General features: G+C 33.5%; 3 protein-coding genes across 4 annotated transcripts; 1 reads left to right on the plus strand and 2 right to left on the minus strand.

Moving 5' to 3' along the window:
• Positions 1 to 11,104: 11,104 nt before the first annotated feature.
• Positions 11,105 to 13,155, minus strand: LOC132751820 (putative gamma-glutamylcyclotransferase CG2811). The gene is made up of 2 exons (XM_060742039.1): positions 12,915 to 13,155; positions 11,105 to 12,557 (listed from the first exon to the last, which is right to left on the minus strand). Exons 1-2 carry the CDS (start codon positions 13,095 to 13,097, stop codon positions 12,243 to 12,245), a joined length of 498 nt encoding a protein of 165 aa, XP_060598022.1. The 5' UTR covers positions 13,098 to 13,155; the 3' UTR covers positions 11,105 to 12,242.
• A 24,250-nt stretch (positions 13,156 to 37,405) lies between these two features.
• LOC132751821 (uncharacterized) lies at positions 37,406 to 42,897 on the plus strand. 2 transcript variants are annotated; one of them, XM_060742042.1, is made up of 6 exons: positions 37,406 to 37,563; positions 38,669 to 38,754; positions 39,487 to 39,546; positions 39,843 to 39,970; positions 40,863 to 41,055; positions 41,419 to 41,561. In XM_060742042.1, the coding sequence occupies exons 1-4, from the start codon at positions 37,553 to 37,555 to the stop codon at positions 39,917 to 39,919; spliced, it is 234 nt and encodes a 77-aa protein (XP_060598025.1). In that variant the 5' UTR covers positions 37,406 to 37,552; the 3' UTR covers positions 39,920 to 39,970; positions 40,863 to 41,055; positions 41,419 to 41,561. The 2 variants fall into 2 exon arrangements, with proteins under 2 accessions (XP_060598025.1, XP_060598024.1); XM_060742041.1 differs by lacking the exons at positions 37,406 to 37,563; positions 38,669 to 38,754; positions 39,487 to 39,546; positions 39,843 to 39,970 and adding an exon at positions 42,229 to 42,897 and having other exon boundaries at positions 40,866 to 41,055.
• A 774-nt stretch (positions 42,898 to 43,671) lies between these two features.
• Positions 43,672 to 48,670, minus strand: LOC132751822 (putative nuclease HARBI1). Its single transcript, XM_060742043.1, has 4 exons — positions 48,459 to 48,670; positions 46,719 to 46,849; positions 45,910 to 46,048; positions 43,672 to 45,153 (listed from the first exon to the last, which is right to left on the minus strand). Exons 1-4 carry the CDS (start codon positions 48,574 to 48,576, stop codon positions 44,405 to 44,407), a joined length of 1,137 nt encoding a protein of 378 aa, XP_060598026.1. The 5' UTR covers positions 48,577 to 48,670; the 3' UTR covers positions 43,672 to 44,404.
• Positions 48,671 to 72,089: the final 23,419 nt, after the last annotated feature.

The following is a 72,089-nucleotide window of genomic DNA, read 5'->3' on the forward strand; positions in this document are numbered from 1 at the left end:
TTCTTCATTCTAAATCTGTCAATGCCAGTACAAATATTCATTCTTCATTTTAAATCTGTCAATGCCAGAACAAATATTCATTCTTCATTCTAAATCTGTCAATGCCAGTACAAATATTTATTCTTAATTCGGAATCAGACAATGCCGGTAAAAATATTCATTCTTCATTCTGAATAATACAATTCCAGTACAAATATTCATTCGTCATTCTAAATCAGACAATGGCAGTGCAATTATTCATTCGTCATTTTAAATCTGTCAATGCCAGTACAAATATTCATTCTTCTTTCTAAATCTGTCAATGCCAGAACAAATATTCATTCTTCATTCTAAATATGTCAATGCCAGAACAAACATTCATTCTTCATTCTAAATCTGTCAATGCCAGTACAAATATTTATTCTTCATTCTGAATCAGACAATGCCAGAACAAATATTTATTCTTCATTCTAAATCTGTCAATGCCAGTACAAATATTCATTCTTCATTTTAAATATGTCAATGCCAGAACAAATATTCATTCTTCATTCTAAATCTGTCAATGCCAGAACAAATATTTATTCTTAATTCGGAATCAGACAATGCCGGTAAAAATATTCATTCTTCATTCTGAATAATACAATTCCAGTACAAATATTTATTCTTCATTCTAAATCAGACAATGGCAGTGCAATTATTCATTCTTTTAACATTTATTATGTTTCTACAAATTTTCATCCTTAGTAACGAATGTTTATCGAACTTTTCTTAAGTCTTAAAAACACTTTATGTAAGTATTAAAGTCCCTTGACTCAGTATTGATTTTTTTGTTGTTTGTTTATTAACCTGTAAATGAACGCCGTATTGATCGGTAGTCTACATGTCTTTTGAAAGAAGAAGAATCTAAATGTGCTAATAAATTTTCCCGCTTCTTCAGTTTTATGTGTGTACCTGATATATATTACTTTTCACTACATGAATCATTTTGCCAGCTCAATCCAATCCAGCAAGATGAGCTTTGCAAATTTTTTCAATGGCAAAAGAGGGTCCCGGCAAGGGACGAGGGGCGATGCTCAGTCACCATTGATTGGAAGTGTCGTCGGCGAGGAGAGTTTCACGGGACGTACTAGTACTTCCCGACCCAACAAAGCATCACGATATTTTAGCCAAGACACACAGAATAGCTCTATAAACAGAACATCGTCTACGTCAAGGTCAATGCGCATGTCGGTCACAGATCTTTTGGAGCAAGCGGAGCAACAAACTGAAATGTTTTCTAAGCTTTTTCCTCTTATAGACAAGGAAAAGTATAGAACTCAATCGACAAGTTCGGATTCAGATGCCGAGATGACACCTTCTGATCACCGTCAGAGAAAGGATTCAAAGGGTAAAAATGTCAACAAGAGCCTGAAAAAGGACGGACATTCCAGCAACTCGCTAATACAAGATGCATCCAAGAGCTTCGAAGATGGCGCTACCTGCAGTAGCGTTCAAAAGGGCGACGGTTTAATAGGTGATGAGCCTCCGCTGATAATTACTAATTCCTTACAGCTGCCAAAGACACTGGACCGTTCTAAAAGTCAATTAACTAGACGGGCTTCGTCTGTGCCGATCGGTGTCCACATAGATTACTTGATATGGGAAAACAAGTTGAAAGTGAGTGTCCACCGTGTAGAGGAAAATCCAGGAAGGGACCGGAAAAGAAGACTAGTGAAACTGTGCCTGATGCCTGGAAATGTGCAGTGCCAGAAAGTGAACATGGTCTTGGGTACTGGCACACCTACTTCTCAAAATTGTGCTTACTTTAGTGGTATAGATGGCACTGACCTAGTTAAAATGGAGATCGGAGTTGGAATATACCTCAAACAGGGGTTTCTTAAGAAAGACAAACTAATCATAGAGTGGGCTATACCGCTGAGTAAGTTAGATTTGATGGAATCTCAAACAGCCTGGTTTTTATGTTAAAAGAGAATATACATCAAACAGCTATGAAGATATATTTGTTAAATAGTTTTGAAGAAGATATGATGACATGTTGTCAAAACAATAAAAATAGGAATCTGCAGTAACAGTTATTCTGTTTTCACAGTCAGAAAGGTTAAATGAACTTTAAGTTCTCGGAAATTGTGTCGATAATTCCTCGTGATAAAAGGATAATTCACATTTCAATTCGATTTGTATTTATTATGTTTATGTTTATGAAAAGTTCCGTGCAATAAATTATCGTAGTCATCCAATTCTTTTCATTGTATAATTATCATTATGAAATACGTGACTTTAAATGTTGAATTCTGCTAAAGCCGGTGCTGTGGGGGGGGGGGGGGCGTAATCGGTAACTTGAACTTTCCAGTACCATCCATGCACAGGCACAATTAAACTGAGCCTGCAACATTTTGAAATATGGGCGGTATTTAGGGATTAAGTTTATTATTTTGTCACACGAACAAATATGAAATAGGATATTTTTTTTACTTCCTGGAATACTGGGCAGTTTCTTCTTGTAAGAATTGTTATATTGAAATCCCGTACATTAATATCAAACGGAAAGTTCTAAATTATAACCAGCATTCCTTCATGTTCATGCTTTTTTCATGATTTATTTTAAATGTATCGAAAAGTAAAATTTTGTCAAGTGAACAAAGAAAAGAAAATTACACATTTACGGCATATAAAATCTACAAAAATGCTAAACATAGATCAAAATGTTAATGCGTTAGTAACGCAGTAGAAATAGGATGATAAGTACTGCAAAATCATATATTCATTGAATTGTGAATATCTTTACTTCTCATCTTTACATTTTACATATTCTTTGATGTTTGAAAATTGTTTTATTTGCATAATTATATACATATATAATTTTTTGCAAGTGTGGTATACACACAGTAACAATATCAATCACAAAACATACAGACTCTTTAACTGAAAGATGGTGTGTTTTTGTTAACAATATGTAACTTTCGGTAATAATTAAAGATCAAAGATGTACACAAATTCTGCATTCTTTTTTGAAAGATGGTGATGATTAATTATTTTGATATTAAAAAAAATGGATGACGTCATCTGTTGCAAAAGCGACGATGATCATTATTATCATCAACTGCATATTACAAGTATTCATGAGCAGTTGTTATTAGACCGTTTCACTAGCGACCCATGCTATGTAATAGTTATAAACATGAAACGAGTTAGTTACGAGGATATAACACTGGCTGGGGCGACATCAAGGGATGTTTCTGCTAAAAAATGGCGAGGCCGTTAGGCCGAGACAATTTTTTGCAGAAACATCCCGAGATGTCGCTCAGCCAGTGTTATATCCTCGTAACTAACGAGTTTCATATACTTTAACTGTTTCATCGCAATGGCATAATGTTTTCTTTTTTGTAACAGAAATAAATAAATAAATAAATAAGGGCTAATTATGATCATTTGTAATATTCAGATTAAATTTTGCGATCAGAAAACATTTTTTTCTGAAGGTTTACATATTTGTTGATGCATGTGGAAATAATTGATTAAGATATATCAACCTGTCTTACATAAAACTCAACGATAAAATCAAAGGATTCCAAATATTTGAAACTACTTACTTATTTTTGACTGTGCCAGTTGGTAGGACTCTGGATCGAGTATCAAATCAGTAAGGCGTGACCAATAAAGTCCCTAGGATGATCCATAACAAAATTCGGACCATAAATATTTTGACAACTAACAAAAGTGACGTAATCTGAGACTGATGTAATGTTATAACTCTCTGGTGATTTATGATATCACAGCCAAGTGCCGCTTGTATACCCTGTTAATAAATATTTTACGGTCCACTTGCGCTTATATATACACATCTATTTATCTATGAAATAAGTTACTGGGAAAAGGACTTTATTTTTATAACCATAAGAATAGATTTTTAATATCAAAATTATCTTATTATCGTCTGTTGCGAATCTAAAATTACATAAGTCAATGCAACATGGTTTTCGTTCTATCCGGAATATTTATAAAACTATATCCTTCACTGGTTCTTTGAAATATTTTATATGAAAAAGAATCAGTAAGTATTGACAGAATGCATTCTGTTATTGTTCTATTAAAGCTTGAAAAACAATCATTTAAAAGACATTGGCAATCTTATTTTCATGTTTGTTACAAATACGCCGGAATTTTCTAAATGACAGGAAATAACACAGAAAACTAGAAAATGGCCATTTAAATTTATAAAAGACAATTTCAGTGTGTATGGGTGTTTATAAAATTTAAAAATTTGATTTATTTACTAGCTTTTTATCCTGGCATTAGAGAATATCTAGATCTAATAAATATACCTGTACTGTATTCACTTTGAAATTTCGCTGTTTCACGTAGCGAGAATTATTCTCAATCTTTGTTTTTGTATTTTTTTCTATTGTCTTGATATTGACTTTATGTATGCATGCGTTAATTTTTACATGTTATAATCATAATTGAACGATCAATATTTACGCATTTAACTTTTCAACAAGCTAACATTCTATGCGGCCTGAATAGTTTTAGCCCCCCATTTACGTCACATATTCGGAAGGGAAGTAACTCTTCCCTGACTGCTATCGCTTAAAATGAAAGGGTCTTTATGTTTCTTAATTACCTCCCTTTACATTACTTCAAAACATAAAAGACTATATTTTAATAAATTTTCGCCAAGCTTTTACATTAAATTAAATATATTCAATTATAATTTTATAAAATAATGCAGATCAAATACTGTTTTATTCATATTATTAATTCATACAAAATGATTTATTTTAATATCAAAGTAGTTTATATACATTTGTGTACTCGTAAACGGTCGGAGAATCCCCTTTGATACTAATATATATGATTCGCTTACCAGAAACATATATCGAAATTTTATAGTCCACTAAAGGGTGGATAAAAAATATTCAAACACAAGAAAGCAATTCGTGTCCATATTAAGGTATGATCCACCCTAATGCATTACCTCCACTTTGAAGAGTATTCAAATAGGCTAAAACTACTGTCAACTGCATTGTAACTGAGGGGCGCGGGTTCAAGCCCCAGAAGAGGCAACATTTTTTTCTTTCTTTTTTTTCTTTGAACATTATTTGTGTCTCTCAGATCACTCTTTTGAAGAAAAAAGTGTTTCATTTTAATTATGAAATTTTTATTGGTATTTATTGGCAAAATTGTGCCAAATTTATTATCAAATACATGTTGTATAGTACCTGATATTTTCAAAATATAATAAAATAAAAACAAGACAGTCAAAGTAGTTTATATTTGACAAGCGCAACCAATATACTTTTTATAAAATTTATGCAAACTTTGAAAACAGCCCCTGATTTGAGTAAATTTTAGGGATATTTTGAATAAGGCCCTCCAAGTTGAAAAATGATCAAACAACTACTTAAAATGGGTGGGGTAGGGTAACATTTATATACATATTTCAAACATTTTGAGTAGAAACAATAATTTTGCTGGGTCATTTGCTAGCTGAATGCTATTATTTGTTTCTTAAAAATGTTTTATAGGAAAACATTTTTCATAATGATTATAAAATAGAATATTTGAAGTTTCTCATTTCTGAAAAAGAGCCCTTCTAATAGCCAATTTTTACTAAAGAAAAATCTCCATAACACGTAAACCATACGGTAAACTTTGTTTAAATTTTGCATTCTTGTGTCTTTTAAGGTATATAACTGACCTATGTTGTCAATTTTCTAGTTCCTTATAGTGCCCATTAGGGGGCTCATACTTTAATATACTGAAGGGATAAAGAGTCGCACGACTTTATGAAAGTACAAAATAATGTACACACGCAGCCAAACACCAAGAATGTACGTGTATTATTGTCGACTATTAAATATAACCGTAAAAATTATGACACTAGATTATATGATTTGTGCACTTATTCTATGACGTTCAATTTTGTAAAATTATTTGTGTAAATGTGTAAGTAAAGTCACAATATGTAGTTTATTAATATGCCGTTAGTCACAGGAGTTCGTTTACCGATATATAGTACACTACATAAAATACTTCATTTTGAAGAACTTCGTAAAAAGCGGAGGTCAGATAACAGGTTTATAAACAGTATCTAAACTTTCTGGCTCAGTTTTTAATATGCACTGGTCAAGATTGTTCAAAAGTGGCAAATCTACCCCTAAATTAGAACAATGTAATGCACATGCAATCGCAACTACTCGGCCCTTTCCGTCAGTCTTCGGATAAGGACCTCGAACACAATAGTATGAATACACAGAACGGATGCGGTATTCCGGTCTAACCTACGCTAAGAAACTAAACATGTAAACAAATAGTAATTTAATGCTGGGAGTTGTCGACAAGTTTATTTCCAATATATGTTGTAAAAGTCAACATAAAATAAGTGAATTCATAGGTACAAAAGCAAACAATACATTATTTATATATTTACTATTATGGCTGTAGAAACCGAAAGTACAAAAAACCAACCTGTTGACATTTGGTCGGATTTGTTTAAAATTGAACATCAGTGGGCATATTTGAATTACAAATTGTTGTCAGACATATTTTCAAGCATTAGAGTACCGGAACAGACATCAGATGTCAAATATATACATTCGTTTTACATTATCTCTGTTTCTGTTTACATCTGTAAACCACGTGGAGGAACTACTTTCAATCCGTATTGTTTCCGAGGTTAATATTATAGATAATAGCCGAGGCAGTTCCGAATGGGAGGAACTACTTTCAATCCGTATTGTTTCCGAGGTTAATATTATAGATAATAGCCGAGGCAGTTCCGAATGATGCACATGCTTGTGGTGGGCATGCACGTTGTTTGATGACATCGTCATTTTGTAACATTGTGTTCGCAGGAGTGTTCAATTTGTGTCTGTTATGAGATCAAATAAATGCAATATCATATCATACTCTGTCAACAAGTGACATTATGCTCGATTTTTCATAGTCAAGTAGAGCTGAATTAACTTTATTTTTCAAAAGATTGACTGTTATAATGATCATTGACCAATAGTTTGTTAATGTATAACGTTTAGGTTAAGATATAAATCTAATAAAAACCGCTCTTTTTTACAGTTAAATTCCATACATTTCATTGCGACATGCGAGTTATTTATAATTCATACGAAGAAAGTTGTAAAATTGAAAGGAATTATAGTAAAATATAGTAAACTTATTTTGACTTTAACCTGTTCATTGAATGAACAAAATGTCAGTCTTATTACCTCCCTTTACATTACTTCTAAAACACAAATGCATAGATTTTAATACATTTCTGCCTATCCTTTAATTTTCTTTAAATAGTTAGGGACAAAACATAATGTATTTATTTTATTCAATAAATAATATTGAAATTTTTCGTTCGTACAAACCAAGTTTACTTTAATCTTAGATAGGTTTATTTACACACAAGAGTCCACCTCTTTTCGCATGCTCGCCCATATGGTTTTTAACCGGTGGCGAGGGTAAATAAACTCAACACACACCTCTTTTCGCTGCACAACATAAAAACATGTATGTGATGTCGGCCGTGCATGTTCAGTATACCAGCCCCCTTTTAAGCTCATAATTAATTTTTATCCATGATTCATACACTGGTTTCAATGGCGTCCCTTGCATCAAAATAGTATCACAACTAAACAGTCAACTTGCATACGTAATAAGTATCAGTCACTGAATTATTGAATTCAAAATTTATAGGTCACCTACTGATTGATCAACATTTAAGGAAATTATGTCAAAACCAAAAAAGGCAATTTCAAATAATAATATGATTTATTAGAGCTAGCAGACACGTAAACAACGATAAGTCAAATACAAATTACAAATTGAAATAATGTATCAGTGTTATGCAGGACTACACATAAACACTTTACAACATCAATGAAAATAAATGTTATTTAATCAAAGATAGAATGAACTATTCATGAGAAATACAGAATGAATAGGAACAAAACCGCCAACTCCCGGCCAAACATAAAGCAGAACAAAATTATATACAAAAGCATAAATATACAAGTACAAGAAATGTAAGTTAACACAGAGCTACCATCAAGACAATTTCCCAAAAATATCATTACTCTAAGGGATTAAACAGTTTTAAGTAAATATATATAAATAAATAATTCTTAAAGGAAGCTCTGTGCAAAATTACAAGCAAACAAAAATTAAATTAAAAGCAATAGCAAAGCAAAATAACAGCATTCAAAAATGATGAATCAAGATGTCAGAAAAATGGGTACCCAAAGATAAAGATGAAAAAAGAAACAAGGGTAACGTCAAGATACCATTACCACTTATTCCCAAATCCTCAAAGGAGTAACTATACCTCCTTTAAAAGGAAAAAACTCACAGATGATATAAAGATGCTAACATCATATGAGCAACAATAGCTGAGGAAATAAAATACTTCCCTCAAAGCTAAAACAACCCAAGTCTATAATATGATATCCCATTAAACTGACATCAAGAAGAAAATAATAAAATGGATGCTAATATACAAATGTTACAATACAAGCAAATAGAAAATTTATGAACAAAGAAATTTATGTCATGCAAGAAATAAAACGAAAGTTAAAGAGGAGCACAAAAAAATAAAAGCTGTTCCTTTTGTTGTTTGCAATAGAATAACACTTCTGTGCCACAAGTTGGGAAGATCAATTATTTTTTACTATTTTTTTAAAAAAATAAATTACAAAGCAAACTAGCCTTTCAGTAAATGAGCCACTGTACGAATGAAAAAATTACGGAGGAGTCTAACCCCTTCAAAATTTAAGTGCAAACCACCGTCTCTGACTGCGAAAACATCGAGATTTGGTTTGAAAGAAAACAATTAACCGACTGGAAACGTGTCTTGACAAAAACTGTAACTAAAAGGCGCCAAAACCTAACTTAAATACAGTTTGGCGTAATGATACAAAAGTGACCCTTGACCTAACTGGTGAGGTAACCAATCAAAAAGGTTGTTTATTGATATACAACAAATGAAAAGGAGTAATAGTACAAAAATGACCTCTGACCTATATAAAGAACAACCAATGAGAAAGGCTGTTTTATCCATAATTAAAAGATTGTATTGTAAACAAAATGCTTCACATGAATGGTGACGTACTCTCAGGGCTTGAAACAAGTGTTCGATTCCCGGACGGCACAGGTCACTTTTGATGTGATTGATCATGAGGTCTTTTCAACGGCCATTCGCACGCCTTTACTTTCGTGATAAACTGCTTGACAGCCCAGGTACGTATATGTTAATATACGTACCTGGACAGCCTGACCACTAACACTGCCATGATCCGGAGTAAAAACTACCAACATCACCACCAACATTCCTCACTCGAATGGTTATAACGGACAGAACACCTACTTTTACCTTTCATTGTTTTTCGGCACACAAATACAGTACACCCGTACTCCGTAAAGCAGGGACGACAAGGAAGTTTGTTAGAAAATAGTTTTATTCATAAATTTGTACATAGTGAACAGTTTATTTATAGTTGAATCTCCTTCACGAAAACCGGACTGAAATTCTGTTAGAATATTGCTGTTCATATTAAGATAATTATATGCGTGTTTGTATACAGCTGTTTCAAGAATTTACATATAAAACAGTGGTTTTATATTATAAATAATTATGATGCTCAAATTAAGATTTATCAATGTTGTAAGTTCCAAAAAGCATTATTTACCGAATTTTACATTTCAGGTAAATAAAGGGAGTTAATACCAAATATATTTTCTATAAAGTCTAAGTCAAATTTTTCAATAACAAATGAGTGTATATATTTCAATGATTACATATAATATGTACACATATTTTACATATTCTTCGATGTATGAAAATTGTTTTATAAGTCCCATTAGGTCGGATGGTAATACATTTATTTGGGATATATCGGTTGACGCAGAGACCAACTGATCTACATCATGTGATGAATGGATGCACTGCTAGTCAAATTTTGCTAGAGAGTATCTCGGATCATAAAGTCTTTGCGAATGTACAATAATATATGACAGTAGTGTGTCCGACTTTTTGGTTTTATAAATTTAAAAAGAATTAACCAAATGAAATATATGAATACATATCAAATACATCAGCACATATATGTTTAAAGAGATGGACACAATAAAATAGCAAATAATGGTAAATGAAGAAAAACAGCCGATAAGACCTGTCACCCAAGCAATGATCTGGGAAATTGTTAAATATTTATAATTAAACATCGTTATTACGAGTTATAACTTCAAAATTTAAATATCTCTGATTAATTAAATGTTGCTAATGTCAAATGTGACATAATGGACAAAGAAAGAAAGAAAGAAGACAGAAAAAAGAAAGATTTTACTACTTCAATCACACGTCAATTACATTATGCCATTCATCCGCTCATGCACAAAACAATTTATGCAGTACAGTACCATTTCATGTGTGTGTTTTTATCTTAGTCACGTTTCCAATGGGATTTTGACTATTTGTTAGTATATAGGCACTTGGAACTAAGCGTTCCAGAATTCTGAAAGGTATAGTCTATGTTTTGATTTTCGTAAAAATCATGATAATAAAATAATAATACGATACCCTGTGACATTTAATACAGCAATTTTTATCTTTTACACCGACTCCCTGCCTTCATCAACCATTTTATTTTGCCTTGCTGGATGACTTTCACTCTTTATGTAATGCAGCATCAATATAAATGATAAATCGTATCTCAGTTATAGCCTGGAAAATACTTGGATATACAGTGTATCTGTAAACTGATAGGCGCACTTTAGTTAATGTTAAATTGACGTAGAAAAGTTCGAATTCAATTATATCAATAGCAGCTTAGTTATATTTTAATTATATGAACGTATCATGTGCTAGTTTACTGAATTATCTCTCCGTACACAATGTTCAAACCCATTTCATTTCATTTATTGAGCTATACAAATTATTTACCATCTCTATATTAGCTTGAAGAAATGCCCGTTTATATCAGAGTGCATATCAAACTATTTCTCACTGAAATACATGTCACATTAATCGCCGAGTGGTCATTGTCACTGACTTCAGATCACTTGCTCATCCATGTCCCCGCTGTAGGTTCGAATCATACCAGGGATTCCAGATAATACAATATTAATCTTGCCAAAATACACCATTTATTTAATTTAATGTACAAACTGTCTCACGCTACTGTCTCTTTTATCAATAATTTCAACTAGTTGATGTAAAAAAGTTTAAATACGTGAAATAGAATGTGAATTAACGTATAAATCCATAAATGTATGTATATATAAAGTAAGGTGGCTGATTTTGAACGCTTTTGTGCGTCATGTTGTTGTTAGCGACAGCACGACAAAACGCCAAACGGCGCGTTGACGGATTTTTGTCTTGGCGTCCTGTCGCTGACGGTGCACACCAAATGGTGCGTTGTCGTGCGGCATGTTGTCCCGATGTCACATTTTCGAGCGGCTCAAATCGAATAATTGGCTTATAACCCTGGTAACAGGGCGACATTGCGCCGCATGACAAGGCGCCGTTTTGCGTGCTTCGCTAGAGACAGGTCGACGAGACGACAGAGCGACAACGCGCCGTTTGGCGCGTTTCGCTAGTGTCATGACGACAAGACGAAAAGGCGATAATGATATAGGTTGTGTTGTCGCTATCGACAACGCAACACTCAAAGTGTACCAAATCAGCCACCTTTTTGAAGTGCATATGGAATGTTTTACATACATGTACAACACTAGATATCTTACCTAGTTACCACCTGGCAAACTAAATATTTGTTTGGTTATTACCTGGAGATCAACTAAAGGTGTATGAAATAATTCAAGTTATTATTTACAAGTATATACAGTACACATTCTTATTGGTGCGTTTTGTCTTTCGAAGTATTTGGGTATGATTATCTCATATCACTGTACAGAGATCAAAAGAAAACGTTGAACAAGAGTTTTAAAATTTCATTAATTCAATAGTTATTTATACAACTTCTTATTTCAATGACTCACATATTATGCTGTAGACATATATATGATCATTATGTATATTATGTACATATTTATAGCAAAATAATAAACTTTTAGTTTATTAAAATGTGTATAGTCATGCAGACATTGAGAACATGTAATTAGTATTTCTAAACATAACAACATGCTTCTTGAAATAATTTACATGTTAACGAGGCAAAAACAAACCCCATAAACATACAGAATATATTCAAATTTGAACTTTTGAAACAGAAGTTCTGATAACGTAAAGTGAATTAGATATAGATCTATATGTCTTTTTCGTAGTCTGTGTGTACTTCGTAGTAGAAATGAGGGGCATGTACATCTCTAGAGCTATGTTTAACATATACTTTCCCGTCAATCATGTCTTTATAACTGTCCAGCATTGGTAAATCTATTAAATTAGGTCTATAATTAACTAAAAAGTAAGCTTGTGCATGGAAATCTTCCTCCGAATTTGCATCGTCATTTTGCTTTGTCAAGATCACATCTTTTCGGACATACAAATTTGGATGATTTTCAAGTTTATCGAGTCGTTTTAACTGAGCATCATCAACTTCATACAGTTCTCCTTGAACATTCTGAAATAAAACACATGACAAAGTTTACATTAGGTGAACATAACATATCTAAATTTCGGACTATATATAGATTTCTAAGAAAGCGGCACACTAATCCAGTTATAAATACCTTAAAGATACGCTCCAGATCTATATGAACGCTTAAACAGGGATTAGATCTACACTGTAAATTAAAATTAAAATCTATAATACAAACATTGACAGCAAACTGTCATCTAGAATCTGCTTACACTATTAATTTATATAGATCTACATGCCATGTATAATGAAAAACTTTAGGTTATCCTTTCCAACAAATATACCCTGATGAATGGTTTTTAAAACAATACAATTTAATATATACATGTGTGTACTTACATGCCCTGTTCCTGGTTTGTACAGTAAAAATGGAACGTTATATCTCGACGCTACAACCAGCGGGTATTTTTCTTTGGTGTAAACGGTACCAAGTCGTCTGCACACACCGGATGTTTCATCTTTCATCAGATTATAGTTTGGTTCACCGGTTTTTAATGTCCCATACACAAATATCAAAAACATGTTGAACTGTTTCACGGGTTAAAGATATACAAATATAAAATCGGTGTACATACATAAATCCCCTCGTTCCGTTTGACTATGTAAACAAACCCAGTCACATGTACCCGGATTTACCCCTGCCGACAAGATAATTTTGCTTTAAACAAATGCACAACATTCTATGATTTCTGAACATAGAACATATCTTATTTAGAGGAAAACTTAGCTGTTTGGAAGTTTTAACTCTTGAAAAAGAAAGATAATAATTTGTGACGATGTACATAATAACCGCAAGGTTTCTTTCCCTTTTATAATAGGCTATACATGTAGATCTAGTTTCAATTTGTGGGCGATGTAATAATGTATTGGTTGCTTTTGTTTATGTTTTCTAAATTTAAACCTTAAAACACTATCCTTAGACTAGTATGAAATATATTCATCATATTTTTATCCTTAATCCATATTTATATACAAATCAACTTTTTTATAATAAGTGAACACAGGCACGAGTATCGGACCTGGGAAGAAAAAATAATAAAACCTGTGTTCATCTTAAAAGTGTCAAAAACCAAAAAAAAAATTTGTAAATTATGACCCCCTTTAAAAATATACTATAATAAAGTTAAGAGAAGGCCGGAAACTCCAGATTCGAGCCTACGAGCAAAGGATTCATTTCCCGGGCCGTTGTGAAAACAATTGGCCAGACAATTCAAAAAAACCTTTATCACTATTTCACGTTTGTATTAAGCTTCAAAATGAGACCAACCCCAAGTCTCTAGCCCTACCAGTTCATGAAATATCTATCAGGAAACGAGCGAATTCGTGCTAAAAATCCTTGGTAGACACAATTGCGGCACAACAATTCGGTACGTAAACAGGTAAACATAGACTCACTAATACATGTTTGTCAGCTGAGTACGGGTCAAAATCACTTGAATTTACTAAATAATATTACTAAATTCATTGAATGAGACCACTCACAACTGTCAGTAGCATCTGATACACACGAGATTCGAGTTTCAAACATTTTCACGGTCTTTCAATCGCTTTCTACGCCATAAGGCACCCTTGTGTGAAACGTTGCGGTTTTCGTTGCTATTGGCCAATCAGAAGACTCGTTACAAAATATCGAACAGCTGATTGACAATGGCGTAGAAAGGAATCTAAAGACCGTGGAAAGGTTTGAAATTCGAATTTTGCGTGTATCAGATGCTACTGACGGTTGTGTGTGGTCCAACTTAATGTATTTAGTAATATTATTTAGTAAATTCAAGTGATTTTGACCCGTACTCAGCTGGCATACATGTATTAGTCTATGTTAACGTACCGAATCGTTGTGCCGCAATTCTGTCTACCAAGGATTTTTAGCACGAATTCGCTCGTTTCCTGAGAGATATTTCATGAACGGGTAGGGCTAGAGACTTGGGGTTGGTCTCATTTTGAAGCTTAATACAAACGTGAAATAGTGATAAAAGTTTTTTTTAATTGTCTGGCCAATTGTTTTCACAACGGCCCGGGAAATGAATCCCTTGCTCGTAGGCTCGAATCTGGAGTTTCCGGCCTTCTCTTAACTTATAGTATATTTTTAAAGGGGGTCATTATTTACATTTTTTTTTTGGTTTTTGACACTTTTAAGATGAACACAGGTTTTATTATCAATCTGGTCATATTTTTTCTTCCCAGGTCCGATACTCGTGCCTGTGTAAGTGAACACAAAGTCAAACATAGATTTTTTGATCATTTTTTAAACAAACACGAACATTCAGTAATTATTTATAGAATACGTTTCGGCTATGCCTTCATCAGTGCAAAACATAATAATTTTTTATTATTATGTTTTTTTGATCATTTTATGAAAGTAAACTTTAACCATACACCTTTTGAGTAAGTTAAGTAAGTATGTTAAAGATATAAAATGTTAAGTTAAATGTTTTGCTGATTAATTGTGCGTGTCAGACATTTATAACAATTTATATTATGTAGAGCTACATTACATCCACTTTCCGATTACAATTTTTCAAATTTGTTATGTGTACATGACTGTAATTTAATGAAAAGAATCATTTTATTTATTACATTCAATATTTAGAAAAATATGCGGTCATTTGTATCCCCTCAAAAAGTCAGTATTTTATATCAGTTTTTCCTTTACCGAACTGAAAGGGTACCTGCTACAAAATGCCTTCCATCAGACACGCATTGTGGGTTGGGTAATCCACCTTTAAACTCAATTAAAGTTCATTTAACACAGACTTGCGGTGTAAATTAAAAGTATATTGTGCTTCTCCTAGTTCCCGGTATGGTATAAATCGCTCTGAAACAAGAAGGAAAACAAACAATGAATTTAGCCTACTGTGGAAAAATGTCATCGGCTGTAACCTTTAGGTATTTTCTGTTGTATGACAAAAGGAAACAACAACCCATTTAATCAAAACCAGATTTAATACATCATAGGTCGACCATGTTGAAATCAGAATGTCATCATTTAAATCGTGATGAATGGTGATACACTTTAGTTGTATCATGTTTCAGTTAACATTACTAAATGTTATAATATTGCTTGTTTTTAAATATCAAATCTATCCTTACTTTGTAACTCAAAATTATTTTTTTTAACAAGCAATAACATTTAGAAAATTTGATGACTGTTTCAGACGTATGCACACATATTAATGGATTATTGTGGCTGTTTGAAGAAATAAGTAAAATACTGGGCTGGTTTATGTAAAAGTCTACAGATTAAAAAAATTTTGCATGAAAAAAATAAATAAGAAAAAATAAAATAAAATAAAATGTTGTCAAGTTGTTTGTATGCCTTATAATATTATGCCAGTTTTTGACTAATTTTAACACTAGTCACATGAAAATATGCCATTACCGTAAATTACCGACGCGAAATTGATGTAGAGTATAAATTATAAAACTAATTTATAATTCTGTGTTGAGACTTCATTTAGTTTGAAACTATTTAAAACAATATATAAACGTATATATAATTATATCTTAAAATAGATATTTTAACATTTTAACAACAGTCACTTAATCAAATGGACAATAAATTGGACTTTTATGTACGGTTTCCTGTTTTATATACTGTAGAGTTTATGGGTTTGGACTCAAATTTACTTATAACTTCAACCCATTACCAGGCCCATATGCTCTAAGTACTTTTATGTTTCATTTTGTTTTTATTTGCTTTTGTTGCAGAAACTATCTACAGTCTAGTACATTCAATAAACTAAAGTAATAAAATGAAGTCCGTACAACACGTTACATGATTAATATCCTTTCAATCCATTTCATTAAGCCTATTTAACTGCCAAAAGTATTAAACTCATTTATAATACAACAGTCTACCTTACGAAAATCAACAACCTCGACCAATTATTTAAAATAAACAGACATTTAGTTCACGAGGTCATTCATAACAAGTGGTCTAATTAGTGGAGTGGTTAATTGAGCTCTGATAAGCAATGCCATACGATATTTGACAATGCAAAGTGACATTGCGATATATCGTGCTTTTACGGGTGACATTGTTAAGTGGATATCGCGACATTGTCGTTTCAGATTGTCGCCGTTGTTTGCGATTGTCGGGTATCAGTTTGTAATGTCGCGTTGTCGTGTGTCGACCACGCAAACCTGATGGTGACATTAGATTTTCAAGATTTTATTTTCAATATATGCAAAAGTCCCACAATAGCGGAAACATAAGCAAATTGTGACATACATAAATGCATACATACATACATACATAGAATCACATAACATAATGTAGTAGAAAACAGCTATTGAGATTTCCAAGAACAGAGCCTAACACATTCATATTTATTTAGGCTATAAAATTGAGCTGGGTATATATAATGTAAGTGAAAAGAATAAATATTACAAAATTCAATCATCAAGGATACACAAAAAGAAAAAAGGTCATTACTTATCTTTTGCATATAGTAATTTAAGACATGATTTAAAATTGTCTAGTTAAACACATCAAGTTCTAATAAAATGTTGCATTATTTTCATACAAAAAATACTAAGATTCTTTAGTTTATTTGTATTTTCCGATGTGACCAGGCTTACAAATTTAAACTTACTTGGCCTATTTATGTAAAAATTATCTATGTATATTTTTCTATCATTTTCAAATTCTGGACATACAAAAAGATAATGGAATTCATCGCCAATATCGTTACATATATTACATTTACGGTCTTGAATAGGTTTATTCTGCCATCGTCCTATTTCAATTGGAAGGCGATGATTTCTTGTCAAAAATAGTAATAATTTCTTAGCTAAATTGCTTGGTAGTTTATCTATGTAACAGCTTCTCGAAAAATCCTTTTTGATATATTTGTAAACGTTTGTATCAGAAGTATTATTTAGTTCAGAACGCCAATTTTGCGAGTAAATATCTTTTAACTTTTGAAATGTTGTTTTTATCAACCACTTACTATTGCTAAAACTTTCTATGTACCAAATCCCAGAAAAACCAGTTTCACATAAATATTGTTTTACATTTTCTATCCACAGAGATTTAACTTTATTATCTATATGTAATTTACGTAAGAAAATATATACCTTTGAAGATAATTTTATTGGTTCATCACTATTGATATTTTCAATAAGTCTTGCCCAAAATGTAATTACTCTGTGTTTGATATGCACACTGAGTGGTAGGACACCTGTTTCACCATATATCATATAAGACGGGGTTGACTTTTTAAATTTAAATATATATTTGAGAAATTTCAGCTGAATTCTCTCTAAAACATTAGCATTTCCATATCCCTAAATTTCGCTTCCGTACAGTAAAATAGGCTTGATAGTTTTTTCAAATAATTCAATTTGCAGGTCAAATGGTAAAGCCAAAGTTTTAATTTTCCTCAGTAATGCAAATATTGCTTTATTAGCTTGTTCAGTTATAAATGACCCAAATAGGATTCCGTATATAGAATGGTATACAATGGTAAACAGTTTTGCTCAAATATTATCCCTTACTGACGTCATTATAAATTGTTTAAGAGAATGTCTTTTAACAAGTATAAATAAATTTAAAACAAAATTCAGGTCTGATTTACCCATACTGGAAATAAAACTTTAAAAAACTTCATTTTTGATACTGGTCTCATAGTTAATTATAGTCTACTAGATAATTATAAATTTTAGATGACGGTGTCGCACTATTTATCTGGCAATTAAGCAAATAGGTACCTTTGTATTTATTGATGGTGAAAATTGAGTTCGGAGATACAGAGTATAATGGAAAGAGTTTATTACGTTGGAGTACAGACCAGAATGATTTAATGTTACAGTAATTATCAAGTTAATAATAATAATACCGTTCACATATACGGATTCCAGATATTTTAATAGGCAAAAACAAGAGACATATCAATGTCGTAGCCAGACCTGCTTTTTAACCGAAGCAAATTAGGGGAGTCAGGGTACATGCTCCCCCGGAATTTCCTTTAACCTAAAACGTATCTGGTGCATTTAGGAGCACTCTAGGACAAGATTTTTGTCATTCTGAATCTAATCATCATAATACCATTTTAGTAAATTTAACATTTATATTTTGGAAACAAGCAAGAAAATGTTATGTTCTTTACGGGATTTGAAATACATTTTGTTTCATTTATCTATTATAGATCAGGTTCACATGTTCGTGAAAAGGCAATTGTTGTGGTTTCAGAAGCAACCCATAACATTAAAATCTCATTATAGGTAAGTGAGATTTGTTTATGAATATGTATCAAAGCTAGACCATTTAATCTAGCATCCTTCATAGATGATCGAGTCCATTCTGCTATAACTATTATTGGAGGCTTTTATTTTTTCTCTTTCTTTTCAAAACCGTTTTTTTCTACCTTATCTAATATATTCATTAACTTCTCAAAATTTAACCGAGGCAACTGGCTGCCTCAGTGTGGCTACGGAGCTGCACGTATACTCATTGTAAATATACTTAACGATTTGATAGTAGTATAATTAGGTACCGGTTGCTATGCAAAACTGCACTATAAGTAAATGGGGAAAAAGAGGTATTACTTTGAGCATTTTGTTTACATTTGTTTACAAGTGAGTTAAGATTGTAGCTAACGAGAAACCATTCATTTATAAAACAGTCTTGAGTGAATATTAAATCTCTGTCCAAGGGAGGGAACTTTAATCATAATAAATGATTATTTTATGTCAGTTACTTCTCTTTGAAAAAAAAAAACGGTTTCTAAATCCGACAAAATGTAATCGTACTGCCTAAACTCAATTTGATTGGATGAAATAAAATTGGAAGTAAAACAATTGATAAAGACAAAGGAAAGAAAAACGAGGTTGATTGTTACAGAAATGGAGATTCTTATACATCTGCTAATTTTTGGAGGCGGGAAAGGATTTTTCATCAACCAACATACCTGTAAAGTTAGTAACGGAGATCAGAAGCTAATTGCAATTATCATGGAACAAATAGTTACGTAATTGACACGATCATAACTATGTAGTTCTCGTTTTTTGAGGCCGGAAGAGTTTCAGAGAGTGTACATAATTCGCACGTGTTGTATGAGACCAAGACAGACCAGAATGTTGAGTTGGTTTACTTAAAATAAATTCAAGACAATATGTGCCGAGAATATACGCATTTAAATTTTGGTACGAATTGCATAATGTTCGAATGATTTTGAGGACAAACTGTTCTGCAGTGATCTCCCCTTACAGGCCGTAGTGTAACCGGTTTGACGGTTGAGTAAGAACCGCCTCTTGACCGCCTCCGTGGTCGAGGGGTTAGAGTCGATGACTTCTAATCCAGTTACCTCTCTGGCGTGGGTTCGATGCCCGGGAGAGGCTTTGGTAGTTTAGCACGGAGGAAGGTAGTCTAGTACTGGTGTAACTCTCCAGGAACGATGGTTAGGAAACTACCCGCCTATATGACTGAAATACTGTTTGGAAAAGGCGTAAAATGACAAACAAACAAAACCAAACATACAAACAAACAAGAACCGCCTCTCTGATAGTGGGCGTGGTTTAGGCATTGTAACTTGTAATTCAATGATTTGACAAGTGATATTGATCAAAGTTGTCCTAGTTCCCTTCTACCCCGTCAACAAAGACTAAATGCTAGCACATCAAATTTAATATGACAATTTAAGGCGGAGCCGAACTTCAACAGAGGCGAAGCAAATGAAGTAAGTGACACTGTCTCTGTTATCACCTCTCTCAACGGTTAAGTTTTAGAACGATCGACTATAGACGGGCTGATTGGCACATTATTTATTATGTAGATAAAATTAGATAATGATAAAAAGAATATGATATTCAAACATGGCACTATCACTTCAGTTAAACGTTTATTCTAATCCCTTTATGCTCTGTGACATGTTGTACATCATAAAAGCTATTTCATTAGAAAATTTAAAAACAGTGTGATTTTGTTAAAACAAAAAAAAACAAAACACAAAATCAAGTCTTTTCATCAGCTTTTCGATATCTCTAACTCCAATATGATATTATATTCTATATCTTTATCTAGTCTCATCTCTGTAAGTTCAATTATATCTGGTCTATAGTTCATTATTATAATTTATAATTCAATTTAAACCAGTTTCAATTAAAAGGAATAGCATAACACCTAGACTTTTTACATGATACTCAATCAATAGGGAAGTTATCAAAATATGTTTCATCAATTATATCTCATTTATCTACAATTCGTTTCTAATATCATATCCTTTTTTATTTCTATCATCAAAATTCAATTCACTAATTCAAATTGTATCTTTGAACGTATATTCAATATACAATACTTTCATTTATCAATGAATGGTTTCTCGTTAGTTACAATCTTAACTCACTTGTAAACAAATGTAAACAAAATGCTCAAAGTTATACCTCTTTTCCCCATTCACTTATAGTACAGTTTTGCATAGCAACCGGTACCTAATTATACTACTGGCGATTTTGTAGTTGCCCTTCAATTTTCAGAAAACTGCAATTTCTTTAGAACCTACATGTGACCGTTTGCCTTAGGTTTAACATGACAGAACCATTAATATCAAAGGAAATTACATATTAAACAAGTTGCTCGAATTATTCTTGCAATATATGTGCAGTCACCAAAATCTAAATAACATTTTGTCCCTTTTTTAAAATTCCTTGATGTTTAGTTTTCTTATTAGGGCACATGCATTCTTTTAACCCGGAACCATTGAATGGCTCGACCGGGTTAGAATGTATGTGGTTCCTATGAACGAATGTGCGGATGTCTCTTAATTCAAATTTCACAATTTCTAATAGTGCAATTTAATGATCTTTCCACGACCGTAAGCACTATTTACGTTCATCGGCGTGACCTCATAAAAAACGGCTTGAATCACATCTTAGAGCTTATTTTCAATTTTCTATGTCACCAGAAGTGCAGTAATTGTCATTTGCTTACCAAAAATTGAAATAATACGGTATTATAATTATGCAAAAGTGTAATAATAAGAGTCGACAAAAAGCCAAATTCACACTCAAAACGGTGTTCAAGCCATCATTTTCACGAATGAAAGTAAGAAATAGTAAGCAATTTCGTGGAAATAATCTTGATGAGGAATATAATGTCTTCGCAGCCATATGCGGTTTTTCTTTTTATGAGTTGGGTTAAATAAAAAATGTATTGGCCAGTTTACTTACCGCTTGGCGCCCGCCATTTATTGCACTATTCTGCATTACGTTTTGCACGAATCGCGCGTTATTTTCACATTCCTGCGTTACTGGATATACACCGTGGAAATATTCTGCTTTTCAAAGTTTACTACTTATTTCGTGCTTTAAAGGCAATTACCTACCGTATTTATTTAGTACAAGCATTTTGAGTGTCTTATTTTGTAAAATTCTCGATTCAGCCTCTTTGTTCACAACCAGGGGAGGAGAGGGTGGGGGGGGGGGGGTGGCATCACCAGAGTGACTATGGAAAGACAGAAAATTTAGTCTTTTTGCAAATTTCGCGTCTTAAATATCTTTTGGTTGAAAAATAAAAAAGGAAACGGTTTTCCTTAGAAGATATTACATGGGATAAATTATGAGTCATAATGGAACAGGCAGACGATTAAAGCATGTAACAAAAAATTATCTAACGAATTAAATCATTAAAACATACGGTGGCACAGAGGTGACAAATGTGTGTTTTATGTATCTCGTGTGCACGAGATACTACATGTACTAAGTCGTGGTCACGAGATAATAAGATACTATGCCGTGGCCGCGAGTTACTATGTCGAGGCCACACGATAATTAAGTGGTGCGCACGAGATACTTTTACTTTAATAATATATTAATGCAACTATTATCGGTATCATTTACATAAATACATGTAAGGTTACATGAATAATACAAAACAAATATTCACAAACAGATATATAGTGCAATGAGTTATAACAACATGTAGATATTTATAAAGGATAGATAAGAAAAACATAAAATTCGTTTATTGTTACAGGCGGAAAGTCTTTTATAAGGATTAATGAGAATAAAAAAAAACCTAAAAGAAAGGAAAGACCGAAAAAAAAACACTCACACAAAAAAAAAAAAAAAAATACACACAAAAACGCCAGTCTAAAAATACTAAGTAACTCGTGGCCACGACAAAGTATCTCGTGCGCACCACTGAATTATCTCGTGGCCACGACTTAGTAACTCGAAGCCAGGACATTGCATCTTGTGCGCACCACACCAATGTCATCTTTGTGTCACCTTAGAAACATGACAGATAAGGTAGAAGTAAGATACCATCGTAATTTCGTAAATGTGCATTGTCAAAAACCATGTGAAGAATATTCTTGATACAATAGGATCATATTTCACAGATCATAACCGTATATTTAAGTTTATTTATTTCGGAACCGTTGTAAATATCTCCGGTACGACTAACAGCGTAAACGCGACTGAGAGTACCAAAGAGGTTGAAGACATTGTCTGAGTTGCTGAATTGAATTGTAACTTATTATACATGTATATGCTTTAGCATTCTTGTAAATAAAATATATAGCAAATTTTATTCAAACAATAAACTGTAAAACTGTAAAACAAGCACCAGCACCACTACACTAATAGGCCAGATGAAATTCTTTCAACAAGCTTTTTCCTGTCACATCTATGTATTTTTAAATTTGAGATTTCCCACCCACGATCATATTTGAATCTTTAGTACATTGTAGTAAACGGGTTTGTGTTTTGATTTCAAAATAAAACACAGCTGTACGTATGTTTATGACTGGTATATATCATCATTTGCTTAAAGGAAAATAACTTCTCAAATAAGTTATTTAATTTTGTTACTGTTAGAATTAGTTGAAATTTTCAGATCATAACAGCCAAACGCCTCGGATAATCTATTTTCTTCGGGATGATTTTTTTACTGTAACCTACAAACCCATACGTTATTTATATACCGTCTGTTGTACTATTGGAATAAAAAGCGTAATGTGGTTCTCCCTTTCATTAAGAAGAAGTGAAATTTAAACATGTAAACAACTGCAGACAAGTTGAGACAAGAGACAACAGTTGTCATTGGCCTAAAATAAATTAATATTTAATTCGAGTTTATGACTTGATACAATAACCAAATGCACGTTTTTCATGCAACATAATTGATCTTTATCTTGGAAATATATATATTATCAAGAGGTCAACTAACGAAGATCGTTATCAAAATAATTATGACATATTTATTACATTATTATATGACATATTACAGAGAATAAACACGATGCCGTGTTCTATGATTTGATTTATTGTTCATAAAAGATATAAAGGAACACTAGCGGATAGCATGACACTGTCGTTTCATACTATTAATTAGGAATAACGTTTTCCAGCAACATCTAAGTTGTGTGGAAATTGTACGATTTTACGGACTTCTGTATCAATACTTTTCTAAAGATACATTTATTCTGTAAAATGAAACACTTCCGGTTGGCATTAAAACAATTACATTTGTGCATATATTTAATGATTCAGAGGCTTAAGGTAAGAATAAAAAAATGATGTATTAATACATTTGTAATCGCTGTAAACCATCAAATTATACAGACGTATTAAGGCCGGTGTATGTATTATATGCTACATTTATTTATCCTTCTCTAACACACACTATACAGCCTGGAAATAACAAGGTGTCCTGCAGCTCCTTATTAGTCGCCGGTAGAAACCGGCGACTATATTTGTAACAGTTTAATATTATACCTATGTTAGGAGAAGGCATTAATTTCTGTAAATAAAAGCATAACAATTACTGAACAATTAAAGACTACAATTCTTTTCAGTAATCTCAAAAATTCAAACATACAATAATGTTGCTCAATGAAATGAAATATTCAAATATTGACATCGTAAAAAGCAACATTACAATTTTTATAAAATGAATAAATGACGTATCCCTATGGACCAGTCATTTAATTTAGGGATGCTTTTACTTTTTTTAAGTGTCAAGCGTTGCTATTTTATGATAAATAAATCATGCATGATATTTGAAATGACACTTTTAAATTATCTGGTTGTTTGTATCTTATGAGACCTATTATATTTTTTTTATCTTATTTATTATAAACAGTTTCTCCCAGAATCACGTGACTACACGTTGTATGTTATTGTTATAAAATCTATTAATAGTAACAGTTTCTCCCAGAATCACGTGACTACACGTTGTATGTTATTGTTATAAAATCTATTAATAGTAACAAATGGCTGATAAGACATCATACAGGTAATTTGTGAATGGTTGGCAGCTGATAAAGTGCAAAGTATGAAAAATCTCGGTATGACAGTAGGGGCCGGAATCGTATTGGATACAAAGAGAAAACTAATAAACCATCTTTGTGTTGATAGTTTATTGCATTGAAAGGCAATTAAACGTTAACTTTATCGTATGTAACGACAGGAATATTGATTTCAGCTAAATAATATATTTTTTCGATAGTGCATAAGAATAATTTTTTATGCAGACACCACTTTTACAGTAGAATTGCATTGTTTTATGCAATAATTAAGCATATATATTTTCATAGTCACTTTGCAAATATTTGATGATCGGTAATAATTTTTCGGTAATTATCGGATGCTGAAGAAAACCATACGTATAACGGTATATGTATAAAGTAGAATTACAAGTAGAATTATAATCATATCACTTGCTGATAACAACACGCCCGTTTAACTCACAACGAGTGAAAAATGTCCATCGGTAAAAATATTGTGAGCAACTTCCGTTCCTCGTTGTGAGCACCCATCTATGACGTGTGACACGATAAACAAGGTAATTTTTTCATAATTTTTGAAGATTACAGACATTTATGTAAAAATATCGGAATGCAGTTAGCTAGCGATGTGTTTTCCGAGTATGCACATGTAAAGATATTGCCTGTTGGTGGACAATTTGATGGAAATACCGTGCGACGCAGTCACTCGGGGTAGCTGGAAAGCTGGAGACAACTTCTCTTTGGACCTAATTTAACATTGAAAACGTCGATTCAGGTGACGTTTTGTGCATTCTAACCTAAAACAGATGCCCACAAGTCTTCAGCGTAAATTATTATCTGAAAGTCTTCATAGAAACGAAGATATACTCTTTTTTGCTTTAATCCTCGTTGTGAGCACCATAACCTCGTTGTGAGCAAGACAAGCGCAGTGCGTGTATGGTTTTAATATGTTATTCAGATGGCAAGAATACAATTTTCAATCTACCAAAAGCAATCAAAACGTTTTTTTATTTATAATTATGTATCAATAGTTAACCTTAATTTAGTTTAGAAGTTTAAATTATCAACTGCATAACACATATTTGATTAGGCAATTTCTTTAATAGTTTTAAATTAATAACGAAGTATGAAAAACATATTTATTAGCCATAATTGTTTCATTGATTGTATAAGTTGATACTTCTAATTGATACATATTATCCATTTTTAAAATTTCTATTGATGAAAGAGTGATAATTTAATCAAACCAAGATCACTGCACAACTTGATTGTTATGAATTAATGCTTTAACAAAGCATATAAAGCTGAAATATTTTCTTTTTATTTATACATTAAGATATTTACCACACAGCATAATGCAGTATGTCGCTCTCATACCCACTTTATAAACCGAAAATTCATCTGAGGGGGATTTTGTCCTAGGTAGCAATTTTATGAAGGGGATTTTGTCCACTTCAAAATTTCACACATGAAGGGGATTATGTCCACCCATGGAGGGGATTATGTCCAGATATACAAAAATACATGAAGGGGATTTTGTCCGAAGGGGATTATGTCCGTACACCGCATTTAACAGGTATTTATGAAGATACATGCACATCTCCGAATTTCAGAACTAACACAACAATCTTTCTAAATCGTGAAAAAAAATAGAAATTATATATTTTTTTCGAGTAATCGAATATCAATTTTGTTAACCGATATTCGGACGTTCGATCGAGTACTCGGTTAACCGGTTACTCGTTGCCATCCCTACTTTTACTACAAGAAAAGAAATACTGAATTATCATTCTTTGAATAAATAAATGAGTGGATAGCGTGGTTACATAATGTAAACTGAAATATGCTGTACATTTTGTAAACATTTGTAACTAGAATTGTATGATGTTATTTTTAACAGCCATAAATGAGCCGCGCCATGACAAAACCAACATAATGGGGTTGCGACCAGCATGGATCCAGATCAGCCTGCGCATTCGCACAGTCTAATCAGGATCCATGTTGTTCGCTTAGAAACCCTATTACAAGTAGAGAAACTGATAGCGAACAGCATGGATCCTGATCAGACTGCGCGGATGCGCAGGCTGGTCTGGATCCATGCTGGTCGCAAACGCATAACGTTGGTTTTGTCATGGCGCGGCTCAAATTATTATTTAAGTGCTATGGAGACAACTTATCCTGTCTGTCAAAACAATAAAGACAGTATGATTCCGTATCTTAATGTTTGTTGTTAAGCTTTTTATGGTATAGATTTATTAGAAGTAAGGGTGTAGCTACTGTGACGACAAATACAAAACATTTCACGCCTTCTTGTGAATACGACACTCCTTCATTCACTGAAAATTCATCCTCGATAACCCAGGCTATTTACCGTATACATGTATCGATAAATATAGTATATACGGAATGTGTACCGTGGGTTCCGACGATGTAAAATGCAAAATATGATAAATATGTTATTTCATTGTGGCCATTGATGCTTATGGTATATCAGTTGGTTGAAACATTTCCCATTTACTGAATAGTATAACGCAAAATAAATATTTATACGAATCGAGAGATGTTCACAGAGAAACATCTGGTCATTTATCGTTATTTTAATCAAAGTATATAAACTAGTCCGCTTCCTGTACTCGTACGAAAGATACAAGTTAAAATATTTAAGCTCCCAATGATACAGTTATTTACTATTTAGATACTGTGCTTATATAAAATACAATTATGCGTAAGTATTTATCCGGATGAGTAAGACTTTATGACCTACTTTCAAAACGAGAGTTGAGCAAAATTCAGTGGTTGTAATGTTGCCCAGAGGCTATTCTGCAATAGGCACAGCTGTTAAATTTTTTGTTAAAATAGAATTCGAAAAGTATAATGTCTAACAGTATTTTATACAGAGGAAAACAAGTCAAGATATGGTTTCTTTATGTTGTATGGTGTTCTTTAAAACTACTCTCCCACACAAAAAGGGTCAATAAACATCAACATAATTGTTTACAGTTATTAGTAAAATTTGCAGTTTTCACTTGATAAATGTGACCTAACGCTAGTTATGTTTCACTTGACATAGATATAAAACAATCACACTCGTGAATATGTTGCGAACAAGACAGTTTCTTGTAGACAGAACGTGCTGTATTCCAGTTTTAAACCGAAGTACTAATATACATATATGTTCTTTATGACATATTGCGCAGCAATCGATTGTATGATAAAATCAATACAAAGAACATAATTGGTCTACCCGTAACCAACAGATCGACTTGCAACCAGTTTAAGGTTGTGTGCATAATTAAGGTCAATATTTACAAAATAAAACGTTGCAACGGTAAAAGTTACAGCATAATAAACATTGCAAAAACTGTACTTATATGTTTTTCCTTCGGACAAGAAAATGTATTAATCATATAGTTACATATAGATGTACGAGCATGCGGTGAAATTTTATCTTTTGTGACATTTTATTTCAAAAACGCCCAAACTACAATGTGTGGAATAGTAGCTTTAATACGAGAACTTGGATAAAAAAGAGAGAGCGAAGTTCATAGTATACAGCACTGGATACAATTCAGCCAAAGACTTTTTAAAATAATCAAATCATGGTGACTTCCGTTTATTGAATGCCAGCCTTTCGTTGTTCATCTTGTTGTTCATATTATACACTACGCGATTTTACCATTTGGAGTACATGTAATTGCAAAGTGACTTCCATTCATTAAATGCCGCCAATAATTGTTGGTTGATCTTGTTTTTCATATTGTACGGTGTGCAATTTTACCATTTAAAGTAATTTTAAAGTGACTTCCGTTCATTGAATACCACCCTTTGTTGATTATCTTGTTTTTCATATTGTACACCACGCGATTTTATAATTTAAAGTTACTGGAACATGACTTCCTTTCATTGAATGCCGCCCTTCCTTGTTGATCTTGTTTTTCATATTGTACGCTATGCGATTTTACCATTTGAAGTAATTGCAAAGTGACTTTCTTTCATTGAATGCCACCCTTCAATGTTGATCTTATTTCTAATATTGTATGCTATGCGAGTTTACCATTGTAAGTATTTGCAAAGTGACTTCCGTTCATTGTATACCGCCCGTCATGGTTCATCCTGTTTTTCATATTGTACGCTATGCGAGTTGTCCGTTTAAAGTACATTCAAAGCGACTACCATTTTAGGTAATTGCACAGTGAATTCCGTTCTTTGAATGTCGCCCTACCCGAAGGATGGGCATATAGTCGCCGCTTTGTCCGTCCATCCGTCCGCTAATCTTGTTCGGAACATAACTTTGAAACAGCAAGAGGTATCAACATGAAAATTTGTAGGTATATAGATGTTATTGGTAGATGTGCAGTGCACAAGAACAAAAACTGTGCCTTGCCTAATTTTAGAGTAATTGCCCTTTGTTCATTTTTACAGTTTGAACTTTGTGAGATATCAACAAAAAACTGTGTTAGCAGATAGATCTTGTTTTTCATAGTGTACGCTTTGCGATTTAACCATTTAAAATAATTGAATTTATTATATACCTGTTAATTTTGAACCAACACAGTTAATGTGATATTGCACCAAAAACACGAAATATGATCTTGCCTTACCTCGGATGTTACAAACCTTAATTCGTTTGTTTGATTTAATTAAACGGCACATTGACACATGACCGAATAAAATGTCATTAAAGCTTCTTTACAGGAATTCATGAACACGATTTTTTTCTTTGACCGAATAAATATGTTACACAGATATTCTTGAACAAGATTTTTATCAAATTTCTTTTGTTCGGTCAACCAAGAAAAAAATGACAGTTTTATATAATATCTCATACCTAACTCTATTCCAAAAAACTTTTTAATTTTTAGTAATTGTCACCCTAGGGGTTCAAAATGTAAGGTTGCTACATAAGTTTTATTCCAATATCTCATTCTTAACTCTAGTTATAGTCCTTAAACCGTTTTTCTATTTTAAGTAACTGGGATATTTACCCTGACCCCAGAGGGTCCAAAGGCTCTTTATTCAAGCTTGTTGTATACAAAGTTTGATAAAAATATCTCATTCCTATCTCTTATTATTGCCTGGAAGCCATATACATATATATTTCTGTCATACAGGCATTTTGAAAGATTTTTTTTCAAACTAAAACAGTATTTTTATATCAATTTATCACTTTATACACTTCAATTAGTTTGATAAAGATCTTTCGCATGCCACACGTATTCATTACCGTTCTTAGACAAATTATACTTATGACATAGTGAAAAATTCATAGAGATTTAATAAAGGTAAATGTCCATAATTATGAATTCAGAATTCCTCTTTCGTATTTTTTAGGAATACTATAACTCCAATATCATAATAACATGATAAGTTTATAACTCTATTGGTACATGTATCATTATTCACCTTAAGTTAGGATTTTACTAATTTTTAAAGACTTAAAATATGGCAAATATATGTATTTTTATTACAAAGAAAGTATTTAAGTCACATATATGAAACTAATGAAATATGGATAGATGACAAACATAGATAATGCATTTTATTTGAAGCTCAACTTTACCGACTATATTTAGAGATGTTTTATATCACCTAACACCAGCGACCGTGACCGAATTTCTGATTACAGTTTTAAAGAAGTATAAAATATGTTTCTGAAACCTTTTTTTCTATTTCATATTTTTCAATTATATGATGGTTCAAAATGTTAGCACCAAAATAACGGAACATATCATCCTTAAAATAATGTTGTTCTTTTTATATTACTTTTTATTTCTAAAGGTGTATTTACTCAATGTAAATTCATGTTTTTGTTATTAAAGACCTTGGAAATATTTTAATACATTTACTTAAAATAGAGAGTTAAAACTTCCAGTACGCATATTCATTGTTTCGGAAAGAAAAGTGGATTTTTTGTTTATCAGAAGTTAATTTGTTACAGCTAAACAAGGAAATAAAAAAAATATTTATGCCTTGCACTAAAGTCCTGTCCCTTCAAGGCCTGGCTGCTGACATACTTCTTGTGGGGGTACTAACCAGTATGAAAGCATTGTCTTTTTGCTTGCAATACTATGAGAGCTGCTTGTTGACATGTTTACTTACATATTATTTGGTGCAAAAATATTGAACATTTAAGTTTCTTGATACAAAGACAAACTACGTCCAATAGTTTATTAGTGAGGCATGCTATTTGACACACAAACATATAATACGAAGACAAATTAAAGTTTCACAGATCCAGAAATATTATTTGACCTTTTGCTGCTTTTTACCATACAATTCACTCTAAATAAATGTACAACTATCTTTCATAAACTGGTATTTTGGTAAAATTAAACCACTACAAGCATCAGATGTATAGCATAATACACTTTAATTAAAGTTTACAGTGAAATATGAAAAGATATGACAGCCAACATTCCAAAGGCTCGGATACTTTGTTATTCTATAAACATTGTCAGCATATATATTTTTAATTCAAATTAATTTTTCATAATACATTAAAACCGATATTTGATAATAGTATCATTTTCTTTGATTCATATGGTTGAATTTTCTTTTATTTTTTACTAACGGAAACAGAACAATTAGTAAGACAATACATGGTAATTGGTAAAGGCTTTTCTAATAATACACCATGTTCTTCTACATTTACAGCTAAGTGAGAATGATCATTAGTATGTGTGACTGCAAGATTGGGCAGGGACACCTGGACCAATGTTTTACCGCCATCCAGCCAAGCCGTACAGTTTGGTACCATTACAGCTATTTCTTGAAGAGGCCTATCGAGTCTGTTGTGAAAACTATGGAGCCATTCCAAGCCTTGGTGCTATAGTATCAATGCTTCACTTTGACGGAATACATAAGGAGATCGGCCATTTCAAAGTAACAGTTATCATGTCTGGAAAGACATTGACAGCATTTTGTGTTGCTTTGATAACGGGAATGTCAAAGAACCAGATAGGTTCAAGGTAAAGAACTCAATAACATGGAATGATTTTAAATTTCAATTAAAAAGATAAATTATGATGACTGCATTGAGTTGAAAAAAACATTGTATGATGGTGTTGAAAGTGAGGAATTTAGTAACACAAAATTAGGTAAAACAGAGGTAAACAAGGCAAGGTTATGTAAGGCACAATGGCAAATAAAGGAGGGGACGGAATGCCAACATGTAAATGTTAATACTAACAAATGTTTAAGACCATTATAGAAAATACAAAACAAAAAAAGGCATAATTCGAAATAAAAGGATCAAAATGAGATGATAGAGAAAGGGGTAGGGTAACGAAAATGGAAAACTCAAGGAATAGGAAGTCATTGAAAACATTACTTTAGATGTATTTAAAAGCAGCTAACACATTTATCAAGGATCATGCACTAGTTTCCTAACTGTAGACAGGTGGTCAATTAACAATTAGGAGCTCGAAAATAAACATGTTTAAAAATTGAAATAGCTTGTCAACTAAAAGGCTTTAAATGAAAATTTCAGCACATAAAAGCATACAAATCAGACAAAATGTATCTTTTATATACATAATCTTTTGATACAAGCCAGATTTGTGACTGAATTCTGTCTTTAAAGTTTGGTTACACATAATTGGTTTTGATAGAAAAATAGATTTCAAGAAAAAATGGTATAATAGGAGTAACACTCAAAACAGTATTTTCAGAAGAATACAGCTTAAACTTTCTGATCAGGTATTTGGTAAAGAGCACTCATACATGCCTTTGTGAAAAAGGTGCTAAAACTTACTTAAACGAAACAATTGGTGTTGGAATAAACCTCAAGGAAATCTTTATGTCCATAGAAACACCCAGGCATTCCTCAGTGACTGTTTTGCCATCTCAACGTTTCCATCTGTTTTAGATGACCCGACAAAAGAACAGGAAGTCACTCAGGTATGCATCGACCTTGGCAATGCAGCATTCCGGGGCAAGGATAAAGATGCAAAGACACCACTTACAGTCTGTCTAGTGACTGCAAACTTCAGCCTCTCGGAAATTGAAAATTAAGCAACTACTCATAAACTTTCATCACTCGCATATTCAGATGAAATCTGAAATCCGACTATCTTTTAAAATAAGGACACTATAGTTATGTGAAGTCATACTATTAATTTCTGCATTATGCATTAGATCATAACAATAATTTTTATAATTAAACTAAAACATATTTTAAGCAAATTTTTGTAGTTCCAATTAGCACCCCATTCACTTTGGAAAAAAACACTATCTGTGGAAATAAAATGGAAACAATATAGTCATTTTATCAAAAATATGATAAACAGGATCAACAAGGAAAGGCGGCGTTCAATGAACGCAACCCCTACATGACCCAGCAACAAGCTCTATAATTACTTTTTTTCAATTAATGATCTTAGATATTCACATAACAACAGCGTTTATATATATATATAGTAAATAGTGACTGGACCAGTTTGTCTCTATACTGATGAATTTAAAATTGCGGTATTTCTATTATCAGCTTGGTTATTGTTCTCACTTATAGGTATTTTTCAAGAGTGTGCTTAAAACTATTTGAAAAATAAACAAGATAACCCATGTTGGTAAGGGTCCAGCCTCGAAGAAGAAGACAACAGCAGCCTCTGCAGCTCTTCAAATACCCCTCAACTTTGCCCATGGAATTAGACGAGAAGATGTCCATGACATTGTGGAATTGCTCAATACAGGCAGAATTTTGGAAGGTCTTTCTGGCAATGAATGTTGGTACAAGAACAAAATGTACAAATAAAAGATATAGCATATATTTTGATGCATTGTATTATCTATAGTTTGCCAAAACCAAGTGAACATGTTTAAGAAGCTTGAAACTATTATGACTGAACCAGGTTGTCTCAAAACTGATAAATTTTAAATTTCAGAATTTCAATTATCAGCTTGGTTATTTTTTTACCTATAGGTATTATTTCAAAGTATGCTTGATACCATTTGAAAAGAAATAAACAAGATAACACATGTTGATGTTGGTGAGGGAGAAGGCGACAGCAGCCTCTACAGCTCTTCTGACACTCCTCAATTTTGCCAATGGAATAAGACAAGAAGATGTCTATGACATTGCTCAACACAGGCAGCATCACAGATCTAAGAATTTTGGAAGGTAAGGGTAACATAGCACCAGCAAATTTTGTCAGGAATTTGGAAACTATAACTTCCTGATAACAAATATATGGCGTTCATTGAACGCCGCCTTCCTTGTTGATCTTGTTTATCATATTTTTTGAAGTAAAAGTACAAGAAAATAAACAATATTTATAAAAATCTCGAAACATAGTGTTCCCTCGGAAGCATTAATCACAACACAATTACATGAAAATTGCAGACTCGGTTTGATTGAGTCTGTACATGAGGGATAATGAATAAGTGCAACATCCATCCCTCACGCCCCTAGCACCGGCTTGAGCGGTACTCAATTTTTAACACATAATAGTGCGGGCATCAATGATCCCGAAGGACCAGAAAAATATAACAACACTTAAAAAATAGATAAATACAGAATCCCTAAAGAAAGCCCAACACGACAAAATTGAAAATGTTGCATGCTCGGTTTGATTGAGCCTGTTCATGGACGGTACTGGAAAGTGCAAGTTACCGTCCACGCCCCCTAGCACTGGCTTAAGCAGAATTCAACATTTAAACATATAATAGTGAAATTTTGAATTTCGAAACATCCGCAGATGTGGTCATACGGCGGTTATCATGGAACCTTCAATGTGACACTTCCGTGCCATTCCATGAAAAGCGGCGTATGGTCCCCAAGCAATAAAAAGCGTGTGCCCTAAACGAGAAAACAATGGGCGGAACTTGTTTGTTTGTTTCATTTTACGCCTTTTTCAACAGTATTTCAGTCATATAGGCGGGTAGTTTCCTAACCATCGTTCCTGGAGAGTTACACCAGTACTAGACTACCTTCCTCCGCGCTAAACTACCAAAGCATCTCCCGGGGATCGAACCCACGCCAGAGAGGTAACTGGATTAGAAGTCATCGACTCTAACCCCTCGACCACGGAGGCGGTATGGGCGGAACTAATTAAAATGGAATTTTGAAAGGGGATCAGAGGTTATGAATCCTGCATATCACAGATAAGACGTCAAAAGACAAATTTAAAAAGCAGGCAACATATCCTAAGGGTGATTCAACATTATTCAAGTAGGAATATTGGAACCACCCAACTAGAAAATGCTGAAAAGTTGAAACTAAAAGTACCACAAGCACAACAATAATGTCGTGCTGAACGATCTTCAAGGATCGAAAATATAACATCATTGATTAAATGTACGGGGAGACTTTTTACAGCCGCCACACGGCACAAATAACACGGATGTGACCATAAAATAGATAAATACAAAATCCCTAAAGAAAGCCCAACACGACACAATTGAAAATGTTGCAGGCTCAAACCTTAATAAATCAAACCTTTTTTTCAAACACAGGGAGAAAGATGTCTATTTCCTTGACATACACTGAACACTGATGAAGGACTTAAGCTATATGAAGATATAACTTAATTTAATATTGCTATAAAGTTCAACTGTCGGTAAGAAACATCGAGTAAATCGGGGTATTAATTATCATTAGTTAAATCATTCTATATAAACTTCTAGATTACATAAGAATAGAATCACAAAGGGGACATGTTGGATTTTTTTTTTACTTTATATTGTCGCCAATAGTTTCGTTAGTTTTAGTTATAGTGTACATGATGTTTTGTTTGTTTAACTTTAGTAATTTTATTATCTTGAGGCAACAAGTTAAAACACCTTAATGTTTGAAGATTCTGCTTATTTTACAGATTTTCAAAGAAAAAATGTTTTAAAAAGTAAAATATTGTCAAACAAACAAAAAAAGTAGAAAACACATTGTAAACGACATTTAAAATCGTCTAAAATTATGAAAATAGGTCTTAATATGAAAGAAAACAACTTATTTCAATTATTTCCTGAATAATGTTTTTCGTAAAATTTATTGATTTGAAATCTTTTGGCTCATCTGCAGAAGTGCAGCTTTGAACAGATTCCTTATTGGCTACAATTTTATTCTTTTATATACTTATTTACTTTAATTCATGTATCTCATGTCAATAGACACTGATCAAAAATATGTTTTATACTACTTTTATTTATCAAATTGCATTTTATAATTTCAATTTGTTCTTCTACATTTTACTACAAATAATATTTGATTTTTAAATGAATTGTGATTCAATAATTGAAATACAATTCACTCTTGGATAGCACTGACAATCAAATGCCACCTGACAATAATTGCAGTTGTCAAACGTAAAGATAGTGGGAGGTCCACCATTTACAGAGTTACCAATGAAGGTAAAAACACAGAGGGATTGGATCTTGTCAAGGATTATGAGGACGGATCATTGAAATTTGTGAAGAATGTGGAAGAAAAGCAATGTCTTTGAAGAGTAAACATAATCACTATTCTTGCAAAATTTTCATTATTTGCTTTACAATTTTAACATCTATGGAACACTGCAAATATAAACAATAAACCTTTTGCCAAATGACGGGATCTTTGTTCCCTATCCGTGCCACCTTAAATGAATCTGCAATATTCATCATAAGAATATTTTGAACTATTGGCTGAAATTACGATCAGTTTTGTTCAGATTGAAAAATTGTTAAGTCCAATTAAGATATGCAGCATGGTTAGAGCATGTGTCAGGATTAGTTATGTGTCGAGTTTAGATCTCCAAAAAGTTTATAATTACATATTATAAATGATGTGAAATGAATAACAGATTATTAAACAAGAGGACCATGATGGCCCTGTTATCACCCACCTGTATATAGGCCTCTGGGCCAAGGCCAATTTTGACCCCATGACGTTAAATATTAAAAAGGTAAATGAAACATCTCTAAAGAATAAGACTTAATGAAATTGGACTTAAGTCGTGAAGACTGTGTCCCAAAGTATATACCGCCTGGTTATGTGGAAACCTGAATTAGAACTTTCAAAAAATTACTAAAATTTACCATTAAATGTTTCAGGCAAATTAAATTCATGGAAGCCGTTCACAAATTATTACGTAAATAAACCAAGAAGAATATATGTGGGAACATCCTACCGAAAGTGTACCTTCGATTTTAGACAATGAAAAAGAAGTGGATATACAAATCTTTTTTAGAGCCAGTATCATCTCCATCTTGTCAGATACACCACAGCCATAACAAATATTGGGTACTAATAAATTACTGATTGGATAATATAGGCTATCACAGAAATGATGAAAGAATTGTGACAGATTGTATAAAAACAATTATCACAAATATATTGGAGAAACAAAAATATATGGGAGAAACAATTATTAATGTCAAGAAACAAAAGACTGATAAAACTGATTATGCTCTTTTTTGATTTTGCTACTATGTACTGTTTAAAAAAATAATTCTTGTTTTGATGTTATGTTTGATGCAAAGAAAATGTGAAATTCATTTCTTCAACTGCTTTGAAAATGAAAAATGTTACAATTTCCAATTACGTCAAGGAGGAAAAAATGTCAAAGTTTCTAATACATAATTATTTCATAATTAACATGCTCGAATGTGTAAGTGGTTGATTTAGTGCAACAACTGCAATGCGTTCAGTTACGATAAACGTTCGCCAACGGTCGGTAACGTTCGGTAACAGTCGTTATTGAACGGTATGTTGGCGGAAAACGTTTTGGACCAATAGCTAACGGTTTCAGAAGGTAGTTAGCGAACGAAACAAAGATGGCGGACGAGTAAGTTGCACGTTAATTTTTTATTGCAAAAAATGTAATCTTGCTTTCCCAAGGCCACTTTTATGAGAAAATTAACTTGTAAAATACGTAATATATTCGCCTTCATACATTGTATGTATACTTTTGGTAAAATACTTAAATACATTGCGTAAAAATTGGCCAAAACTCAAACTTGAGAAAAACAACAACAACTTCGAAAAAAATCAAAAGAAAAATAAAGTTTATGAGACTATTGGGCAAAAAAAATATTGTTGAAGTTGCATTTTCTCATGAAATCGTGCATATTTTAAAGGTAAATGTTGCATAAGATCCATTGATACGTGGAAAAAAAAGAGAATCGCATTGTCTATTCTATAAGGGGAATGGGGGATTCTCTCATATTTTTGAGAATTCCCTCCTATTTTTACAGATGCAGGGGGGAATTTTAGATAGAAACATGAAATGTTATATCTATACCGACAATAAATAACTTTGATTTGAACAGATGTCCTAGATTTGACTGTGCCTTTGATACTCAACACAAAGTGTTTATTGTTTTGTTTCTCTCCTTATAAAATGTATATTTTGATTCATTTATATATAAACTTTTGTTGTCAAAAAGATGTGTTTAAATTGTATATTGAGACAAAGGTAAGATCACAAGCTTTTCTTTAGTGTAATAGTAAAAAGAAGGAAAAAATATCATTTAAAAATTGCAAAAATTCATAGCCAAGATCACAGGCTTTTCGATGGTGAATATTGATGAAAATCAGATGATAAATTGCAATAAACAAGCGCGAAAAATACCTCAGCAAATGTTACTTGTTTCAACAATTGAGAAACAATGACGCAATGTATTGATTTTCTGCGATAATATCATATGGGAAACAACTTGTGTTAATTCATTTGATATACCTTGGTTATTATGCAGTTCATAAAGAAACTTTTATGGGTGGAAGTTCATCCAACTTTAAACTATGCACGATATATACATGCATTTCTTTTGGTATTCCCATGACTATGATTTTACATTTTTATCCCATTATCTATTCTCTCTTACTCTAAAATTTTTTGGACAATTTAAACTGAATTTAAAATGATTATTTATTTTTGCTTATGTTTCCAGAACATTTCTAGTGAAGCTGACGATCGACAATGAAGAAGTTACTGTGAGTGTAACTGCTGACATTGTTGAGGCACTCAATTCTAATGGTGAGTTTTTTTTAGAAAAAGCCATTTGTTTTATAACCTTTATTCAGGAAAAGGTGATTGTGTGATCACTTTTCATTGTATGGAAAAAGTTCTAATTCATTTAACACATTTACAGTAAATTACATTTAAATGTTAGAGTTATAAGTCCATGATATCTTTAGATTCCTGGTTATAGTTCTTCTGTAAAGATTTTAGGGGAATGTTTCTGTCTCTTTAACAAAATATGTGTGAATAAGTATTAAAGTGACAGAGTATGTATAAACAACCAGTTCCAACACATTTGTTACAATAATAGGTATATACATGTTTGACGCTAATGTGACTCACTGTCAAAGTCTGACACACAATAGTCTACTATTGTTTAGGTAATAGTGGTTGTTGAAAAGAAAACCAGTGGTTTTACAAAGCAAGAAATGGCAGAATGGAACATGCCTTAACTTGGCAATTTATCAGTGTGAAGTCTAGAATTTGAAAAACAGGGGGGGGGGGGGGGTTACCAAAATGTGAGAATTTATTACTTTTGTGGATCTTTTTCCTACTTTCTCTATGTAAAATTTTCCCCCTGCCTCTGAAAATATACAGAGTAATTCTCAAAAATAGGAGTGAAATCCCCCCTCCTACAATAGACACTGAATTTATTAATTTTATTGATTCATGTTGTCATAAATTTGTAAATTTTATAAACATTCAAGATTTGTATTATATGACTTTGAAAATTGTTTTGTTTTTTAGATACTATGGTAAGACACCATGCTTATGAGCTTGTTGCAAAGGCTGTTGGGAAGGAAGCAGGTAAGCTTTTAATTGTAACTTAATTATGTGATTTTTTTAACATTGCACCCATACAATAGAAAATTGTCAAGTTAATAACAAACCGCTCAGCCAAAGACGCCCTGCTGGTAAAATCTTACTGATACTGTCTTTGAAGAATGCAAGGAAATCTTCCACAATGCAACTATCAATGTCTTAATCTAGCATATTCATCTGCTGGTAATTCAAAGTAACTTACATTACTTTAAAAACTACTTATTTTATACAAAAAAAACTTTCATCACATTACACTTTTATGTATGTTTTCTGTTATGTAGAAAAAACAAGCAATGAAAGTCACGATGACATGCCACCAACTGAGCTGCTGAATGCTGACACCAGAGACCATAAATGAAGTTGAAGATGATCAGCCATATCAGAATGTCAATCCAGTAGGAAGTAGTCAAGTTTTGATTCAATACTATCATATATGTCTGAATTTTAATATTCAACAATCTATACAATATTGGTGCACAATTTAGTGCATTCATAACACCATGATACAGTTTATGACATATCTAATGGTTTCCTTTGTACAAGCTTTTCAATTCAGTATATCAATATAAAGTACATGTATTGATATTCATATTTCGAGAAAAGTTTAAAGCTGTCATTGAAAGAAATTTTTATATCAATATATTGAAAGATAGATAACAACAATATATATTGATATATCAAACTATGTAGTTAGTACAGTGTAAAACACTTAAATTTGTTTTTAGACTATGTTCATGGTGTTATGTATACTAAAACTATACTAGTTTGAGATGTCACAAATACAGTTAACATAAAGAGAGTCTGTTTTCTGTTATTGTTTTTCTTGCTTACAATGAAAATTGAACTAAGCTAGCCATGAAATATGAAAAGAAGTGACTTCTCGATGTAAACAGAATGGAAAGATAAGTCATAAGACAAGAAGAAATAGATTTTAGAGTGTATTGATATTAATACTGATGATACATTGATATGACAGCACTATGATAAATCTAAACACAATTTCCATCTGTACATGTAAGATTCTAGAAATGTCCACATACTACCAAGATAATGTGTCCTTTCTAATTCCTATCCTCTATGATCTTTATAAAAAAAGTTAAACATTGAATGGTATTGCTATAAGCATGTTCATCATTTAAGTAATTTGCACTTGTTATATGATTACTTTTCTTAAACTTAATTTGATATGTTTAACCTAATTTTTCAAATTATCATAATCACAAAGATCCTGTTGGCATTCCAACTTTATAAAATTCATTAAATAAAAGACTTCATTGGTATAACTCTATTTTTTTGTATATAGGTACTGTTGTGTGGAGTCATGAGGCTGTCCTGCTCCTAATTAGTTTGTATGCTGAGCATAAAAGTATGTTCAGCAATAGTATTTACAAACAAAAGGACGTTTGGGTAAAGATTGCAGCTGGTATGGCCGAAAAAAGGACATCATTTTCAGCCTCACCACTGTGACAGCAAGTGGCGTGCCTTGAAACACAGGTATGTTGTTATTTGTACTATACTTCAGCTGTTCAATAAATTTGTGTTATCGAATTTTCCAGAAATGACAGACTTCTTATCCCTCAGGCTGTCTGGAGATCTCTATTGAAAGAGAGAGAGAGATGGCTACTTAAATCAATGTCTTTGCTTTTTTCCTTGCCCTTGGATTAAATGAACTATTATTAAAAATGAAAATCTGTAAACTTTAAAAAAACTGACTGATTTGTTCTCTGATATTTGGCATATTATTTATGGGAAACTTTGAATGCATTATATGTGCCATACGGAATTGTTATGTACTTTATAAAATTGTTTTCCAAAGTATCTGCAATGAGCATCACTTTTCAATTATCTTTTGTACAGACACAAGGTTATAACTGATGACAACGGGAAAAGTGGGCGTGGACGACGAACTTGGCAATACTTTGATGCCATGAATGAGGTTTTAGCAGGTGACCCTGCAGTGAGGCCTTTAAGAGTGATTGGGTCGGCAGAAAATGTCAGAGGTGAGCTTTCTATAGACCACTTCTATTTACAACTCTTATCTTAGGGTAAATACTCTAGTCTTTGGTCTGCTACCTATGACTTTATAAGTAACAGCAACATTAAGGCACCTAGAGTGGTATGGACATTGGTTAGTCATATTTGCTCTTAGTGGTTCCATTCACACATCTTGCATTTTCCATGATATTGCCAGATTTGTAATATAAATACTTTCTTTGATTTCATAAGGTAAAGTAAATATCAGCAAATGTTTATATGGATTGTCTCTCATCCCCCATTCATTAAAAGAAGATGAATAGATCCCTGAACTGTCTAATAGTAAAAAATGAATACTTATTATCATATTAGTTGATATAATAAGAATTTCACCACAATATATTTGATAACAAAAGAGCACATGTTTGTGGTTAAATTTATTAATATTAAAATAAAAGGCTGGAGTAAGGTTCCATCAATTGAATAACATTTCTTAGGAATTGATTATTTCAAGGAGCAATGGATTTTTGTTATGAATCAGAAAGTAATAAAAAGTGCTGGAAATTGAAAATAAAAGACAGTTTAATAAAAAAAATTGGGATATAATTAATTCATGTAAAGCATTTGTGATACTCATTCATATGTTGAGGTAAAACTGTAATTATTTGACTATATGTATTTATCTTTTAACAGAAACAACAGAGAAAGTTGAAGTTACCAAAAGTAAGCCACCACTGCCACCAAATTCATTGCGGGTAAGAACACCATCACCGTCATTAAGACCAGTATCACCTCCAACCCCAGCAAGGTCACTGACAGCATCACCCTCACCATCAGAGAGTGGAGTGATAAAGACACCGATAAGGAAGAGGAAGAGGAGCGGCGAACCACCAGAGTGGTTTCGTTCATATGCTGAACAGGCAAATCGACGTATGGAGGCTCTAGAGGAGAGCAATCGGCAGATGATTGCTATTGCTCGTGAAAGAAACTCTATCTTAAAAGCACTGGCAGAAAGTCTTTCAAAACAGTGATCAAGATGTTCACCTAGAACTGTAAAAGATAGTTTTTTGTACTAGATGTTCACCTAGAACTGTGAAGGATAGTTTTTTTTGTACAAGACATTCACTTATAACTATAAAGGATAGTTTTTTCGTACAAGATGTTCACTTAGAACTGTAAATTGCATTAGTTATTTTTTATTCGTTGTGTGTGCTTAACAAAGCTGCCCTGTAAGTTTATTGTATAACTTAGACCTCTTTCATCAACATTTTTTTCAGGAAATACCTGTAAATATACATGACTGTTAATTTTTCACTGTTATTATAATGAATAAATTTTAATTCTCAGAGTTACTCTCACTTATGTTTGAAGCACTTCTAAATGGAGACTATCATAGTTATATGGCTAAGTGTAGGCCAATGAACTTCACAAAGTCGACTACCAGATATTAAACAAAAGAAATTACAACCTTTGTAAGCATTTGAGCTGTGTCTCTGTTTATAAAATTGCCTGTCATTCCAAGTGTGTTGCAACAAGTCAATGTTGTTGAGCAGCAATCATTTAGTTTGCTCTGTTATTAAATAATTGATCGAGTAAACGAACAGAAGACAGGCAGTCCAGTTTATATGTACAGTACAATTTAAACAACTTCACCACTTACTATAAGCCTCCATACATTGAGCCCATGAAACCGGTCTTTCAAAACGCCTCCAGATAAGCAGTTAGCACAAATATATTAATGAAAATAGAACTTGACAAAAATGTTCAGAGTATAAGAACAGCAACAATATTTTCAATGGAATACATTATTTGCATTTAATATGTGACTTGTGACCAATTTGGCAATACTTTACAGCATATTTCTACTGTGTGACCAACACAAAAAGGGCTATTTCTATATTTTCTCCTAATTGAAGTTTATTCTGTAAATTCATCATATGTTCTGATAATATTTCAATTATTTATATTTTTTTATCTAAAGGAATGCTGCTTTATGGTAATGAATTTTGATACACTTGCATAAAGTTAATGAAATCCTATATTGCAAACTCATTATACTTTTTTTGTTGGTAACATTAGGCACATGTATATAATAATAGTTATGAATATGGCATGAAAGCTCAGTTGGTTATACCACGGACTTGTCACTCATTAGGTTCCGGGTTTGATTCTGGGTAACACCCTTGTGATTCTTCAGGAACACTTTTAGTGTTTCCCATCTACGTTATCAATTATATAGATAAGAATGTATTGTACTTCACATACGTTAACAAGATATGAATGGGAGAAAATATTTATATGAGTAATGACAAACAACAACATCTTGTGATATGTATAACAATTTAATTAAGTTCAGATTTGAAAAACAATAACAACCTATTTAATCTGCATTCTCACATCAATATTATTTAAATTCTAGACCCAAAATTAATGCCTCATTATCTTTTGTTTACATATAAGGATACATTTGCAAATGCATTCTAGATGATATTCATATTGATATCAAAGAAAAATCAAGGAAGGTTCCAGTCGAGTCAGTCTGCCTTTTAAATTTTGCAACATACTCAGTCTCTGTGTATTAAAAATTTGTTCAAAATTTATAAAGTGAAATTAACCTCACAACTACATATAATTACAGTTCCACTATGGTCTTTCAATTTACAAGATAAAGCACTGTCCTATGGCAGGTAATAATTGACTAGAGTAGACTAATATGCTAAGAAATGACCCGGTTACTAGCATAAGTATTAGCTTTTATAAATTAGTCACAATTATTGCACAATTATTGGATAATTCATACAATAACTTTCATGTAAGTTGATACAGCAAAGCAATTTTCAATTTCAGCAGACACTTTCCAATAATAACATTATAACAGATTTGCTACATGCTGCCTCTTTTGTGCAGCCTGGCCACTAACATTTTCCATATTGTCAGTCTGGTCAATATCCGCGTCCCCACCACTGAAATCATCAACAGACTCCTCAGAGTCATCACAATCATTCTCCAATATGTAGTTGTGGAGAACGCAGCATGAAGTGATAGTAACAGGGATTTCCTCCACCATTAACATATCCAGGTGTTTCAATCTCCTGAATTTACACTTGAGCAGTCCAATTGCTCTTTCAACATCCACCCTAGTGGAGGAGTGTACTTTGTTAAACTTTTTTTCCACTCTGTTTAGATGTCCATTATCTCTAAACGGAACTAACATGTTGACTTTTAATGGGTAGGCTGAATCTCCAAGAAGGTGTTTGTCATGAGGTAGGTTGGATACTGTTTCTGATATGGGGCTGTTTCTGTATACCCTTGCATCATGCACAGATCCAGGCCAGCCAGTGTAGGTATCCAAGAACTTCAGTTGGCTGTCACACACAACTTGTAGTTGCATACTTTGATACCCTTTCCTGTTGATATAGGATGACCTGTGCTCAGACGGCCCTGGTATGGCTATATGTGTACCATCAATGGCACCTACAACTCCTGGCATTCCACACTTTTCCCTAAAGCCTTTCTCTACCCTTTCCATTTCCTGTCTTGTCCTTGGCATTCTTATGTAGGTTTCCCTCATATCCGAAATCACTCTACAAACTTGTTGGACAATGAGGTGTAACGTGCCTGTAAAATATGATAAGTTGTCAATAAGTAAGTCACAAAATCAACACATTTTACATTAAAGTAAAGCACAATATTTTGATAAAATTAGTTTCAAGTTTCATTAAAAATCATTCAACAAATATCATTTACATTGGTAAAACTTAACCATTTTTCTTTTAAAAGTTTTAAAAACATCATTAGCAACTATCTTTAAAAAAATTTTTTTTATAAAAACTTCAAAATTTGAGTAATTTTTAATTTTCAAATGCAAAAAGGACAAAAAATTATAAATTGAAAGAGGAATTTATTAAATACTTTTAATTTTTTTGAAGAGAAAAATAAAAATAATTTTGCGACCCCTGGTCAATATAAAAATTCTATTACACATAAAAAAAAACAACATTTTAAAAGGGAAAAAGGAAAAATTTCATTAATGTCTCTAGCGTAAAAACGCTTTATTAGTATCATATAAATAACGCAAATGAAATAAAATCCCAATGTTATTTCAAATAGGAATTTCGTTTTTTTTTTAATGGGTTTATTACACCCCCCCTGTCATGGGTTTTTTTTGATACAGTTTATGCTTTTCAAACTTATTTTAATTGCTGTAATCTCTCGACATTAAAACAAATGCACTCACTTTGGAATAATTCAACAGTGAAACTACATAGTTGGAAATTTCACGATAAAATTATCAAAATTTAGTTTCAGCTTATCCAGACGACCAGTGTGAAAAGGGCATTAATATATTTATAGATATTTCATGTATAGTATTACCTTTACTCATACCAAATCTGTCTCCCACACTTCTGTAACATTCTTGCGTTCCTAGTAACCACAGGGTGGCTAACATCTTTGTTTCCAGGTTAATTGAACGCTCTCTAGGAAACTCGGGCGCAACTTCAGTGCATAACATCTGAAGAACAAATTTAAATATGTTTAATATGAATGGCTTTTTCACAAAGTTTGTGGTTAAAAGAATGCATATTTTGATTAACAAAACAAAGTTAACAGTAACAGTAACACCAATGTATATCACTTATTAAAAGTGGGGGCGTCCGTGGCCGAGTGGTTAAGGTTGTTGACTTCAAAGCATTTGCCCCTCATCACTGTGGGTTCTAATCCTGACAGGGACTGTGGATTCATGTGAGGAAGCTATCCAGCTAGCTTACAGAACATTGGTGGTTCTTCTCAGGTGCCTGTTCGTGTATGAAAAATGCACGAAAGGGCACCCGAGGTCTTCCTCCATCAGTAAAGCTGGAACGCTGCAGTATGATCTACACTATGTTGGTGCTACATTAAACCCAATCAAACAATCAAGCAAGCAAACTAAGTAAAAGAAAACTTGGTCCCAATATTTTCAACAATGATTCTATCGGTTACAGAGGAAGACAATTTACTTAATGAAATTTTACTTTATTTCGGAAAGTATCAATAGTATTTCGTAGCAAAATACCAAATAATTAACAACCTAACAGTTAGAGGTATTTCAAAAATACTACGACAATTGTCCATTTATTTCTGTTTAATGTAAGTTGCTTGTTTTGTAAATGTCATTGTGTAACAAATTTGCTTTCAGTCGTTACCTCAAATGTTGATCTCTGCATTCTAAAATGGGATTTGAACTCCAAATCAGAGTATATTGAAACAACCTCAGGCACATAACCTTCAACACGTACTGGATCACTTCTGCTGGACAAAACCAATGAAACAGCATCTGCAAGTTATAAAAAATCTAAAATAAGAGACAAAATAATTTCAAGAAAACAGTTTTCTCAATTCTCTGTTATACATAGTATATATGAGCTAAGCGTCACAAACAATGCGTTTGCGACAGCAAGAATCCAGACGCATCCGCGCAGTCATCTGATCAGGACCATGAGAATTGGTCACAAACCATTATGTTTGGTTTTGTCATGACACGGCTCATATATAGTATATACATATGCATTAAGAAAACAAATTAGATGTATACATCAATTGACTGTTTCAAAACTAGCAAACAGGATTTTCAGATTTTTACCAGAATTTTCAACTTTTTATCTCCCTTTCCCCTGTAAAATTTGTTTAAAAGGCGGACATGTGTAATTTAAAAAAAAAAATTTTTAAAACTTTTTTGTGTCTAAAGAGATTTGAATTACATACTGAGCAGTGTTTTTTTTTCACTTTCAGGGGAAGGTGGTCGGTGCTCGTTTGGAGGGGGGAAAAATGCAAAGGAGGGGGAATTTTATTTCTTAACAAATAAGGAGAAACAAAAACAAATCCAATGCATATTTTAATACACCACAAACCCCTGTAAGATTTATTTTTGTTTGACATTGTTTTCTTAGGGGAGCAACTCTTGCAACACAAGTTTAAAATACGTCGCTTTTTTTTTATATACGGATCTAAAATATTGACAGCAAAATTATTTAAAGCATTGCATGTTAAACTTGTTGGGACGCAAGGAGTAGCTTCCCTTACATACCCAGGAACAATTTGTAATGTGTAAACAACTTTGCTTAACAGTAAGTCTAACAGGCTTAAAATAAAATATTTTTCGGCAGTTATATGCAACAAAATGGTATTCATTGCAGGCAAATATTGGCTGCCATATGGAGGGAAATGAATTGGACAATAAATCACAATAAACTTGCGGTTTTAATATGACAAAATTTGCATCTTTTAGCATTACAAATTACGATTTTACTCAAAGATAAGGGAAACAGCTCATGTTTTTACTCTCATTTTACCTTGGCTATCTTAACAGTTTATAAGAAACCATGATTAGGTGAATTGATGTATTGATGTATATTGTACATTGACACCAACATGACTTATAATTTCAAAACATGACCATGATACCATAGAACATTGGCTACAAATTGCCATTGAATTGATTTTATTCATGATTGAAATTTTTGACCACCAAAACAGTCCGCGAAAAATAGGCAAAGCCTGAGCCCCAGTCTAGTAAAATTCTGTTTGAGGTAGCATAAAATGTAGGAGGCATAGTCCGACAGTCTACTTACACTTACAATGTTTTGAGATCCGAAAAAAAACATATGCAATGACTGAGGAATTGTTGACTTTTTTCAAGGCATCAAAATTTTCCGAATTAATTAGAATATAGATAAAAAGATAGTTTATTATCTCAACGCCACAGTTTATTACCCCAACGCCACTATAAACAAATTACATATGTCAATTATCACTAAGGGAAATCTAAAAGTACGACGAGACTTCCCGGACAGTTTAAAATCTTGAACCGGCGTTGTAATTCGGGTGAAAAGATGTGATTTTAACAGCAAATAAACAACAATTACAAGAAATGTGAATATACATACTTAGAGAAACATTCATGACATCCATTGCCAATGTTTGATTAGAATTAAATTGCGTAAATAAGTCATCTTCCGCCAATTCTTCTAACAAAATCGCTGATATTATTCTCCTGTCCGCCATCTTTAAACGTTAGCGCCAAAACGGTTCGTTCGATTAACCGTTTCGTAACAGTAACGGTGATTGGCTAACGTAAAATGGGTACTGAACGCACTGCTGTTCCATTCGTTACCATAAAACATATTTAAAATGCTCCTCGAAATATTTTAAATGTTGGTGAAATAGTCAACTGTGGTTTGTGTTAACATAAAATGTTGCATCTTATTCTTTCATTTACATACAAGTTGGCATTATTGTAATCTATGTGCACATTTACAATCTAATGATCAAGTATTGACAGTGACAACATATACTTGAACTTTTTTAAATCATTTTTTAACAGGACGTTATAACTTGCATAATAAAATTGTATAAAAAATAATAATTTTGTTGTATATATACGGCTTTGTTTTTTTAGATAAGAGTCTAACGACAGTTTTTTGAACATCCATTTTTTCATAAATCGGGTACGCTGAATCCATTGTTAGCTTCACCACGGCTGTTCTCTTCTAAAGGTCAAATCAACATGGCGGCCTCTGGCTTTTTTTACACAATGTGTAGGTAGGTATATTGCCCACTTTTATATGACTTCAAACCTTAACAGGTCATTATTAAAGGACAACTTATCATTATCAGGTATCTGAGACATAAAACCATTAAATGTTTGAGTTTTTAATATGATAAAATAATATGTGTGTAAACCTTTATGGAAAGTAACTCATTTATGATTTGTGGGCCATAAGTTAAGGTCAGTATGCCAGTATATTAAAGAAAGAGTTTATGACTGTTCAAAGTATGGTCAATGAGCTCCCCATTCTTGCTGCAAGTGCCTGAATTTACTTTGAATCACAATTATAGGGTTTGTATGAACACATCTGCGGATGTTTCCAAATTCAAAAGTTTACTATTTCATGTTTAAATGTTGAATTCTGCTTAAGCCGGTGCTAGGGGGCGTGGACGGTAACTTGCACTTTCCAGTACCGTCCATGAACAGGCTCAATCAAACCGAGCCTGCAACATTTTCAATTTTGCCGTGTTGGGCTTTCTTTAGGGATTCTGTATTATCTATTGTATGCCTGACTGTAACTTTCAAACTGTATCTTTCAAGGAAAATTAATTATCAGATGAGCTACACATTTCAACTTCCATACTGATGATTTTTATTTTGTTTGGTTTTCGGTCCACAAACACATTTATGTGATATGGCGACCAAACTGAGAATCAATTCTAAAAAAAGGTTTTGTTTGGTTTTACGTTGCACAAACACAATTCAGGGTTCAAAACAACTTCACCTGCTGGAATTTCAGATACATAGACTAAAGTAATTCAAAAATTTGGAAAAAGTGTGATTTGAGCGATTCTCAATTTTCAACACTGAAAAAGTGTTAAAGAAAAAGAAAAGGACAAGAAAACCAACACTTAGCTTACGATCACGCAGGGAAATTGGCAGCTTCAATTCTAAACATTGTAAAATATCTCCTGTTCCAACACATCATTCCATAAATCTGTGATGTGACCGTTTTACCACGAAATTGAAATCTCATTAAGGAAATTAAGAAAAGGACGCCCTTTATTCCACATCACTTAAATTAGTTTAATTGTAAATTTGCCATCATGACAACTTATTTTGTTTGTTTGTTTACGCCAATCAACCGTCCAGCGAAGATACAATTAACACCAGCATTTACTAATTACTCGACAGGTGATCTAACAACTAATTACACAAAATTGTTTAATCACTGGTAAGAGACAAATGACAATAAGATTATATTCTACAGTTTTATAATGTAATGCCAAATAATGTTCTTGTAATTTTAGTGTACCCAATTACAATATATTTGTGCCTGTTTTCAACAAATGAATGTTATACATCGTCATTTCATGCAAGGGCAAAGTAGAAGTTAATACATTGAAGCCATTTCAGTTATATTTAGGCTGCATCACAACCCGCTAAGCCGCTGTAATAAAAAAAAAAATCGATTAAAAAACAACTAATGTAATTCATATTTAACGTTATTCTTAAAAATGCATAGCTGACGTTTCTTTTTTCTATTATTTTATTGTAGATTTAATATTGAGAAAAGTGATCTATCGGAAGCTTTAAAACAAAGTTACGTGAAAATTGCAGACCCGCTTTAACAGGGCTGGGAATCAAAACTGCGTCGTATCCTAAAAAATGTAAACAAACGCCGCCATCTTGGAACGAAAAACGTATGTTTTTGTTTATAACCTTTTTTGTTGGAAATCACTGAAAACCAGATATATGTATTAACACGCTACACTATTTTCCGCTTCGTTCGGTATATGTTGCTTGCACAACTATTTTGTAAAACAAAAGTTATAGCGAACTTGCAACTCGAAGCGGGGCAGAATTTTTATGAAAATGTGTGGATACGACGCAGTTCATATTGCTTTATCTATCGTTTTTTTCCTTCAAATCAATTATATATTTGTTCCAGAGTTCACCATAAACTTCAGAATATAATTTTGCATCATTTACTAAAATTTCATTAAAAAGAGATGTTTATTTTCTAAGAAAATAATGATTTTTACGAAATGATACGACGCAGTTGGAAATAAAATATGATACGACGCAGTTGTATTTTTGGCAGTCTTTTCAACAGGGATAATTTTGGCAATATATTTCTGTTTTATGGAATAATCACTTATTTTATTGCTAGATAAAATCAAAGCACAGAAGGCGCTGAATTTGTTTGGGTCTCAGAATGTCAGAAAGGTGAAGGTTATGAGATTATAAACCAGTTTGTTTTTGTATAGTGCCATCAATGCTTTCCAGCGTTTTAATTGTAGTAAATTGGCTATAAGACTAATTGCAACATCGATATTCAATCCAATGTTTATTTGACTTAAACAATTTGAAAAAAAAAATGAGTTCCCTTAACTGGGATTTGAACTCCAGACCTCTCGCTTCATAAGCGAGCGCGCGCAAACCCCTCGGCCACGGTGAATTTATATGTTGTAGAAAATCTTATTATTATTCTAAATAAGGGTTTGTAACGACACTAACTGTTGTTTAACTCAGATGTAAACAATCATGGAGCTTACTATCAGCATGTATATCTATTAAAATAAAACAATATTAGAAATCTTCGACCATCCGGGAATTATTTTGCTTGAAAATTAATGCACCTGTCATTTCACCATCTTTACGCAATGATCTCCCCTGAATTTTTCGGCGTAAGTATAAAGGGAAGTTACCGCTTCAAAAAACCGGACTACTTTCGGCATTTGCAATTAACAGCATTAGAGTCTGAAATTTCGCTACCATTATTTGTTTGGTCTGACGACCCAAACAAATAAAAAACCCAGATCATTTTCGGTGTATAGCAATGTTCTGTTGCTTTTGATTATTTAGAATACATTGTGGCATGTCCAATATAACATTTAATTTGAAAGTTTACATTGCGGAAGCTACTTTTCAGTTAAACATGAACATGTTACCTATTTGATCAAAATATCTGAAATATTTTCTTATATTTTCCTGTATGTTCAATATTATCCCTAAGTTTTTTCGCAAAAAAAGAATGTAGAAATCTATTAACTTGAATTCATTTTGGCTAGCTACGCTCTAAGTTCACTGTGGTTCTACATGCTCTGGGTACATGACTGTTTTTTTTCAAACTTTCACTCTACACATTAGCTTTACTAGGGGCGAGGACCTCAGGTGCGCCTTTGTGCATTATTTCAGGTAAAATGCTGCAGCTGCAGAGAACCATCGACATTTGAAACTAGCTTGATAGGTTTTCCACACGAAAGAATAAAAAGTCCCTGGTGGTTTTCGAATTCATAGCAGTTCAGTTAAAGTGGTTTGAATTCAGTAAACATAAACAGCTCGGCCTCAGTCGGACACACCTGTCTGGTTTTTTTTTCAACAAAATTTGTTAACGTCAGCTGTTCAAATAAGCAGATTTTTATTAACTTCTGGCGTGAAGTTTTAAGAGAAATTTTCAATGTAAACAGGGGGTAATCCAAAAAACTTAACATTTTCAAAATCGAGTTACATATGATACAACTACAAATTATTTTGTAAAGAAGGTGTCCGTTTTGCATTTTACTCTGTACACCGATAAATTTGATACAGATATAGGCAGACATGATCTTTCAACAGTTCACAATAGTGAACAGAAAATTTAGGTCAGATTATCGCATCAATTTTCAACAGACTAGAGACATGGTATCTTAACATACCTTCATACTAAAGTGTGTTTTTTATTTGATAATAAATTGCCTGAAAACTTAAACAAAAGTTTTCAGAAAATGACTTCACAGAGGATTACCCCCTGTTTACATTGAAAATTTCTCTGCTAGTCATACCGAAATAAGAAATTTAAATGTTATTCTCTTTATAATTAATTCAAATATTTATAATATAATTCAAAAAAATTAATGTTAACATGGTTAAGTTTCAAATAATAAAGCTCATCTATTCTCACCGATTATTAAAAAAATGAATACAATAAAATCGGCACGTAAAAGACATAAAAGTAATAACGGCATTGACGGAAATTATTGCTAATTACAAGTAACAAAGCTAGGCATGCAATATGCGCATAGCTCTCTTCCGATAGCAAGAGACTTCTTCAAAATTTGTAATTTTTTCTCTTTTTTAAAAAAAAAAAAAGTAATTCCTGACAAATACAGGATATAGGAGAGGTTACACTGGAATATTGAATTTTGTATCAAAAATAGTAATACACTCCCATTTCGAACTCACGGGAACAATTTTAGAAGCATGCTAAGGCAACACTGGAACACGTTGTCATATGGGTGTGCGATCACGTGTTTCAATGTATATTGCATTTGATACATCTTTTCGGAATTTGTAGATGCTTATGATAGGTACTAAAATGCGACCGAAAATGAAGCCTTAATAGAATTGTATTACATTTCCATTTTTATGGAACCAATGAGTGACCTCTGCTTTTGACTTAAGTTGTAAACAAGAAATGTTGTTGGACGTTATAAGCATACCTAACACATAATTTAAATAGTTTAACCAATATGCAGCCTGCAATGAAAAATACAACTGCGTCATATCATATTTTATTTTCAACTGCGTCGTATCATTTCGTAAAAATCAATATTTTCTTGGAAAATAAACATCTCTTTTAAATGAAATTTTAGTAAATGATGCAAAATTATGTTTTGAAGTTTATGGTGAACTCTGAAAACGAGTATATAATTGATTTGAAGGAAAAAAGGTAGATAAAGCAATATTAACTGCGTCGTATCCACACAATTTCATAAAAATTCTGCTCCGCTTCGAGTTGCAAGTTCGCTATAACTTTTGTTTTACAAAATAGTTGTGCAAGCAACATATACCGAACGAAGCGGAAAATAGTGTAGCGTGTTAATACATATATCTGGTTTTCAGTCATTTCCAACAAAAAGAGTTATAAACAAAAACATACGTTTTTCGTTCCAAGATGGCGGCGTTTGTTTACATTTTGTAGGATACGACGCAGTTTTGATTCCCAGCCCTGTTTAACTGAGTCAGTACATGAGTGCAACATCCCTCACTCACGTCCCTAGCTCTGGCTGTTTGGGGTCCTCCTGGGCTTCTTGCCACTGGCTCTTGTTACTGGGTCGGGTGGGGGTTGCGTTCATTGAACGCCGCCTTTCCTTGTTGATCTTGTTTATCATATTTTGAGCGGTACTCAATTCTCAAAAATCTGGAAACAAAGTGATCCCTCGGAAGCATTAATCACAACAAAATTACATAAGAATCGCAGACTCGGTTTGATTGAGTCTGTACATGAGGGATAATGAATAAGTGCAACATCCCTCACGCCCCCTAGCACCGGCTTGAGCGGTACTCAATTCTCAACATTTAATAGTGCTGGCATCAATGATCCCGAAGGACCAGAAAAATATAACAACACTGACGTGTAGTCCGGCGCAACTTTTTACAGCTGCCACACAGCACTTGACACCTGCTGTTGTGAAGTATAAAGTCCACGATATAAAACTGCCTTAACGTGTCGCCATCTCTATCTATTGTAAATCGTCATTTTTAAATGTCGAATAGGACACACTAGGGTTACATATTCTCATCTCTTTAACATGTGATGAAGCTCTTTTTTGTGTAAGTTGTAATAAATATTTCACAATCAAACATTTTCTTCTTGAATGCCATGATATTGTACATATTTGTGATTGATATTACCGAGTAAATTCACTTCAAGAACTATTTACACAGTTCCTTCCAAAACATTTATTGAACACTTTAAAGAAATAAACCTGTTTTCTAAAATTTAATTAACACGCATAATAACCGAATACTAACACATATTTGAGGTTAAATAATCTTTCTTTAACAATAATAGTGCGCGGTATGGCCAGTTATGTGTAAATGTGCCGTTAAGCCCAAACAAACACATTTGAAATTTACAACGCATGGCCGCGGGCTATAACATTACAGTATGCTGTAAAGAAAATAACAATGACTATTCAGTAATGGTCTGTGCGTATTCAATATGTTTAATTACCATTCTTGAGACAGTCTTTTTGTTCAATTTTAGATACCACATTATTTACCTCATATATGGCTTTACGGCGCACGAACACGGTATAGGTCATAATTCCCCCAATCAAACGAGACTTACCTGAAGTTGATGTTTGGTTGGAATTCTATGTAGTCATACAGCTGCTCGAAGGGATCATATGAGATGCGCGCAAACCGTGACCGTGATCGTGATTATTCAGTATTAAAAGCACAAAGATCAAAATTTTGGTCTAAACAACAAACCAATACTTCATGTATAAATTGAATGTATATCGTAAAGCTTACGACATAAATTTAGGGAGGGAAATACATATACCTTAAAGGGAGTGAATCCTTTACCAAAACAAGAGTTAATCCAGGTATGTGGAGATTGTTAAAGCCTCAAACTCAAACGGATGATGCTAAGATGCAGTTAATTCAAAATTGTGTAATTAAAGCCTCCATTAACATTGTCAAATTGTTGCATAAACAGGGTGATACTGATTCTGAAGCATTCGAGTTGGGATCCAATGCCTTGGCGTTGCTGGGCCATTCTAACAAGCTTCTTAACAACAAACGAAAATAATCCCACAAGAATGATTTTGATCCGAAATGCAGATTTCCTGTATGGAAATGAAACTGACATTAACAAGAATGTCAAAGATATATAAAACATGATAAACAAGATCGACAAGGAAAGGCGGCGTTTAATGAACGCAGCCCCCACCCGACCCAGCAACAAGCGCCAGCGGCAAGGAGCCCAGGAGGACCCCAAAGAAAAATAGGACAGGGCATAAGGCAGAACACGGGCAGGCAAACCATTACATAAGAATAATTAATTAGTAACTGATAAGGAACTAAAAGAAAACAAATAAATGATTTAATATTAGGCCAATAAAGTCAAAAGGCACAGGGGAAGGGGACATGAGACACGGGGAAGGGGGGAGGGAATAAATAAAGTAAATAAAAACTAGGAGCAAAGGGGAAGATACTTATGAGTCGACTTGGTAAAGTAGGTCGTGCTCCTCGTGCGTGGAAGAGGGTACAGAAATGTACCATACCGTAGAGGTGGTCGCTCATTACGACGTGGTTACTTATCAATACAAAGTACATGATATTGCCAAATTATATAACTGTGGCATCCATTTACCAAGTTATTTCCCTTTTATCACTTTGAAAATAGGGCCTTTTATGTTAAATCTATTCCGACAAGTTGGATTTATCTTAAATTTCTCCTTATTACTTTATTATACCCCCGCACAACGAAGTTGTAAGGGGGGTATACTGGAATCAGCTTGTCCGTCCGGACGTACCCCGTCCGTCCGTCGGTTTTTCCTTGTCCGCCCAATAACCTGAGATTCCTTTGACCCACAGTCTTCATGTTTAGCATGGAGGTTAGTCATGATTAATAAATGACCCCTATTGATTTTGGGGTCACTGGGTCAAAGGTCAAGGTCACAGGGGCCTTTACTTTAAAAAGCTTGTCCACCCAATAACTTGAGATTCCTTTGGCCAACAGTCTTCATATTTGGCATGAAGGTTAGTCATGAGTACAAAAATGTAGTAAATGACCCCTATTGATTTTGAGGTCACTGGGTCAAAGGTCACAGGGACCTTGACTTAAAAAACTTGTCTGCCCAATAACTTGAGATACCTTTTACCCACAGTCTTCATATTTGGCATGGAGTTTAGTCATGATGAGTAAATGACCCCTATTGATTTTGAGGTCACTGGGTCAAAGGTCAAGGTCACAGGGGACTTGACTTAAAACTTTGATTTTAAAATTTTCACACATTTTTAAGGGAAAGGAAATTCATTTTAGGAATGCAAATGGGTTTGGGAACCCCAGAAAAGCAGGGTGGGGTTTTCCCTTTAGTTTTAAAAGGCCCCTGTTTTTCTGACAAATGGTAAAGCGGGGGTTTAAAAAACCCTACATGGATTCTTTGTTTATTTAAAATTTTCTTTCATATTTTGGGAGGGGGATGCCTTAAATGGTCCCGCGTTTGAAAATGGGGGGCCAGTCCTATCGGAATTGTTGGTTCTCAAAAACTTTAAAGCGCAGCGATTTTCACACGGAAATGCGGCCCCCGTTGGGAAATTTTTTGGAAAATTTTAATGGGGTAAACGGCGATAAACTTGATGTTTATTTCGGCTGTTGCGTTGTTTATATTACCGTTGAAGTTTAAAATATGATAAACAAGATCAACAAGGAAAGGCGCGTTCGACCATCATCGTGAAGAATTATATCTTCTGTGTCGATGGACCAAAAGAGTATGTGAAAATATTGGTAATGGAATAAAATACATGGTGATGTTGACGGTAGGTGTGCGGTTTTTTCCGGCGAACATTTTTATCTTGTGTATTATTATAGACGTTGAAATTTTTTTTAAAACGGCTTATATTAAGTTTTATATATATCAGTAGATCTACATGTGCTGGGATTGACAAATATACATTTTATTTGGATTTTAAAGGCGTTTTAAGCTCCACAGACCAAATGTCTGTGCTTAAAATATGAAAAACAAGATCAACAAGGAAAGGCGGCGTTCAATGAACGCAACCCCCATTGTTGTGATTAATGCTTCCGAGGGATAAGTTGCATTTATTGTAATTTTACTCGATAAATTTTGTCAGGTGTTGTTGTTGTTGTTATGCATTATGGGGTGTACAGCTTCCGTTGTCAATAGCAATTGCTGCTGAAGCTTTGTTTAGTAAACAAACTGATTTCATTTCACTCAATTATTAACATTTTCAATGTTGCCGTGTTGGGCTTTCTTTAGGGATTCTGTATTTATCTATTTTATAATTTTACTCGATAAATTTTGTCAGGTGTTGTTGTTGTTGTTATGCATTATGGGGTGTACAGCTTCCGTTGTCAATAGCAACAGCAGGTGTCAAGTGCTGTGTGGCAGCTGTAAAAAGTTGCGCCGGACTACACGTCAGTGTTGTTATATTTTTCTGGTCCTTCGGGATCATTGATGCCAGCACTATTAAATGTTGAGAATTGAGTACCGCTCAAGCCGGTGCTAGGGGGCGTGAGGGATGTTGCACTTATTCATTATCCCTCATGTACAGACTCAATCAAACCGAGTCTGCGATTCTTATGTAATTTTGTTGTGATTAATGCTTCCGAGGGATAAGTTGCATTTATTGTAATTTTACTCGATAAATTTTGTCAGGTGTTGTTGTTGTTGTTATGCATTATGGGGTGTACAGCTTCCGTTGTCAATAGCAATTGCTGCTGAAGCTTTGTTTAGTAAACAAACTGATTTCATTTCACTCAATTATTAACATTTTCAATGTTGCCGTGTTGGGCTTTCTTTAGGGATTCTGTATTTATCTATTTTATGAATACATCCGTGTTATTTGTGCCGTGTGGCGGCTGTAAAAAGTCTCCCCGTACATTTAATCAATGATGTTATATTTTCGATCCTTGAAGATCGTTCAGCACGACATTATTGTTGTGCTTGTAGTATTTTTAGTTTCAACTTTTCGGCATTTTCTAGTTGGGTGGTTCCAATATTCCTACTTGAATAATGTTGAATCACCCTTAGGATATGTTGCCTGCTTTTTTAAATTTGTCTTTTGACGTCTTATCTGTGATAGGCAGGCTACATAACCTCTGATCCCCTTTCAAAATTCCATTTTATTTAGTTCCGCCCATTGGCACACGCTTTTTATTACTTGAGGACCATACGCCGCTTTTCATTGAAATGGCACGAAAGTGTCACATTGAAGGTTCCATGATAACCGCCGTATGAACACATCTGCGGATGTTTCTAAATTCAAAATTTTACTATTTCATGTTTAAATGTTGAATTCTGCTTAAGGCCGGTGCTAGAGGGCGTGGAACGGTAACTTGCACTTTTCAGTACCGTCCATGAACAGGCTCAATCAAACCGAGCCTGCAACATTTTCAAATTTGCCGTGTTGGCTTTCTTTTAGGGATTCTGAATTTATCTATTTTACCATACGAAAAAAAATACATTAGGATATACTCCGGTTTAAAGCGAATCGAACACGCCCCAAAAAATCAACAGAGCGTAACAAACAAGTCTCTACTTGATAGACGCTCAATAGCTTCAGTTATATTTTCGGCGTCAAGGCGAACGCAGCCATTTTTTTGACTCGTGTGTAGATTTATAGCACACGTGGTTTTACTTTTTTATTATTTTGGATTTTTATTAATTTTTCTTTCGTGATGGAAGGAAATAATTTGGATTTTTAACAATAACAAGGATACACTATTCCGAGTAACTCGCAGTTATTAGTTGCAAGGGAAGGTAAATCCAATCTAAGGCGTTTCTAGTAAGGGAAAGCCTAAGTGGTAAAAAAGAATTCGGACTTTTTCGAGTTAGAAAGTTACAAAATTAATTTCAATTTATTGATTACCTGTCGTTCTGTCTTTGCCCCTTCCCTTTTTGTTTGGGGTCCCCCTGGGTCCCTTGCCATTGTTCTTGTTTGCTGGTCATGTGGGGGTTGGTTCATTGAACGCAGCCTTTCCCTTGTTTATCTTTGGGGTCCGCCTGGCTCTTGCATTGGTTCTTTTTGCTGGGTCATATGGGGGCAACGTTTCATTGAACGCCGCCTTTCTTGTTAATTTTTTTTTCAATATTTTATCAGTTTCTCAGGGATGTTGACTTATTTTTCTTGGGTAAATTCAGTTACCGTCTAACGTTGATACTACGGGACAGAATACAGGACAAGTGTTTTCTTACGTCAAATTCTGCCACCGATGATTCTTAAATGGCTAATCCCTTGACTTTAGGTCAAGGTCCCAGTAACACTCGGGTCACAGACGAGGCCCAAGGGGCTGCTCGCAGACCAATGAGGCATGATGATGTACTTTCTTTGCACCCAGGGGAGTCGGAGCAAAAACTTGTTGAGTATGTTCATATTCCATGATTAGTGATACCACTCCATTACATGTTGAAAATGAAGTGAGAAATAGCGTTTTGCAAATATTTACCTGCAGAAAGTGACCCAACACCTAATTAAAATTTATTGGTCATGTTTGGGGAAGATGCCAAAACTAAAACTGACAAGTCTAAGGTAGGGCTTATTTTAGATGATGTGCAAAAGGACATTATTACTCAATCTTTTCGTTGTGAAAATCCAGGTAAATTAACATCTTACAAGGATAGTTATAGACATGATTTTCCTGTCCATGAATCTTGCGAGAATTGGTTTCAAGTTCCAAAGTTGGATGATACAGTGGAATCTTTACTTATCAAGAAATACGGACATAAAGCTGCCTTTGGGCATACTCCATCTTTATTTAACAAACCTATGAGATCTATTGAAAGGTTAGCCTTGTGCCCTGTCCTGTTTTTCTTTGGAGTCCTCCTGGGCTCCTTGCCGCTGACGCTTGTTGCTGGGTCGGATGGGGGCTGCGTTCATTGAATGCCGCCTTTCCTTGTCGATCTTGTTTATCATATTTTAGCTTTTCAAAGCCAGATGGCATCTAGAATGGGCATGATTCAGTGCTGTTTTGCACAAAAAGTTTTAGGTTCTCTGCTTGATTGTTTGCAGAAGAAAGACTGTAACGTTGATTTGGCTATCCAGATGACACGTGATGCTTTTGCAGTTTCTACTAAATCACTGGATCAGATAGCTCGTGCTGGAGCTTTTAGTCACCTGATACGCAAGAAAGCAGCATTATATGATACCGGACTGGTTGATTTAAAGGATTATGCCAAAATTCTGGAAACAAAGTGATCCCTCGGAAGCATTAATCACAACAAAATAACATAAGAATTGCAGACTCGGTTTGATTGAGTCTGTACATGAGGATAAAGAATAAGTGCAAAAACCCCCCCCCCAGACCGGCTTGAAACGGGGACTTAATTCTCAAAAACTTATAGGCTGGGATCAATGAAACCCCAAAGGGCCAACAAATATTAATTTCCCCCCTCAAAAGCGAAGGAGTTTTTTGGGGGAGGTTTATGAACAAATTAAACTAAAGGAAAAGGGAATAAGCAAAATCTTAAGTTTTTTCCAGATTTGCTTTTTAAGCAAACCCAATCAACTTAGCATTACAATTAAAAGGGGTTTAGCCTACCCGTTTCAAAATTCTTCTTGCCCAACGAACCCAGGGATGAAATAAGTTTCCAAACTTTTACACCCAAACCCCGTGGTAATTCAAAAAAACCCAAAGGGGCTCCCAAACCGGTGACAAAAAAGGGTACGGAAATTCTTTTCTTTCCTTTTTTAAAAAAGAACAAGTTAAAAGATTTCCAAAGCTGATGTTGTTTTAACCTTTACCTGTAGGGGGTCCCTTTATTTTTTTTTCAGAAAAAATTTGGGGAAAAAATAAAAAAACGACAAAAGGTTTTTTTTCTGTAAAAGAATTGGTTTTAAAGGGTAGATTTATAGAAATACCAAAAATTTTTAGGCATAAAGCGAAATTTTGGGACCTCCCAAAATTTAAAAGAAAATTAAAAATTGCAGAAGTCCAAAAATTTTTTACAAAAAGGGGCCCAAAAGAAAAATTTCCCCAAATTTGCCCGGGAAAGGGTTTTTCCAGCAGTTTTTTTCCCTTTTTCCCAAAAAAACTTCCTTTTAGTGTTTTAAAATTTTGGGCCTTTGGATTTATTGATGAACACTTAAAAAAAGTGTTTAGAAAATTGGATACCCCTCAAACCCCGGGAGGGGGGGTAGGGATGTTGCCCCTTATTTTATTAATCCCTTTTTGTAAGACTCCAAACAAACCCAATCTGCAAATTTTTAGTTTTTTTTGTTTAATTTTAAAGTTCCGGGACATTTGTTTCCCGAATTTTGTAATAAAATTTAAAAACCCCTAAAAAAGGGGTTTTTTTGTGAAGCAAACTTCAAAATGGACATTTGGTTTAAAAGGGGTTAAATTTAGTAAAAAAGAAAAAACAAAAGCTGTCCCTTTGACCCGAAAGATTTCTTAACCCGAAAAACCAAAAGCAAAAAAGATTTCAAAAATTTTTCCGTTTTTGATTCAAGGTCAAATGTTACCAATTCAAACCCCAAAGTCCTTCCGGCCCCTCAAGCCAAACCCAAAAGCATTTTTCAAAAGGGCTAAATATAGCCCGCTTTTTTAAGGGAAACAAAATATTGTCTGGCCCCTTATGGAACTGGGTTTTAAATGAATGCATTTAAGGGTTTAATTTCCCCTTTTTTTCCCAGACCACACTTTTGATTCTAATGCAACTAGGTTTCATCATAAATGTAAAGAAATTCATCCCTAATCCCTCTCAAAATTATTGTTTTACCTGGGAAGTTTGTTCAATCTAAACTTGGTTTAGTTTTCCCTACACAAGACCGTATTCAAAAATAGTATAGCAATAATACTCTAATTCACAAGACAAATACAGCTTTTCAGTACCTTCATGGTTAGGTCTAATGGCATCCTGCATAGAACTAATTCCTCTTGCTCGACTACATATGAGACCAATTCATTACATTTGTTGGCTCACTGGAAAGCAGGTTCCAGGGATATGTCTTACCAAATTCCTGTTACACCTCAGCTTGTAAATCACCTACAGTGGTGGTTACACCGTCCAGAAATATGTTGAAGGGCAGGTCTCTTCAACAATTGGTCAACAGATTTAACAAATAACGACGGACGCTTCGAAAAGTAAAGGTTACGGAGGCCCATATGAAACAATCAAATTTTAGGGGAATTTGGTCAAAACAGAGGCTTTAAGGATATTCAACCATATTAAAATGGAAGCGTAAATTCGAACAGTTTGCCATTTTTCCACATTTGAAAACAAAAATGTATAAATAGATCAGAAAAAACCAGTTAAAGTTTTATAAATGCCAGGGCGGAAACAAATCCCCCAAATTTCTGTTAAGCCTAAAGGGATTTATGGATCTGGCCATCTGAACCAACAATTTTCAATCTCAAGGTTTGTTAGGGTTGTAGAACATGTTTAGCAGACCATTTCCGGGTAAAGAATCCGTCCATCAGAATGGACTTAAAACAATCGGTAATAAAAAACGTTCAGCCTTTGGGGAATCCCAAAGGTAGATTGTTTGGATCCAAAGTTTCCAATTTGCTCTGGATCATCATGTAGAAGCTCTACTAGGTGCTTTGACCCAAAATCTTGAACAGAATGCTTAGCATTATGCTTACCCCCAATTTGTTTAATCCCAAACTTAACAACATATACTCGTTTCCTCGGATTGGAATATTTAAAATTGCACTTGGGCCGGAAAGACATTTGGTAACAACAACCAAGATAATATTAAAAGCACCTCCAATTTACAATTCCCAGTCAATGAAGGTTGTTATTAACCCAAAAAATTCAAATATTTATTTCCAATCCTAGGTCTTCAAGCTAACAGGCATGGCTGCTTTCACCAGACAGTTTAAAGCAAAAGGGTTTTTTGACCCCGGTTTAAAAAAAAATTTTTTTTTTTTTTAACCTTCTCCGATCGTGGAGAATCCTTGCACAATGGAAAGAATTAATTTGAAATTTAGGAATACCCAATAGCTGGTGTAGTAAAGGGAAAAAAACCGATTCACTCTCTAATGGTAGATTGTGGCAGAATTTTTACCAATCTTTTCTATGAAATGATAATTTACAAATATTAGAACAATTTGTTATAGGTCAATGCTGTCTGCAGTTAAATTACCTCCTATTGATAATTCCTGTTGGTCAACACCCATATATTATCAGGATTATTACGGGTATATTTTAATCTAAGAGCTCCTGTTAAAAAACTAGCTCGCTGAATGGAACATTTCAAAGGTATTAAAGATTTTACAAAAATAATCCTTTTGAAACCATTACCAAAAACATCACTTAAGGGTTTTCTATCATACAAACTTTTTCTATTGTACAATTACGACTTCCGTAAGGTGTGCAGAAGATACAACGTTAAAAAGGGTGATTTGGAATGTTGCTGGTGACTAAAGATGGCATTTTTATTCCTCAGGCAAAGGATTTGTCTAAGCCAGGACAGACTGGACATTCAGGAAGTAGAATTTGGGTTCCAGCATTTGTTAACAATAAAAAATTAGATCCCAAAAGAGCAAATAGCAATTTATTTGAGAAGAACAGAACAGTTCAGATCAAGAGGTACTAATGATCAGACTAGTTTATTTTTATCTTTCATAGAGCCTCATAACCCAGTATCGAAACAGACTATAGCTAATTGGATTGTGAACACAATTAAGATGGCCTATGAAGAAACATTAAAGTTAATGCTCATTCAACTCGTGCAATTAGTCCATCTTGGGCTTTATTTAAAGCGCATCAATGGCATCAATATTGGAAGCAGCTGACTGGAGCCGTGATTCCACTTTCACTAATTTTTATTTGAGAAACTGTTCGGCAAAGGTAATTGTCGAAGTAATATTTTACGGCGTGTTGCGGATTGTTAGATTTTTGTGTATTTGGTACTTTTGAGAAACAATTACATGTGTACATATTATATACAACCTGTATATAGAGGTTTGTTCAATGGAGATTACCAAATCGTGTAATAATATGGATTGAATGTCAAGAAGATTTATAAGGTTAAACTTTAAAAATGCTTAACTTGGGACTACGACTTAATGTAATATTGTGGTTTGGATACAGATGTATTTTTGGTAGAGGAAAATACTACCACAGCCTTAAGGGTATTGTGAATGGGGGCTTTTTTTGTAAATTATCCTAATTTTTTTTGGTTGTTTTTCGTATGGTAAATTAATAATTGAGTGAAATGAAATTAAAAAAAATTTTATCAAATTATAATTTTTATAAATGAGATTTATTAAACTTTTACCATACCCTTTCATCCGCCCGCCCCTAGTATTTTCTATAAGGTGGTGCTTTGACGCCTATATTAACTGAAGCTATTGAGCGTCTATCAAGTAGAGACTTGTTTATTATTTTTATTTTCTTTAAATTCCTAATCAGTTACAAATTAATTATCATTTAATGATTACCTGTCCGTGCTCTCTTTGCCCTGTCCGTTTTTGATTTGGGGTCCCCCTGGGCATCCTGCCTTGGTCATTTTCGTTTTTTTTTTGCTAGGGTCCATGTGGGGGGGTTGCGTTCAATTGAGGCGCCGGCCTTTTCCCTTGTTATCTTGTTTCATCAATTTTTTTTGTTTTTAGCCGGACGCTCTGCTATTTTTTTGGGCGTTGTTCTATATATTCGCTTTTAACCGAAGTAATCCTAATTGTATTTTTCTATTGGTAGTTAATAATTTTATTCATAAAAATTATAATTGAATTACAAAAATTTTTAAAAATTTTACCATTATGTGTTTAGCAAAAGCAAACAAACTTAATAGCCAAATTTAAGCAATTTCATGGTACTAGTCATTTTTAAATAAATCTGGGAATCAAAAGTGATCCTCACGGAAGCATTAAAATCACAACAAATTAACAATAAGAATTGGCCACTCGGGTTTAATCATTTAAAAATTTATTAAACCTGTCCGTTCTCTGTCTTTGCCCTTGTCCCCTTTTTGTTTGGCTCGCCTGGGTCCCTTGCCATTTTTTGTTTGCAGGTCATATGGGGTTGCGTTCATTGAAAGCCCCCCCTTTCCTTTTTGAATCTTGTTTACATATTGTAAGGGATAAGAATAGGTTGCAAACACCTCACGGCCCCCCAAGCACCCGGCTTGAAGCCGTATTAATTCTCTAAGAGCGGTACTCCTTTCAACACTTTAAGTGCTGGCATCAATGATCCCAAAAGACCAGAAAAATATTGAAAAAAAAAACACTGAAGCGAAAAACGGGGCAACTTTTTACAGCTGCCACACAGCACTTGACACATAAGATGCATTAATTTATCATATTTTTGTGTAAACTTCTGTATTTTTATCTATTTCATATAACTTAAGCTAAGAATTGTCAATATTCGGACGTTTGGTTGGCTGACAGCGTTCTTTCTGTATGGAAATGATCGTTTTCGAACGTCTTATGATCAGTTTTCGAACGTCAAATGATCAGTTTTCAACGTTGAACATTGTTCAACGACCAAAGCGTTCAATTGAACATTTTGTTGTGTTCGTTTTCTGAGATTTGGTATTAATATGCCAGAAAACGATCAAAATCATTCAGAATTCATTTAACTTACGATTAGTTCACTTTATTGACTTTTTTTCTGAACTGCTTAGAAGATTACTGTCACTGATGTGTCCAGTATTATCGAAACGATTCTGATCTCCTAGCTCGTTCACTTGTTGATCTTTTATCAAAATGCTCGTTTATTCGGTATTGTTTATTCATTATTATTTTTGTATCCGAAATTGGAAACGTGTATCCGAATATTGTTGAAATGCCTTCTTTGTGAAGAGAAATATCCGTGATTATCTGCCTTGGATGTGCAAAAAGATGCGCAGAAAAAACTTCCAAAAAATAGATAAATACAGAATCCCTAAAGAAAGCCCAACACGGCAAAATTGAAAATGTTGCAGGCTCGGTTTGATTGAGCCTGTTCATGGACGGTACTGGAAAGTGCAAGTTACCGTCCACGCCCCCTAGCACCGGCTTAAGCAGAATTCAACATTTAAACATGAAATAGTAAAATTTTGAATTTAGAAACATCCGCAGATGTGTTCATAACCCTAACCCTAACGTCTTTAATTTTTTTGTTAAAATCCCAAAAGATTTCTTTTAGTTTTCACTATATACATATTAGAAAAAAATCAATGACCCCCTGGGGCGGGGCTAAAGCTTAGAACTTACGCACGAGAGATCTTCTATTGGACGTCTTCCAAGTTTGTTCAAATAATAGCCATGGGGTCAAAATTGGCCCCGCCCGCGGGTCATTGATTTTCATCATTTGTAAATACATGTAGTGAAAAAAACAACACAAAAACTGCTCCAGCCGATTTCTATCCATCTTTTAATTTTGGCAGCGTTTCTCATAGCGTCTTCGCTTGATGTTTGGTCGGTAACTCTTTCCATATGTGCAACTTCAAGTTTTAACTGTATAACATTTAAGAATTTGTTCCCCCTTTTGTGGTGATTTTTCTTTACGAAGGTGTGTTCTAAATCTGATACGATCACTATGAAATTGTTTGTAGTTTGAAAGACCATTGCCACTCATATGGTTACAGCCTAGCGTAATCTGAAATTAAAACAAGAGGGCCAACAGGGCCCTGGATTGCTCACCTGAGAAAAAGGTTAAACGACAAAGTGGAGCCACTTTTCATCCCAGAAGAAATAACAAAAATTAAAAATCGCAATGAACACAGGATTTACATTACATAAAAGAAAAATCAATGAACCCCGGGGAGGGGCCAATTTTTACCCTTGGGGTTTTATTTCAACAAACATGGTAGATATACAATAGAACCTGATTCATGCCAAAAATCTAAGCTTTTACTCTTCTAGATTTACACAAGAAGATTATTTTTTAGTTTTCACTATATACATATAAGCGAAATCAATAACCCCCTTCGACAGGGCCAATTTTGACCCTAGGGCTCTTATTTGAACAAACTTTGTAGACATCTTCTGGAAGATGTTTCATTCAAAATATCTAAGCTCTACCTCTTTTGGATTGTCACAAGAATTTTTTTTTTAGTTTTTACTTTAAACATAGAATGAAATTCAATGAACCCTGGGGCGGGGGCCAATTTTGACCATAGGGCATGTATTTGAACAAACTTGGAAGGCATCTATTAGAAGATGTTTGATGCCAAATATCTAAGCCTAGCTTATTCGGTCTTTTACAAGAAGATTTTAAACATTCTTTTTGTAAAAAATAAATTTGGTTGCGATGGCATAGTATTTAATGACTGAAATACTGTTGGGAAAAGGCGCAAAATGAACAAATAAACAACTCGTTGAACACCTTTGGTAGAGCATTTTGCAAGGAACATTCCTGCAAAGTTTCAACAAATTTGGCCAAGTGGTTTTGGAGAAGTTGTTTAAAGAAAGTGATGATGCATGCGCGGACGACGGCCGACGGACAATAGGCCATCACAAAAAACTCACCTTTATTATAGTGACATTTTGTTTATGTTTAACAGAAGTCTATTCTTGGAAGTAAGTGTGTTAAAACTTGTAATTGGTATCCATTTAATAACTATTTTGTGTCAAATACAAGTTTAAATAAAAAAATAAATATATTTTGTTTTCAATACAAGAAATAAATTTTAAACCAAATTTAATTTATTTTCATGGTTGTCTCCAAAGTTTTGGAGGGCACTTATTATGATTTTCAAGCAGGAATCAAATAAGAACATGCTAAGAGATAAAGAACACAAACCAAAACGCTGTTTGCCAAAAGCAACAGGAGAATAAACTGAGTCCCCCCATAAAATAGGAAAAATCAAAGTGAGCTCCTAAGATGGTCTATCGGTCCAAAATTGCCTAAAACAATTAATCAAACCGTGTCTAAGAAATCAATCAAAGGGGTGCAAGAGAGTAAACCTAGTTTGGAAAAGATGAAAAAAGTAAAAAAAAAGGCAAACAAGATCAACAAGGCAAATCATGACACCAATTTTAAAGTTCCTAGGCCTTAGCGTTCTTAAGATATTGATCGGAAACAGGAACATTTGAAGGTTTTTCTCTTGCTTCCTTGCGCACTTTGACTGAAACACAAACCCTGTCTTTACGAGAAGACTTAAGCCCATGCTGATGAAAGTTTTTACCCCTCACGAAATCACTTCCTTTCTGAACCACACTGGCATAGCACTTGCACTTAACACTACGACTTGAGCAAAACCACAGAAATGAGTTCTTTCCTCGTTTTGCCGCATATTGCCCATATCCATCAGATGCCATGAGTAAAGGCTAACCTGGTTTGTTGCCTTCTCCAAACAAAGTGAATTTTACCCGAGGCTCTTCAATCAATGTTTGTGATAAAGGTTTTTCAACAATTGCTGTTACACGTGTGTCCGCTTGATCAATAATCATCTGCTGGTTTCTTACATAAACAGGTAAAGTCATCCTAGAATTTTATGTCTCTTCCATCCTGTCAAGTGTTGAATCATTGGAAGAAGTGTCCAAATCTTCAGAGAGGAGGGATGTCTGAACAATGAAGTTGCACCATGTTGATCTGTGGTAAGATTGGTGCGCTCATAACGTTGATCTTCAAAAGGTATATCACTACCACTCTTTCCAGCAGCCCTGTATTGTTCTAGTGTGATACCTTAAATATTCACATATTTAATAACTATGCTATGTGTATGTGATACTTAAATTAATTATGAATTCTTCAATTATTCAAAATAACGATTTTATTTCACGAATCTGTTTTTTCTTACAAATTTAAGTTTTTTTAGTTACAATTTAACAATTAAAAAAATCACCTGTTTATATAAAAATATGAAAAATGAAAATATTTAGATCATAATTATTTAGCTGAAAATTTCTTATGAATAAATTTAATAATATATAATATACAGTATCAATAATATATCACGAGACTAAAGACCTTTTCATCAACACCTTTTCACAGATACTTTAATCATCACCTTGATTATGGAGTAATTAATAACACCACAATTATCTCTGACAGCAAACTTAACACACGTGTATTGAACTCCTTGCTTTATTGTACAAAAGTATAAAATTTAGGCATTACAATGCATTCATTTTTTCTTCAACTTTTATTCTTATTTATAAAAAAATAAACAAAATAAAACAAACAGGGCCATCATGGCCCTGAGCCGCTCACCAGAAGCAACTGCTTTTCAGTGAAAGATTACCTAAGGATGCTACAGACACAGTTTGGTGATGATCCATCAATTAGTTTTGTAGAAGCAGACGTTTAAAGGTATTTCTATTTTATACTTAGTGTAAAAGTAGTGTAAAAGGGGCCAATCAAATTAAATATGAGCAAACTTTATGAAACACTACCTAAAAATGTTAAAGACAAAGTTTGGTGATCATCCATCAATTATTTCAGTATGAGATGGATGTTAAAAGGTTTTTAATGCTCCCCCGAAGGGTGAGCATATAGTCGCCGCTTTTTCTGTCCGTCCGTATGTCCGCTCTCAGTAATAATGTGGCTAGAGGGACAATAGGTAACTGTTTTTTCTCTTTGATGTCAATCATTCCGTAATGTTTTATGTGGCTATTTTCTTTTGTGTCGCTTAAAAGAACAAAAGAGAGAACAATAGAGTAGCCACATTATTACTGTCCCGTTAGAACGTCCGTCCGTCCACATTACTGAAATTATACAGAAGTCTTAGCCGATCAAAATAAGATTATGGTTCTGTAGTATCTAGGTCTGCAAGAAAATCATATCTTCAAATGCTAGATACCATACATTACCAGGGTTTACGTTTAGCTTTAGGTACTTTTCGGATCTCACCTGTAGAAAGTCTATATGCGAGAGCCATCGATTCATCTTCGTCGAAAAAAGCTATCACTTCAATATGCAACTTGAGTTTCATCTAATAGCAAAAATCCAGCAAAAATATTATTTTCAAACCAAGTTATACTGACAAATTTGTTAACAAACCAAAGGAAATTAAACCATTAGACTTTCGTTGAAAAGATGATTTAGATAAACTTAAAATTAATCCAAACAGTATCCTTCAAAATGACGATGAGGATGTTCCACCTTGGACTTATAATTCCCCGAAAAAAATACTAACCTTTCAAATTAAAGTTACATTTAATTAATTTCATAAAAAAAGAAATAGTGACATTTCATTAATAAATTGGGTTTCATATCGACTCCAGATCTTTTTTCGGTGTCCAGACAACCAAAATGAGTTTAATGAGCTTACAAATGTGCAACCTCAATGTGGCAAATTCGGAAGTACAATTTATGTTTGCATGAGAAACTCCGCCTTCAGATCATCCGTACATCAATATTAAATCGACAAGCATGACTATAAGTAACAGTCCTAATTTAACGGTATATTTCCACATTGTAACGGATATTTTCACACAAATGTAATCTTTTTTAAGAGATGATTATTTTTCTGAACCCCAGACCTAGTGCACCGTGAAGCTTAAACGATTAAAGTGTGTTTGCACAAGAAAATCTTATATTTGCTGTGTTCCAACACCGTGACGTGGCGCATACACGAGCTGATTATAGTCTTCATTTGCATATTAAAATTCGTATACGAACTTTAGTGTTACCGTGGGGTTTTCCATTTAAAATCCTAATTTATGAACAATATTTGATGAGATTTACAATGATACTGTCAAAAAGGTTAATGAAACTGAAGAATGCTTGATTTTTAGGCCGACGGCAAAAATATTTCTACATATTTATTTAATATAACTTTAAAAAAAATCATCAAATTCACCTGAACATTTCAAAGAGAAGTTTCTAGCAAGTAAGGAAGAATATGAAGATTTATACATATTGATACGGACGGTTAAAAAGAAGGTTGCAAAGTAGGTGCGGCTGTGTTTGAAAATAATTTTATATCTAGTATGAGGTTACAAGATAATGCATCAATTTTTACTGCTGAAGCAAAAGCTATATATTTAGCATTGTCATACAGCATACCCATGATAAATTGTGATATTTTCTGACTCGCTTTCTGTTTTAATATCCATTAAAAATAAAAATCTGACAATATCATGATAAGGATTACTTCTTTTATAATTTCATGATATACTTAAAACAAAATCTGTTAAATTATATTGGATTTCAAGTCATGTAGGTATACGAGGAAATGAAAAAGTAGATGCTTTTGCTAAACAATTATTAAATTTTCAACAAACTGACTTATTGTTGCCTGCTTGTGAGTTTAGACCGGCAATAAATAAACTCATATCATCTGAATGGAGAGCAAATTGGGACAATGCCGTTTTTAATAAACTTCTCAATATTAACCCATCTCTTGATGTGTCACCGGCAAATTGGGACAATGCCGTTTTTAATAAACTTCTCAATATTAACCCATCTCTTGATGTATCACCGGTGATCTCTATCTCTGTCAAACCGCCATGATCAAACGGTTCTTCTTAGATGCCCAACTCGACACACTCAAATTACCCACTCTTATCTCCTCACGAATGACAAAGCCCCTTTCTGTGTAGGTTGTAATGAAAATGTTACTGTCAAGCATTTTCTTCTTGAATGTCATGATTTCATCGCTATTAACATAGATAGGCTCCTTCATAAAAAGAGGA

Source organism: Ruditapes philippinarum, unplaced genomic scaffold (assembly GCF_026571515.1).
Source record: "Ruditapes philippinarum isolate M1 unplaced genomic scaffold, ASM2657151v2 ctg9850_1_1_1_1, whole genome shotgun sequence".
Taxonomy (NCBI): Eukaryota; Metazoa; Mollusca; class Bivalvia; order Venerida; family Veneridae; genus Ruditapes; species Ruditapes philippinarum.

What these genes read in the sequence shown, in the direction of transcription:
- LOC132751821 (XM_060742041.1), top strand. Translation starts at nt 41,489, where the DNA reads ATGAATGAGGTTTTAGCAGGTGACCCTGCAGTGAGGCCTTTAAGAGTG. An exon ending in GTCGGCAGAAAATGTCAGAG is followed by an intron (nt 41,562 to 42,228) that starts GTGAGCTTTCTA and finishes ATCTTTTAACAG; the next exon opens with AAACAACAGAGAAAGTTGAA.
- LOC132751820 (XM_060742039.1), bottom strand. Translation starts at nt 13,097, where the DNA reads ATGTTTTTGATATTTGTGTATGGGACATTAAAAACCGGTGAACCAAAC. An exon ending in ACAAACCAGGAACAGGGCAT is followed by an intron (nt 12,558 to 12,914) that starts GTAAGTACACAC and finishes GTTTTATTTCAG; the next exon opens with AATGTTCAAGGAGAACTGTA.
- LOC132751822 (XM_060742043.1), bottom strand. Translation starts at nt 48,576, where the DNA reads ATGGCGGACAGGAGAATAATATCAGCGATTTTGTTAGAAGAATTGGCG. An exon ending in TGCAGAGATCAACATTTGAG is followed by an intron (nt 46,049 to 46,718) that starts GTAACGACTGAA and finishes TTTGTTCTTCAG; the next exon opens with ATGTTATGCACTGAAGTTGC. An exon ending in CAGATTTGGTATGAGTAAAG is followed by an intron (nt 45,154 to 45,909) that starts GTAATACTATAC and finishes CATATTTTACAG; the next exon opens with GCACGTTACACCTCATTGTC.